Here is a 72,089-nt window from a genome sequence, read left to right as displayed (position 1 = left end):
CCAAACCACGATTAATGGCCCACACTTTGCATAATTACAATAGGCCCTCAGAGTTATATTTCATATTTCTAGTTTCAGATACAAGAGTGGTACATTTATACAAATAGGATGATCACACTCAGTAGATTATAAGCTTTGTAAGGATACCTTACAAGAGACCTTTTGCATGAAGCATATCCCACTTACATTATATTCACTTATTATCATATTTTTATAAAACCATAGACGGCACAACGGCACACAGTCAACAACAAGCAAAGTGCATGGAGGAGCAAGGAAAGCCAGTGGCAATGGGTAGAGCACATCTATCACATGAGATGTAAAATGAAGGTCCTGCCTACTTGTTGTCATTGAATACCCCTTGTCATTTTTCTTAAGAACAGGAGTGATAACTTCAGGCACTTTTCCAAATTCCTCATATTCCATTTACTTAAACATTCACTTGTTGTTTCATAGTAAGAATATATACTCTACTCCTCTTTAAAAAAAATAATTGTGTAGCATCACTGGTATAAAATAGCTGACATGTTTCTTTCCAGAAGTGGCTGCCTTTTAAAGGAGGCATAGTGCAACTTGAGAAGTGGTGAGATCCTGTTTGCTTTGAAAACAATTACTCCTGTGCAGCAAGTGCTGGGTGAGTGGAACATGTATGGGAGTTCTAGAAGCAGAGGGCTATGATTAGGCCTAACAACAGTAGAGACAGAAGTAAGCAAGAGAAATCAAAGAACACTGGTATCGTCAATGTAAAGATACCTTTGAAGTGACATCCCAGTGACTGATAGCAGGGTGGTTGAGCAAGAGTTTAATGAGCCTTCCTCTGTGGTGAATACTAGTGTGAATCTGATAATACCCAAAGGAAGAGACCTTCAGAAGGTGCACCCAATGGGAAAGAATCTTCACACTGTAAAAACATCAGCTACATGAGTTGTAATTGCAGAAATGGAAGTAAGTCAGATGGGACAAAAGCTCAAAAGATGAAAACTGCCTCTACATTCTGAGAGCTTAATTAATACTGTGAATAATATTACTCAGCTGTTTTTAGCACCTTACATTTTTCAAAGTCCTGTACAAAAGTAACTAGTCATTTCTGAAAACAGGCTTGTGAATCATAGGGTTAGAAGGGATCACAAGGGTCATCTAGTCAAGATGCAGGATTTGTTGTGTTTAAACCATCCAAGACAGATGAAAACCTCCAGTGAAGAACCTTCCACAACCTCCCTATGCAGTCTGTTCCATTGGCTTACTGTTCTTACATTTAGGATGTTTTTCCTAAAATTTAATCTAAACCTGCTATGCTGTAGTTTGAACGCCTTTCCTCTTCTCCTGCCCTCTGTGGCAAAAAAGAATAACTTTTCTCCATCTTTTTTATGGCAGTCTTTCAAGTATTTGAAAAACACTATCATATCCTCCCCTTAATCTCCTCTTCTCCAAACTAAACACTTACCCGGTTCTTTCAGCCTCTGTTCATATGGCTTGCATTCCATCCCTTTTATCTTTGTCACTCGCCTGTGGATCCTTTCCAGTTTCTCTACATCCTTTCTATACAATGATGACCAAAACTGGACACAGTACTAGAGACCTAACCAATGCCGAATAGAGTGGTACTGTCTCCTCCTATGACTTGCATGCTATGCCTCTGTTAATGCAACCTAAAATTGCTATTGCTTTTTTTGCAACAGCATCGCGTTGCTGACTCAAGTTGAGGTTGTGATCCACCACAACTCCCAGATCCTTCTCAGCAGTGCTGTTTTCCAAACCAGTTTTCCCCCAGTCTGTATTTGTGCATTTGTTTTTTCTTCCCTAAGGGTAGCACCTTACATTTGTCTTTGTTAAATTTCATTTTGTTGTCTAAAGCCCAGTTCTCCAATTTATCAAGATCTCTCTAAATTTTAGCTTATCCTACAAAGTATTGGCAACCACCCCCTAGCTTTGTCTCATCTGCAAACCTTATCGGTATGCTCTCTATACCTACATCCAGGTCATTAATAAAGATGTGAAACACCAGACCCAGAACATACCCCTGTGGAACCCTCTTCAATCTGACATCATTCCATTAATAGTTATTCTTTGTTTGCAGCTGTTTAACCAATTATATATCCATTTAATAGTAGTTGAGGCCACATTTCTCCAGCTTACTTATCACAATGTCATGTGGGACTGTATCAAAAGCCTTGCTGAAGTCCAGGTATATTATGTCCACCGCATTCCCCCTATCCGCCAAACCAGTTACCCTGTCATTAAGGAAATCAAGCTTGATTTGTTCTTGGGAAATCCATGCTGGCTGCTAGTGATTACCCCTTCATCCTCCAGGTATTTGCAAATTGAATGTTTTCTACATTGCTCTAGTAGCTTTCCAAGTATTGAAGTCAGGCTGACTGGTCTATAGCTCCCTGACTCCTTCTTTTTTCCCTTTTTAAACATGGGCACTATGTTAGCCCTTCTCGTCTTCCAGGACCTCTTCTGTCATCCATGAGTTTGTAAATATTATTGCTCCGATATTTCTTCAGCTAATTCTTTCAGTACCCTTTGCTGATTAGCATCCGGCCTCACAGATTTGAATTCATACAAATTGGTCAGAAGATCTCTGACTTATTCTTTATTTATCCCGATCTGCATCCCTTCCCCTTTATTGTCTACAGTAACTTCGCTAGTCATCCGGTCACATGTTATTTTTTATGAGAAGACTGAACCAAAGTAGGCACTGAGCAGCTCTGCCTTCCTAGCATCGTCCATTACCAGCTCACCTTCTGCATTGCGCAGTGGGTCCCACACCGTCCTTGATCTTTCTTTTTTGTCTGACATATTTGAAGAACCCCTTCTTGTTGGCTCTAACATTTCTTGCCAACTGTAACTCATTCTTTGCCTTGGCTATCCTCATTTTGTGCCAACATGCTCATGTTATTCCCATGTATACTTCCTTGGTGACATGTCTCTCCTTCCATTTCCTGTATGTATCCCTTCTGGTTTTTAGATAGCTAAAAAGCTCCTTGTGCAGTCACATTGGCCTCCTGTGGCTTGTCTTATCTTTCCTCTGTGGTGGAATATCTTGATATTGAGCCTCTAGTGTTACATCTTTTAAGAACTGCCAGTCCCTTTGACATGTTTTCTTCCTAATTGGTCTTTCCACGGGACCTTGCCTACTATTTTTCTGAGTTGGTTGAAATCCACCTTTCTGAAGTCCAGTGTCCTTGTTTTTCTGTTCTCGTGTCCTCCTTTCCATAGCATCTTGAATTCTATCAGATCATGATCACTTCCTACCAAGTTTCCGACCACCTTCACATTCACAACTAATTGATCCCTATTGGTCAAAAACAGATCCAAAATAGAAGACTCCCTAGTGGTTTCCTCAACTTTTTGAATCAGAAAGCTATACCCTACACATGCTAAGAATTTGCAGGATGTATTATGTTTTGCTGCTGTAGTCTTCCAACTTCAGGAAAGTTAAAATCCCCATTAATGCTAGCTCATATGTGTTAGCTAATCTTGTTACCTGCTTGTAGAAAGACTCATCCACTTCCTCTTCCTGATTTGGTGGTCTATAATAGACCCACCTCATAACATTGCTACTGGTCTTTTCCCTTGTTATTCTTACCCACAGACACTCAATAGGCCTGTCACTCACTTCCCCTTTGGACCTCGGAACAAGTGTACACATTATTGATGTACAGCACAACACCTCCTCCTTTTTTCCCATACTGTAGCAGGGTGGACACCCGTTTCTGCCTGGGAAGGGTTAAAGCCAGCCCTGCAGAGGGCTGGGGCTGTGGGAAAGCTACCTAGGCTGATTGGGGGAAGTGGCTGCAGCTGGGGCCACGCCCCAAACAGACTCAGCTGGCCCTATAAAGGCAGGGAGCCAGGAGCTCAGACAGAGTCTCTCTCTGCACTCAGAGAGAGAAGAGCCTGGCTGCAGGGAGCTGAGACAGGGTACCTGAGTGGAGCAGGGCTGGGGAAAGGCTGAGGAGTCGGGGAGCTCCAGCCTGGAAAGCCCCAGGCTGCGGGCCTAGCATTGGGCTAAAGGTACTGGGGGTTGCAGAGGGCAACCCAGAGGTAGGCCAAGGCAGCAGGTCTAAACCCAACCTTGCCTGTGATGAGTGGCCTATACTGCAGTCTGCCCCAGGGAGCAGGGGCTTGATAGTGACTGGCAGTGGCCTGGTACTGAGGTGAGGTGGGGTTAGTGGGTGGGGGTTCCCCTGGGAGGGGAGACCCAGTGTGTGTGGGTACTGCCAGGGGGCAGCACCCAGAGCAAGGGGCACCGGGGTCCTGGGAGGGACACGGGGCCCAGTAGAAGTGACAAGGCAGATCACCAGCCTGCAGAGGGTGCTCCGGAGGCTGGGTCAAGCTAATTCCCTGAGAGACCAGCAGGAGGCGCCGCAGGGGTGAGTCCGACCCCTTACACATACCCATCCTTTCGGAACAAGTTACATCCCTCATGGGTACTCTAATCATGGGTAGTCTCTGTGATGCCAACTAAGTCATAATTTTCTTCATATACCATGGCTCCCAGTTCATCTAGTTTCCTTCAACTTGTATACAGGCATCAAAGATATTTTGCAGACTGCTCTGTTGCTTTTCTTTTTGCCTTTTTAATACAGTTGTGATTTCTAGACTCTTCTCCAGAAATTAGCTCCTTCCCCTTGTCTTTGTTACTTGAGCCTAGATGCACATTGGCCAAATTTTTTTGTCACCACCTCCCATAAGACATAGTTGGCCAGACAATGTTTAAAGATGCTCTTCCCAGTATTTCATAGATGGAGCCCAGTCCTGCCCCATAATCTTCTTTCTTGGAACATCAGCTCATTGTCAAAGAAGCCAAAGCCCTCTCACCAACACCATCTGTGTGGCCATGCATTTATTTCCACGGTTCGACGGTCCTTGCCTGGGCCTTAGGAAAATAGGTAACAGGGAGTAGGTAAATATCCTCATTTTATGGTTGAGGAACACGAGATGCAGAATGGTTTAATGTTGCCATGGCTATTTGACATTGCTCGGTCCACTAATCAATGCTACCTTTCTCATTGTAGTGTTACACATGGAGAACACAAAAGGAAAGTAATGAGTGCGGCTGAGAAAAAATATCAAGGACACAAAAATTCAGACTGGTAAAGTGCCTCCAAATGAAAAAGGAAAAACAAGAGAGCAAAATCAGTGTACAGCTCTACCACTAATGATACTTTACCAAACAGCTAAACACAGCAGGTCATTTCTTCCTTTCAAACAGAATTACAAACATTGAATAGGTGTGAGGTAGCATGTTCACTAGAAGTGGATATGCTATTTTAAATTTATGGAGATATCCTATCTCCTAGAACTGGAAGAGACCTTGAAAGGTCATTGAGTCCAGCCCCCTGCCTTCACTAGTAGGACCAAGTACTGATTTTGCCCCAGATCCCTAAGTGGTCCCCTCAAGGACTGAACTCGCAACCCTGGGTTTAGTAAGCCAATGCACAAACCACTGAGCTATCCCTCCCCCCCCAGTACCTTTAGCCCAATGCTAGGCCTGCAGCCTGGGGCTTTCCAGGCTGGAGCTCCCCCTTTCCTCAGCCCTGCTCCACTCAGGTACCCTGTCTCATCTCCCTGCAGCCAGGCCCTTCTCTCTCTGAGTGCATTATAAAGTCCTGAGTGCTATAAAGGCAGGGAGCCAGGTAAAATAATAACAGGATATAAACCAAACATTTTTGGGTGAATCAAAATAATTCTGTTATCTTTATTTCTTTGCATGCACCTCTATCTCTTGGTTTCAGATCTGACCTGATATTAAAAGCAATGCTTTTCCAGTAGTATTTCCAACCTGGTTAAACCAAGAGGTATCAGAAAATTCATGTGGAAGCTTAGTCTTCTGAGATATCCAATTTAATTTTTAATGTTTATTCAAATCAAACCTAGAAACTTTTTGAGATCTCCTTTTCTCTATGCTCATAAAACTGAGGTCACTTAAGAGTTGTTTCCCATAGTAATGGTATCACTGTGGATTGAAATCTCTACTGCAATGCAGTGGTTCTGCCACATACACCTCAGAAGCCCATACAGTGAATTCTGGGAGAGTTGCACAAGTTCATGTGAGGGCTTAATTTGGCCCATGTTGCCAAATTCAGACCTGTGGTAAGAAGGAGCAAACTATAGGCAGATTTAGATAGTAAAGTAATGAGCATTATAGGTATGTCTGTAAATAAATTCAAGTGTCCTGATGTAGTGACTTGGCTCTCATTGACTTGGTTTCAGAAACTGTAAAGAACAGAGAATTTTAAAAATAAGCTGTGCTGAATGTCCTGCCCTGATAAAATAAATATATTGGAGAGAAAGATGAGAAAAATTATGTGACCATTTTGAATTTGATCATGATGTTCCATTCTCACAGAGTACAAAGAAATTGCATGTTATATTATCCCTGAAGGATAAACCCTTACAGTGGTAACTATAAATAGTCTGCCAGTTTCAAACCCTGAATGAGAAAGGCAAACCATATTGCGTGACTCAGACATACACAGTTTCCTATGAAGAATACATCAGCATTGTTATTTTTAAAACAAGTCCAGACTGCTTAAGAAAAATATAACATAGAGCCGTAACTTGCCCACTCTTCTGAAGTTCATGTGAGAGGTGGCCTGAACTAAAACCCTGGGTCAGAATTCTATCACACTTGTGATCCAGATCCAAACTTGGCAGCATGCTCCTCTCTCTGTAGAGCCAAAAAAACTTTGATTGGGATTGAGTTTGGGGTTCATACTTTATAACTTGTGCCCATCTCCAGTTACAGGCAAAATCTGGTGACATGAAGTATAATTAAAAATGCAAACAAAATTGATGATATGATCCACAGTAGAAAGGATGTGGTAACATGTGGCAGATTATGGTACAACAGCAGCAGGAGCAAAGAAATTGCATGTTTGATAAGTCCCCTGCAGACCTTACCAAGGGCTTGGAACCCAGACTACTAAGGGGCCCTTCTGCTCCTCAGTTAAGCAGCAGGATCAACTGTGAGAAGTTTGGTTTTGCACTCCATCGCTGCTGTGTGTGTGCTCTCATCTCAGGGATCTGATCAGTGCTGAAGGCAGCACAGACTAAAGCAGTAGACTGAGCATCAATCTCTCATGTTGCCAGAAGCATTTACCTCTCCAAAGGGGTGGAGGAACAAGAAGTGTGTCACCGAACTGGCTGCTGCTACACAAAACTATATTCTTGAACCTTCCCGTAGCATGACCTTGGAATCCATGAATCTACATGCAATGTCAAAGCATCTTCCCCTGTGTGCCTGAGAGCACATATTTGGCACTGTTGTTCAGGGGTACTATCACACACATATAACATCCCTTTGCAAAAACATTGCAAGTAATGTTACATCACTAATATTACAAAGAAATAAAAGGTAAAATGCAAACGTATACCTAACTTAACAAGCTAAGTGAATTCAAAGCAAAATGTCTCTCTCACCACATGATTTTTCAGTCTTACTGACTGGATGCCTTTCAGCCAGGACCCCTCACCCAGTCCAATGCTCCTTTCCTTGTCCTTCAAGCATCGGGGATGCCGTGGGAAAAGAGAAAGGGCGGAGAGATCTGAGGAGTTTGCTCCCCTTTCTTATAGCAATTCTCTTATTTGAGAATTATCTCTAGCTGGGGTTCAGGCAACAGAAAGTCTGTGCATGGGAACCTCCAGCTGTTCCATTGCCAAGATGTAAATTTCTCACTCACACACGTCTTCCTGTCAAAGAATGGCCACTTAACCAGGCGATAATCCATTTGATTATGCTGACACCTGGCTGAGATGTTGGCTAGCCTTTTGTCTTTGGGGAACTGGTTTGAAGCTATTTCCCCAGGCTTGGGACATGTCTTGTACAGTAGAATTTTATATCATACAATGGTGCCACACATATCTTACCGAGACAATAATGTTCAGCAGATTATGAGTTTTCAAAAGATATCTCATTTGTACAAAATTTATCTGAGCCTTATAAAAAGGGTAAACATAAAGATACAGACTATCACAACATACTGACATATTCTCTGGTGATGCAGTGGTTTGTGGACCACTGCAATGTGGCTCCTACTATGCTATATGAAGTACGGGACGCAGCCACGGGTTAGGCAAGTACAGTAGGCAGTAAGTTGTAGAGCCTGTGGAATTGGGGCAGACTGAGGAAATAGTCTCTTCTTTTATCCTTTTTGTTTCACTTCTTACTGTAGGAGGGAGGGGCACAGGTTGCAGGAGGGAAGAATTTGGAGGAGGCATCAAGTTCTTAAATAAAAGGGACTACCTTAGTGCTGAGTATAATAAGAATGTTATGCATCCTATTTAGTCCTACTCTCCCAGACCCCCAGTGCAGTTAGTGTTGGTAACAATAGACAACAGCTAACAGACAGTATTTAACATGTTTGCCATATGTGAGTTGCATCCTGAAAGAAAGCGTATACTTTGAAGGATTCTTTCACAGCTAAAGAAACATTTAATTGATTTCTAAATAGAAATCTCCATATTACCTTTGGAATAAATTACAGCAGCCAAATCTGCTTAGGCCAAACAATGGTTTTACTAAGACATTTTATTCAGTTACTTTTTAAACCCTTGGAAATAGTGAATTATCAGAAGTCAAAGAAAGGAGACCATCTCAGTATAAGTGAAAAATATTGTGCTTACTATTAACAGAAGAATATATGCTGCACTGGCAATAATGCTTTATGGGTGCATTAAATTAGTGAATGGTTGTTTAAATTAAAAAAATATTTTATCAACTGTACTTGATAAACCTCGTGTACTTTGTGGGCCACCCAGTATTAAAGAACAAGCAGTTTTATTGGATTCATTTGGCATTGCCAGTCAACCATCTGAAACTAACTAAAATCCCAATGAACTTTCCCACTAGGTATTGGTTCTCAAGAAATGCTCTGGATGGATTCTTTAAGTGGCTGGTCTGGAAAATGGAGAGGTTAATTCCAGGATTACGTAAGCACCCCAACTTTTACAAACATTAGTTTCTGATAGATTGGGGAACATTGCTCAATAATTGTCAATACTGAAGGATGGTCTCCTCCTTCATCTCATAAAACTATGCCTGGATATTAGTGTAATCTACAAATGATGAAAATAACGTATCATAAAGGGCAATGGCTGTAATTCCCAGTTCATTTTCATATGCATCATAAGTATTTTCTTCTGCTTGATAGAGGTCACCTGCTCCTGCCACTTCATAGACTGTCTCTGGGTCATTTTCTGACTCCTGCTGACTGACTGCTTCTTGGTAGTCTGACTCTTCAGCTTTGTAGCTGGATTCCGGCTCATGTACAGTTGAAGATATTGGAATTCTTGTAGGTTGCCTCTGACTCATATGAAACTGCATCCTCATAAACTGTAATGTACACTAAAAACTCACTGGGTCCCAGATTTTTGCTCCCTCCTTTCCTGATGGATTGGAAAGTGAGGTGGAGTTGGGGAACAGGCATCCACTGGTGGCTCTCAGAGTTCTAACCACTTGTGCTAATGTGGCTATGCTGAGTTCTGAGGGAGCAGAGAACATTGTAGAAAGACTTGGGCAGGAGGTTGCTGAGTGAGTCTGTATCTTTTAATAAGAGACCAGGAAAAGACAGTGAGCATCTTTGAAGGGGCTGCCCTGTATGTGTGGGAGGGACATAGCTAGGCTCATACAGCTTTTCCTATACCCACTGTCCTTTTCTTTTGTCCTTTGCCATTCACCCCCCTCCTGTAAACTAATTTGATACCTATTGTCAATACTGGAGGTGTGGGGGGGGAGGGACATGTCAGACCTCCCCCTCAAAACTCACTCACCAGGTTGAGAAATACTGGTTTACAGTTTGAGGCATCTTTAAACCCCTGTTCTTTATGTCCCACTGCAATTCAAAATATCAGGAATTTATATTATGTATGTCACTATTCTTCAGCACTTGTTACCAGACTAGAGAAGAGATCATAATTTACTCACTTTTCTGACACACACAGACATTAGCAATGCTCTTTGAGCAAGAGACTATAATCCTGTACTACAGTGGCCATCCTTATACCCTCCCTTCCCCTTTGCTGTCTCCATTGTAGGGGCATGACTGAGGGAAAAGGATGTTGCCAGAGAGCCCCTACACGCCAGCCATCCATTGGCTTCAAGAATGTCTTCTTTGGCCATAGGCAGATGAGTTTAATTTAGAATAGCCCTGAGGCTGTGTTAAATTTAACTGGAGAGCTGGCCTGGCCTATGGTTAACCCCAGGAGCCACCCCATTCCTCTGCTGCTCAGAGTGCACCTCTGCCACAGCCTAGGACATAGCCCATAACCTTGTTCTCCTCTGTCTGTCAGGCTTTTTCCTTCTTCCTTACATGCACTCTTATTTTTCCACCCAAGACGTTCTCATTCACATGTTTGTTACACAGCACAAGCATTTCAAAAGGAATAATTATTACTATTCCTGATCTCCAAGAATCTTTTGTCTCCAAGAATCATAATCTTTTTTAGCCGTAAATTAATATCAATTAATTCTTGGTGCAAGTGCTAGATCAGAGAGGTTAGTCACAGATCTAAGTTTGCTTCATTATAGCTTTGTATAAACACATTCTAGCTAGTATAGGGGCTTGTGGTTTGCAGAAAGTACACCACAAATGACAGGAAGCCTCAGAAAAATAATCTGGGCTGAGAGAATAAACAGTGGTTCTTCTCAGTTTGCTAATCTTCTGAATATTTCCATTTTTAGAGTGCTTCTGACGTGTCTTTTAAAATGTAATCTGAAAATCTTCGTATAATTGCGGCACTCAGTAGCACCATTCCACTATATTTAAGATTAGGTCAATGTTTCCATAATATACCCAGTTTCTCAAGGAATTGTTATGATTAAAATCATAAAATTTTCCCCTATGCTAAAAGCTAGCAAGACTTCAGCCTGATGTAAATATATATTTTTACCTTAATATCTTTACAAATTAGTTTGGTCTTTTGAGTTTATATGGATGTGACCAAGTGATGGTTTCTTGTGTATAGGACACTGTAAGGTTCCTTGGATCTCAGGGCCAGGGCACCCCCTTCAGTGGCAGCGGGAAATCAGTGCTTGCACCAGGTGGGTTGATCAGGCTTCCTGGTTAACAGTTAAGCCACTGGGCAAGTGGTAGCTCAGGCCTCCTGGACGGGGGCAAAGCAAGTAAGCAGTCAAGGGTTCAGGCCTTCGGGGTAATAGCTGAGCAACCAAATAGTCTGTGGCTCAGAAGGGTTGGTGCTTATCCAACACTGAGTGCACGGCCAAGGGTAGGGAGATCTAGGTCCACCCTGCTCCACTGGGTCCCAGCCCAAGGCCCTAGAAGTGATGGGTGATCCCACAACAAGATTGGCGGGGAAGTGTGCCTTGTCTCCCAGCAGCACAGCTGAGTCAATGTCTTGCTTTCCTGGGCTACTTCCTACAGGCATCCGCTGGGTCCTCATCTCTGTGCCGAGCGGCTCACTCTCCACTTCCTCTTGGGATGTCTCCATCTCCCAAGACAGCAGCTGGGCCTCTCTCCAGGACGGCTCAGGGAAATTGTCGCCCGCCACAGCTGGTCAAGGGCTCACTGGGGGTTCAGCTCCTTGGGAAAGACTTCTGGCTCCTTCCCTGGTTTGTCTCCAGCTGAGCTGAAGGACCCTGCTCTGGCAAAGGGGGTAGGGTTAGCTGTGCCCAACAAGGTGAGTTAACCCCATCTGTCCTGGAATGAGGCCACTCTGCCTCATTATGGACATAGATTTGCTTCTTTAAGTGTCCTTTCTCAATGAGACATTGACAATCTCTATCAACAATACACTCGGTTTTTCTCTGTAGACCTTCACCAGTGAGCAATGACCTGGATCTTGAATACAAGCTGATGGCCAAAGTGTTCCTCAGATACCCAGTGTCCCAGAGAGAGCAACACTAGCCAAACTCAAACTCAGGCATAGAAGACTTATTGTTTGTCCCCTCCACCACATTCTTTATTCCCTTGGAAGCAAACAGTTCTGACAGAATCCAAGCAATTTTATCTGAAAAGTAGGCAGGAACTTCCTCACAGCAGGGGGTTCTTGATTCAGCCCTAGAGCAGAGACAGCTTGGATTTCCCAAGCTTCCCACAACCCAAAACAGATCCACTGATCAAGATTTTGCAGATGTCAAGGCAAAGAACCATTTCCTTGCCTCCCTCACAGCCACAGCATACAATTTTTTTAAAAACTATATCCCAGTCCAAAAATCAAATTTCCACCACCAGCACTGTAGCAAGGCACACTTATGCTTTTATTGCTGCGGGTCATCTATAAACCATTGTGACCCATAAGGCCAAAGCTAGTAAAGAGGGCACTTAGCTGTGACTTTATGCATGGTGGAGGAGAAAAGAGTGTTATAATATTCCAACAAACCACCAATAGAATGGCCAGCCAGAAAAACAAATTGAATAAAATTCACAATTTCCATTTTATCTGTGTGACACAATGCTGTACTTTCTGCAGTCATATAACTGAGATGAGTGCTCCAGAAAGAGCAATACAGTAAGTGTGCCCCTGACCCAATTTTTAGAGTATATTGTGCTCTTTAGCAGCACTAATAACAATTGATCTTATAAATCCCCTTCACCAGGTTAAAAGCTTTCTCGAGGCTGCCATGAAACCACTTCTTCTTTCAGTAAGAATATGCTGCACAACCTTAAACCTTCTTGTAATTCAAATCTTTGAAAGCTAACATCATTTTAGTTGCTCTGTAGTCCATCCCCTAGAAGTTTGTTTTACTTTTTCTGATTGCGGTTATTATGAGCAAATGCACAAATGGTACAATAAATCTGAATGCGGTGGCCAGCATATTAAATATTAGTACACCATTATTGTGGAAATTCCATGCTTTACACTTAGGGCCCTATCCTGTCCTTAGTCAAAGAATTTTCACTTGGGGGCATGCTATCCTGTCCCTTCAATGGCAATTTTGTCCAAATGAAGCTTACAGGATCGAGGCCTTTAGATTTACATATATACTTAACTTTACACATGTGAGTAGTTCTATTAAACCACTCATTTACGTAAAGTTAAGCACATGTGTCAATGTCTGTGGGATCAGGGCCTCATGGAGTAATTACAATACATGGGTTTCCCACATGCAATGTGCCTATAGACTGTCTCAGAAGGTATGTCTACACAGCAATTAAACACCTGAGGCTGGACCGTGTCAGCTGACTCAGGCTCACGAGGCTCAGGCCAAGGGGCTTTTTAATTGCAGTTCACACGTTCAGGCTCGGGCTGGAGCCAGGGGTCTGGGACCTCGTGACAGGGGAGGATCCCAGAGCTTGGGCTCCAGGCCAAGCCCAAATGTCAATACCGTAATTAAACAGCCCCTTGGCCTGAACCCCATGAGCCCAAGTCAGCTAACACAGGCCAGCTGCGGGTTTTTAACTGCAGTGAAGGCATACCCTGAGTCACAATTCAGTCCCTGCTTCCCCCTTTCTCTACTGGGAAAATAAGCTGCCCTAGCCATTATCCTGGTGGAGGTTACTTCCACCTCCTGGCCAGCACAGCTGTCTTGGCTGAGGCACTGGAAATGGGAACGGAGCCATAACTTGACCACCTGGACAGAAAGGGAAGTAGTGGCCCAACAACTGCTTTCCCTGGTCCTTCAGTTGTGACTTGTGATGCACATAGCTTAGGCAGAGGAGTAAAGGAACACTTGATGCACTCTTACTCCCCTGCATGGGCATGTGGGCCAGTTCACAATCAAACCCCAAATAAATACTATGCAATTGTCATAGAGATAGTATGTTACTGCAGACTCTTTGGCAATTATATATATAAAGCTACAGGTAATCAATTGCCTTTTTTCCTAACCTACAACTATTTATTTATTTTACGGTTACATCAAAAATTATTTGATGTAATTTATTACAGTGAATCATTGGCAAAATAATGCAACATGGGATTATGGCATTACAAAGTGTATTGTAATGCATGTGCAACACAATCAAAGTGATTTTTACAGAGTTTCACCTACACCTGAAGGTTGCATGTGCAAATTTAACTGTAGCATTGCCTGATTTCTGAGTACTCAGCCATGTAACCTTAATGTTCTCACAACAGTTTTTTTCCGTGAAATTATGGTATAAATAGGATCAAAGACTATTAAACCACAAAAATAACAAGGAAGTAGGTTTGATATACTAACCCCTATGCTGTTTCTCATTGTTGTTGGAATCTCTTAAATTACCACAGGCGTGGAGTTTTTTTGTTTGGTTGGTTTAATGATGGTCATGCCGGCCCTTGGGAAAAGAACTAATTAACCTCATGTCAAGAAATCTAGTATTTTATATTGTGTCTGACATTAATAGCTGTGTGGATGCCAAAGGAACTTTGTATTCAAGATAATATGTGGTTTTATTATTGTTGCTCAAGCCATGTCAAGATATATTTGGCCTACCTACACAGCACAATAAAATTTACATTTCTATAGCCTCTTCCATACATAGTATCATCACATGCTGTATCAAAGAAAGAACACCTTATAGGATACAGCAACCTTTATATAAACACAGAAGGAAAACAACATACAGAGACAAACAAGGGGAAAGTAAAACAAAAGCTGAAACTTACTAGTAATGCAATATGTTCCAGTTCAGGGCAACTACACCCATATTCTCCCTCAGTGGGCCAGCCTGGGCACCCGCTCTAGGCTCCCAGCTCCCCAGCTGTTGCCACTCTTGGGTCAAGATCACATCTCTGTCTCTCTCCCTTCTGACCGGGGTATTTCCAGGCTGCACAGTCCCCTGACTACATTGTGTTATCCCAGAAAAATACTGTCTGTCTAAGCAGACCTGTTTCACTTCTCTCCTTAGAGATGGTACATAGTGTAATTAACACAGTTATAAGTTACCATACAACATTTTCTTTTTTTAATTATCTATATTTTATTCCAAATACAACAAATATACCAAAATACCAGATTCATCGTAATACACAAAGTAAATAAAGAGGCTTAGGATAAAGGGAGGGGAAGCAATATATCTGTCTTCAGGGTCTACATTAATCATAAATCTAAAAAGTCAGCCCAAATTGCTTTGAATTTTTGGGGCATTCCCTTTCTGTGGAATGCTAGTCATTCTGTAGCTGTGAGGTTGGCCATAGTACTCAACCAGGCATCAGTATCTGGTGGGGATCAACTTTTCCATTTTTGAAAGATTAAATTTTTAGCGACCAAAGCTGCACATTGGAACCATGCCACCTTGTTACCAGACAATCTCCACCTATCAGGGGGAAGGCTCCAATTTAGCAACCAATATAAAATTGGTCCTTTCACCCACCTCATACCAGAAATTCTTGATACAGGGGCACTCCCAAAACATATGAGCTAATGTAGCACCAAGGAAGTTACATTTCCAACAGCAGTCAGCATTTATGAGGCTCATTAACATTAGCCTACGTGGGACCAGTATATTCAAAAAAGTGTCTTTTGGTGAATGTGATGGGGTGTTCACTCCCACAAGGTAGAGCAGATTAAATTAGATTAATTAACCTGACAGACCGCATCTGGGGGAGGTCCAGGGATTGAAAGGCTGAAGGAGCAGAGGAGCTGATAAAAAGCCAGGAAGTTGGCAGCAGAAAAGGACTTCAGGAGTAGTAGTTTGCAGTCACTTCCTGGGAGAAGTAAGGCATGCTTGGGGCTGTGGATTTAGGTATTCTGCAATAACTCCATGGGAGGAGGGAGTTTGGGCTAAATCCAGAAAAGGAGGAGTCAGAAAATGTAGGAAGGAGTCCAGGGAAAGAGCAACAGGGTCTGAGAGAAAGCAAACTACAGGTGATTGACGTAGGGTCCCTGGAGAGGGCAGGCCAGGGTTCCCCTACCAGTCACTGGGGGAAGTGGCACAGACCGGGCAATGGAACAGAAGACTGCCTGGGACAGTTGTCCAATAGAACTTTGATACCCCGAAAGGGGAGCGTTGTTAATGCTTTGGAGAATTGCTGTTACTGCTGCTAGTGCTATTGTTCTTGGAGCTCCAGTGTTATCTGCAATAGCAGAGAGTTCAGCATGCTGATTCATCAGACCAAAGCATGATACTAGCACCCCATACAGGTACACTAATACAAGTATGCCCACAACAATGGTACTAGTTCAATCAGGACACCAGGCTCCTGTCCCCTAGGCTAGCACGAAGTTGCCCATCCTATGACTTCTCCTTTTATACACGGATACAAACAACTTACATATTACACTCCAGATGTTGTTAGTTACCACCCTTATCCTTATAGCTGCTAGTTCAAACAAAACATCCTCATCCATTATCTTGTCATCCCCTCCTTATCTAATGAGGGGTTGTTGTGTTTAATCTAAAGGTGGAGTGTGTATGGCCACAAAGATGCCTGGCTTAACAAAAGGAGATATGATCATTTTCCAAGTTGGGAAAACAAAATCCTCCCAGAGATAAGGGGAGCTGTAATTTGTTCAGAGCCAGTTTAGGTATCTTATCTGCTCCCCAAGGGAACATTCTGAAAATATTATTGAATTTCTTAAAATAAATTTGAGGAATAGAAAAGGGAGACCCCTCAGGACATATAAAATTCTGGGAAGGACATTCATTTTCAGTATATTAATTTTACCCCACAAACTGAAGGTTAATGAACTCCATCTCCCCAAGTAGTTAGCCATTTGGGCTTTTTTTAAAAAACACCATAATAGAAGCTCAAATTAACTGTATACCCCATATAAAAATAGTAAGAGGATCAAAACAAATGCCACCATGGCTAAACAAGAGTAAAACAGGCAGTTAGAGGCAAAAAGGCATCCTTTAAGAATTAGAAGTCAAATCCTATCGAGGAAAATAGAAAGGAGCATAAACTCTGGCAAGTTAAGTGTAAAAGTATAATTAGGCAGGCTAAAAAAGAATTTGAAGAGCAACTAGCAAAAAACACAAAAATGAACATTTTTTTAAATATATCAGAAGCAGGAAGCCTGCCAAACAATCAGTGGGGTCACTGGACGATCAAGATGCTAATGGAACACTCAGAGAAGACAAGGTCATTGCAGAGAAGCTAAATGAATTCTTTGCATTGGTCTTCACTACAGAGGATATGAGGGAGATACCCACACCTGAGCCATTCTTTTTAGGTGACAAATGTAAGGAACTGTCCAAGATTGAGGTGTCGATGGAGGAGGTTTTTGAACAAATCAATAAATTAAACAGTAATAAGTCACCAGGACCAGATGGTATTCACCCAAGAGTTCTGAAGGAACTCAAATATGAAATTACAGAACTACTAACTGTGGTATGTAACCTATCACTTAAATCATTCTCTGTACCAGATGACTGGAGGATAACTAATATAATACTTTTTTTTAAGGCTCCAGAGGCTATCCCAGCAATTACAGGCTGATAAGCCTAACTTCAGTACCAGGAAAATTGTTTGAAACTGTAGTAAAAAAAACAATTATCAGACACATAGATGAACACAGTTTGTTGGGGAAGAGTCAATGTGGCTTTTGTAAAGGGACATCATGTCTCACCAATCTCTTAGAATTCTTTGAGTGAATCAACAAACATGTGGACCAGGGTGATCCAGTGGGCATAGTATACTTGGACTTTTAGAAAGCCTTTGACAACATCTCTCACCAAAAGCTTTTAAGCAAAGAAAGCAGTTATGGGATAAGAGGGAAGGTCCGCTCACAAATCAGTAACTGGTTAAAAGATAGAAAGCAAAGGGCAGGAATAAATGTTCAATTTTCAGAATGGAGAGGGATAAATAGTAGGTCCCCCAAGCATCTGTACTGGGACCAGTACTGTTCAACATATTCATACATAGTATCATAGCCCATGTCATTTATATTCCAAAATTTATGAAAACATTTGGGATCATCCTGGTTTGGTCAGTAGAGATTGGCAAACATGATTATAGAATTGCCAATTTCAGCCTTGAGGACTGAGGCACTAAATCTGCCTCACTATGAGACTTTGTTCTCAGAATATTAATATTCAACTTTTTATGTATTAGTATAGCAATACCCCCTTGCCTTAGAATTAGAGCTGTCAAGCGATTAAAGAAATTGATCGTGCTTAATCACATGATGGAGCAAGTAATTAAGGAAATCATCTGCAAACACTTGGAAGGTGGTAAGGTGATAGGGAACAGCCAGCATGGATTTGTAAAGAACAAATCATGTCAAACCAATCTGATAGCTTTCTTCGATAGGATAACGAGTCTTGTGGATAAGGGAGAAGCTGTGGATGTGGTATACCTAGACTTTAGTAAGGCATTTGATATGGTCTCGCATGATATTCTTATCGATAAACTAGGCAAATACAATTTAGATGGGGCTACTATAAGGTGGGTGCATAACTGGCTGGATAACCGTATTCAGAGAGTTGTTATTAATGGTTCCCAATCCTGCTGGAAAGGCATAACGAGTGGGGTTCCGCAGGGGTCTGTTTTGGGACCGGCTCTGTTCAATATCTTCATTAACGACTTAGATATTGGCATAGAAAGTACGATTCTTAAGTTTGCGGATGATACCAAACTGGGAGGGATTGCAACTGCTTTGGAGGACAGGGTCATAATTCAAAATGATCTGGACAAATTGGAGAAATGGTCTGAGTTAAACAGGATGAAGTTTAACAAAGACAAATGCAAAGTGCTCCACTTAGGAAAAAAAAATCAGTTTCACACATACAGAATGGGAAGAGACTGTCTAGGAAGGAGTACGGCAGAAAGGGATCTAGGGGTTATAGTGGACCACAAGCTAAATATGAGTCAACAGTGTGATGCTGTTGCAAAAAAAGCAAACATGATTCTGGGATGTATTAACAGGTGTGTTGTGAGCAAGACACGAGAAGTCATTCTTCCGCTCTACTCTGCTCTGGTTAGGCCTCAGCTGGAGTATTGCGTCCAGTTCTGGGCACCGCATTTCAAGAAAGATGTGGAGAAATTGGAAAGGGTCCAGAGAAGAACAACAAGAATGATTAAAGTTCTTGAGAACATGACCTATGAAGGAAGGCTGAAAGAATTGGGTTTGTTTAGTTTGGGAAAGAGAAGACTGAGAGGGGACATGATAGCAGTTTTCAGGTATCTAAAAGGGTGTCATAAGGAGGAGGGAGAAAACTTGTTCACCTTAGCCTCTAAGGATAGAACAAGAAGCAATGGGCTTAAACTGCAGCAAGGGAGGTCTAGGTTGGACATTAGGAAAAAGTTCCTAACTATCAGGGTGGTTAAACACTGGAATAAATTGCCTAGGGAGGTTGTGGAATCTCCATCTCTGGAGATATTTAAGAGTAGGTTAGATAAATGTCTATCAGGGATGGTCTAGACAGTATTTGGTCCTGCCATGTGGGCAGGGGACTGGACTCGATGACCTCTCGAGGTCCCTTCCAGTCCTAGAATCTATGAATCTATGATTAAAAAAATTAATCATGATTAATTGCACTGTTAAACAATAAGAGAATATCATTTATTTAAATATTTTGGATGTTTTCAATATATTGATTTCAATTACTACAAAGAGTACAGTTCTCACTTTATATTTATCCTTTATTAGAAGTATTTGCACTGTAAAAAAACCAAAATAAATAGTATTTTTCAATTCACTTAATACAAGTACTGCAGTACAATCTCTTTATCATGAAAGCTGAACTTACAAATGTAGAATTATGTTTAAAAAGGCTGCATTCAAAAATAAAACAATATAAAATTTTAGAGCCTGCAAGTCCACTCAGTCCTACTTTTTGTTCAGCCTATCCCTCAGACAAACAAGTTTGTTTACATTTGCAGGAGATAATGCTGCCTGCCTCTTGTTTACAATGTCACCTGAAAGTGACAACAGGTGTTTGCATGGCACTGATTTAGCCAGCGTCGCAAGGTATTTATGTGCCAGATGTGCTAAAGATTTATATGTCCCTTCATGCTTCAACCACCATTCCAGAGGACATGCATCGATGCCGATGACGGATTCTGCTTAATAACAATCCAAAGCAGTACAGCTTGACACATATTCATTTTCATCATCTGAGTCAGATGCCACCAGCAGAAGGTTGATTTTCTTTTTTGGTGGTTCGGTTCTGTAGTTTCCAAATCAGAGTGTTGCTCTGTTAAGACTTCTGAAAGCAAGTTCCACACCTTGTCCCAGTCAGATTTTGGAAGACACTTCAGATTCTTAAACCTTGGGTCGAGTGCTGTAGCTATCTTTAGAAATCTCACATTGGTACCTTCTTTGCATTTTGTGAAATCTGCAGTGAAAGTGTTCTTAAAATGAACAACATGTGCTGAGTCATCATCCAAGACTGCTATAACATGAAATATATGACAGAATGCGGGTAAAACAGAGCAGGGGACAAACAATTCTCCCACAAGGAGTTCAGTCACACATTTAATTAACGCATTATTTTTTTAACGAGCGTTATCAGCATGGAAACATGTCCTCCGCAATGGTGGCCAAAGCATGAAGAGGCATACAAATATTTAGCATATCTGGCACGTAAGTACCTTGCAATGCCGGCTACAAAAGTGCCATGCAAATACCTGTTCTCACTTTCTGATGACATTGTAAATAAGAAGAGGTCAGCATTATCGCCTGTAAATGTAAACAAACTTGTTTGTCTTAGCGATTGACTGAACAAGAAGTAGGACTGAGTGAACTTGTAGGCTCTGAAGTTTTATATTGTTTTGGTTTTGAGTACAGTTACGTAACAAAAAAATCTACATTTGAAAGTTTCACTTTCACAACAAAGATTTCACTACTGTACTTGTATGAGGAATTGAAAAATACTATTTCTTTTGTTTATCATTTTTACAGTGCAAATATTTGTAATAAAAAATAATATACACTTTGATTTCAATTACAACACAGAATACAACATATATGAAAATGTAGAAAAACATCCAAAATATTTAATACATTTAAATTGGTATGCTATTAACAGTGTGATTAAAACTGCGATTAATCGTGATTAATTTTTTTTAGTTAATCACGTGAGGTAACTGCGATTAATAGACAGCCCTACTTAGAATTAAAGCAACTAGAAACTGAGAGGCCTACCCAATCTCTAAGCCATTTACAAGCATCAGGTTCTGTCCGATGTGTCTCCTGGAGCATGGCAACATTAACATTCTCTATCTGAAGCATTTTGTCACCATACAGGATTCACACATTACTGCCAACGGGAGTTACATGGGCATAGGGAAAATGGAATAAACTCCTTTAGAACAACTGTTATTAACTTATTGTAAAATAGGCAACATCCCTGCACAACAGTACCAAATGATAAACAATCAATAACTAATAAACGATGTGATGCATACGGAAAGGTATGTCATGGATATAGGCAGGAAGCCACAATGTCTTAGACAAATTATTGATTGCTTAGCAGATAAAATCACTAAAGACCCCTGATGGCCCATAATCAGATCAGACTCTTTAGCTCTTGTGTCATAATTTCCAACATAGTGATGGACACAAGAGACTGAGTACCCTGGAACACCAATATGGTACCCAGTGTCACAATTCTGACTAAGGAAGTCCTTTTCAACCTAAGTATATTTTCTTATAATCCAGCATATTAATCAGGTGTTAAACTATCACTACCAACTATCATTACATTGCCTAATGCACTTAACTGCTAAACTAGCTACAGCAGTCTCCTTATCCTGAGCATTATAGCTCTAAAATGAAAACAGAGTGGGACTGCTGAATGCTGGTTGCGTCAGAAACCCAGAAGGCTATGAGTTCCTTCCTGATGAAAAGTGTATAACACTATTAGAGGCTAATCCTATTATTTTATATTTAATTAAGGAACCTTGCAAGCGAGGTGCCCATATAATTGAGATGTGCATAGGCTGAACGTAGTTCTTGAAAAACAACTTTCAAAAGGTGGCAAAAAAAAAAACCAACAACAACAATTGAAGGCCTGTTCCTGCACAGCCTTACTCGCATGAGCAGCTGAGTTTTTAAGGACTATTAGCATGAGTAAATGTTTGCAAACTTGAGCTCTTAGTTGGTACTAAGGAAACACCAGCTATCATTAAATCAGTGTAACATCTAATTGCTCTGATGCTGGTTGCTTTATGTTACACTGAAAGCTATGTGAAAGAAAAATACTTTTCTGCAGAAAATTTAGGGGGAGGAAATTGATCTGAATCTTCACCTGAAATATAAAGCGAACCTGAGTCTTTTATTTTTTTATTTTTTTTTTTATTTTTTTGAGATTTAGAAAAAGTTCCAGTTAACTTTATTTATCAACAGGTTACTGAGGCAAAAGCAATTTGTCTGCAGCTGTTTTTACTGCACAAAGCGGCCTGATAGCTCTTCTTTTGAGCCTAAGGGAGAGTGCTTGGAACACCACTTATTTTATCCAGTTCTGTGATTGTCTTGCATCCAGGACCCCTGATGGCAGTGATTTAACACGGTCACAGGCTGGCTGACCCTTTCTGGCAAGCTAGGTTCAGCCTTACACATGACTTAGGCAGGTCTACATTCAAAAGTGAGGTTGACCCAGCTATGTTGCTCAGGGGTGTGAAAAATCCATACCCCGAGCAATGTAGTTAAGCCAGCCTAACCCCTGGAGAAGACAGTGCTAAGCCGACGGAAGAATTCTTCCATTACCCTAGCTACTGCCTCTCTGAGTGGAGGATTAACTACAGCAATAGAATAATCCTTGCCATTGCTGTAGTGAGTGTCTAAGCTGCAGTGCTGCAGCTGTGCTGCTGTAGCATATCAAGTATAGACAAGCCCTTAGCAGCTATCCCTCAGCCTGACTGATGGGCTGGCAACATAAGGCCTAATTAGTGACCCCAGCTGGGTGTAATGGGGCTTAATGAGAAAGATTGACCCCCATCAGTGGTGGTGAAGCAGGGAGAGCTCTATTTAAGCAGAGTTGGGAACTCAGTGCAGGAGGAAGAAAGAATATGGAATGAGGAATCAGGGGATTTCTCCTCTGGGAAGAGCCTGAGGATGTCAGGCTGTGTCATCCACAGGAAGCAGGGTAGGCTCCTGTGCGGGGGGGCCTTGAGTTAGAGCCTGAAACAGGAAAAAGAAACCCACAGGGAGCAGAGTAGGCTCCTGTGGGGGAGTCATGAGATAGGGCCTACAAGGAGAGCCTTAGAGGAGGGAGTCCCTGGTGAAGGGAAGCAATGGGAGGAACCCTGTTGGGGAAGAAGTGGATCAAGAGAATCTCTGCTGGGACAAAGAGAAAGGGCTAGGAAGAAGAGGATTCAGTTGAGCCCATGAGGGGCGGAAGAACTATAGGTATGGACAATGTTTGCAAACTTTAAGTTGGACCTTCACTTCCCCAGAAAGGGCATAAACTGTTATGTGACTTGTCTGGAGGGCTGAGCCAGAGAGGGAGTTGAGAGATAGGGTGACCAGATATCCCGATTTTATAGGAACAGTCCTGATTTTGGGGGCTTTTTCTTATATAGGCACCTATTACTCCCACCCCCTGTCCCAATTTTTCCACACTTGCCCTCTGGCCACCCTACTGGGAGAAGATGTTGACTAGAACTGGCCATTGCAGGGCAAAGGAAGTGGCCACCAGGGGGTGCAAGAGGCAAAGTCCCTTCAATGCTGTGTCCAAGCATGTGGGGGGGCCCTAGAGGCGAGGTGGTGTACTTACAAGGACCTTTCAGCGTACCAACATTATTATAGCTGAGTAGCAGAGGTTGCTTACTGTTTGAAAGATGACTCTTCTAAGCACATAACTATTCTAAAATCCACATGCTGACTCCGATTGTCTTTAAATTTGCTCTACCTCAGGGGAACATGGGGTTGGATTAACAGTCCAAATTTGGGGTCATTTGAGTAAGTGGTACCTTAGATACAGTCCCCCCCATAAAACATATGTTTTCAAAATTACCCCCCCCCCCCCCCCCATCCTCACTCCTGGGGCAACTCTCATCGAATCTTCCCCAAACTGATATCAGTCCTCAGGATTTATATCAGCGAATGCACGGCTCTCACTGCCCCTTTGGGTAGGCAATACTGAAAAAGCTATTGAGAGTAAAGCTTGCTGCTCAAACATGGGCTGGCCCACACTGACAAAGCAAAGTGAGTGAAATGTGCATATGTAGCAAGACAAGAATTCTGTTGCAAGCCAGAGGGTTGGCAGGCAGTCTGTTGTCACAGTAACCAGGACATTGAACCTGAGCAGCATTCAGGCACTATGAGTTCATGCCCTACCCTTGGCAGTTTTCAGCAAATGTGTGTTTGTGAACACTCCTTGATCTGTGTGCGTTCTGCAGTAGGATCCTTTTGGAAGCTTTGCTCTGAAACCAGAATTTCTGGGTTTAGTGTGATATTCGGAAGTTCTCTAAAATCCACACTGAGACTGATTTTACTTTAGAAGTATTGTCAAGGAAATTAGCATTCACTAAATAAAGAGAAGATGAAAGATTGTAGTAAGCAGTAATGATAATGTAATCATGACTCACGCTCTTCACACATTCCCTAAACAATGGAACTCAATGTGTTCACAAGAACGCAAATCACTGAGTCATTTGGTCATAGGGTTCCTGTAGGCCATACTTACAGGACTCTATCCTGGGAAGCAGTGACTCTGAAAAAGATTTGGGGATCATAGTGGCCAATCAGCTGAACATGAGCTCCCAGTGCAATACTATAGACAAAGGGGTTAATGCAATCCTGGGATGCCTAACAAGTATATCTCAACTAGAAGTAGAAGTTATTTTACCTCTATTTGCCAACACCCCCCCTGCACACCAACCCTTATAAGTGCAAGGGGTTGTCCAGACACTGTTTTTTGAAAACCCAGTTTGATAGATAGAGCTTTGACCATGAACTGCATTTCCCAAAATGTAGCTTTTCCACTACTCCTTGATTAATAAGGGATCATCCTCAAAGAGACCTTTGGTCCCTGGGAGCTCGGAAGCATTGAAAGAGCAGAACAATAGGGAGGATTGTTGGGCACCTTCACCTCCAATGACATTCTTTGGAAGGGAAGGAAAGTGGAGTCATCTGTGCTGACCCCTACTCCCACTCTACTACCTTACAAATTCATCTTATTGCCCAACAATTCCCCCCTGAGACTGCTCCACTAGGTCACTCCTTCCCTCCACTGCTCCTTGAATGAGGGAAGGAATCCAGAGCTTCCCACCTTCCCCATGCTCCCTCCAATGGGGAAGGGACATCAGGACTACCTCTTCCCACCCTCACCCCTGGTGCTGCTGCTGCTTCTAGGATAAAAGGGGCAGTCAGAGCAGGAGGAGACGGTGGGAAAGAAAAGAGAGAGTCAGAGCTGTGCAGTGGGGCTATAGGGAGGGGCTTCAGCGCCCCTCAATACTCACCCACTTCCATACCCCTGCATTTCTGCCCCCCTTCAAAACATGCCCCCACTGACTCCATGTCAGTTCTTGCACTGTTCCTGCAGTCTCAGCCCAGTCCCTCAACTGTAGGCAGTGTTGGACAGGCAGACAGATGGGAGAAGAGGAGAATATGAAGGGTCTGACATGGACCCAGTGCCTTCTGTGGCTGGTTTAATCATTGCCAAGGAGCTGGAGGCAGCAGAGGGGGAGAGCTGAACTGCAGTACATGAGGTGCTGAGAAATTATTTACAAAAAACAAGGAAATTAATTGTCCTACATCTTTATTAATGCAGAATTAATATTACCTGGTGCTACCTCATGCCCTTTCAGAACATCTAGTTCAGCTACACTCAATCATGTGAAAACCAGGGAATGAAGAGATTAGCTGCGCACCCTAACTCTGCCTTCTTTGCGCGATGCCCCAACACACCCATAACACACATCCTAGCACTCTGTTCTTACAGATGCTACAGAACACTTTGGGAACAGAGCAACTGAGCGCTGAAGTACACAGTCTAACACCTTCTCCTGGCTAAGGCCAAATTTGGGATTAGGTCAGGTGTAAGCAAACAGGAGCTGCCTTCCCTCAAACACTGAGCCTACTCCATACAGGGCCGCCCAAAGGGGTGGCAAGTGGGGCAATTTGCCCCAGGCCCCGGGCCCCGCAGGGGCCTCGTGAGCCCTAGCCCGGTGGAGGCCCGGGTCTTCAGCGGCCCCGCGAGCCCTGGCCCGGTGGCAGCCCGGGTCTTCAGCGGCCCTGCGGGAGCCCCACAAACCCTGGCCCAGCGGCGGCCCAGGTCTTCGGCGGCATTTTGGCGGCGGGGGGCCCTTCAGTGCTGCCAAAGACGCAGAGCAACTGAAGGGCCCCCTGCCGCCGAAATGCCACCGAAGAGCCGGACCACTGCTGGGTGAGTACAAGCGCCGCAGCTCCCCCGCTTTGCCCCAGGCTCCCTGCTTCCTCTGGGCAGCCCTGACTCCATATGAACCACCCCAGACCATGTACAAACTCAGTCTGGTAACATTTGTTCTTGTGCCAGTGTTGCCCTTCAACTTAAATAGCTGTTCACCCGCCCTGATGTTTATTCCCCTGATATATTTAGAGAGAGCAATCATAGCCTTCATTTTGCTAGGCTAAATAAGCCACACTCTTCCAGTCTCCTCTCATAAGATAGGCTCTCCATTTCCCTGATCATCCTTGGAGCTCTCCTCTGCATTTGTTCCAGTTTGAATTAATCTTTCATGAACATGGGTGACCAGAATTGTGCACAGCATTCCAAATAACTTACCAGTGGCTGTACAGCGATATCAACACTTCTCTATCTCTACTGGAAATACCTCGCCTGATACATCCTAGGATCGCAATTTCCTTTTTTGCAGCCACATCTCATTGGTGGCTCATCATCATCAAACTGTGATTGACCCACACACCCAGGTTTCTCTTTCTTCCTCTGTCGCTTTCAACTAATGAGCCCCCAGCTTATAGCAGAAATTCTTATTTTCAGATCTTACATGCATGACCTTGTACTCCTACTATTTAAATTTCATCTCATTTCTGTTACTCCAGACTTCTAGGTCATCAGATGTTCCTGTGTAATACTCCGATCCTCCTCTGTGTTAACAATGCCTCCCACCTTTGCAGCATCAGCAAATTTCATTAGCACCCTCCTACTTCTTGTGCCAATGTAACTAATAAAAATATTAAATAAAATCTGTACAGTAGGGCACAGTCCTGCAATTGCAAAAAAGCTGGACTAGTTGGCTTGACAGGTCTTTTCCAGTTGTAACATTTTTAATTAATGCAACACCTAACATTTATAGCATTCTTTAAAGAAGAAGGAACATTGGACTGACTTGAATTTGCACCACCGATATTAAAAATGGGAAGTGAGTTTGCATCTTCTCAGTGTAGCTTCTAAGAAACCAAACCTCATGGATAAATGAGAGCAAAAACAGAACATAGCCCTTTGAATTAGAGATACTGGACAAATTCAAAAAGGGAGAGCAGTTCAAAAAAAATAGGGATGCTGACTCAGTGAAAGGAAAGCAGAAAAGCTGACTATATGAGCCTACCAAAGAATAACAAATCACAGTGTATTCAGGCAGTAGGCAGAACATTTCATCCCCCTTTTTAATATTCTGATCAGTCAGTCAGGCATAAAGATGACCTTTCTTGCATGCATATTTTCATCAACCTGTTTCAAACTAATGCTTATTTTATTTGACTGGAACTCTATTGGCCTTTGGTGTAGCTGATAGCAGATGTTTTCTATTTAAGGATTGTGCTCCTGAGAGTTAAGGTCAGGGCATCACACAGCAGATGTCTAGGTGTACATGTGTAATCTTGTGTGTCCATAGTATTGTTACACGTTCATGGCATTAGTAAAGGATACAGGAGAGTAGAATGGTGGGTTTCAGTTGTGTTCTGTTTTAATTGTGTGCGTGGCTGTTATGAAGGATATGACATAAAATATTTTATCTAATTTAGGATGACCTCGTGGTCCTGAAAACTGGAATTGGTCCAGTTTTCAAGGTTTGTTTGTCCTGGTGCCTCTGTTGGCTAGTGTTTTGTCCCACTTTTGGTAAATGCTGTAGACTGGCAAAGTGAAGGAGCCATCTGCCACCAGAGTTGGAAACAGACAGCAGCCTGACTGACAGCATGTGCACTACAAGAACACAGATTTGATAATAGAGAGCTCTTCAGTCCAGCAGACAAGAGTATAATAAGAGCCAATAGCTGGAAGTTGAAGCTGAACAAATTCAGAGTAAAAATAAGAAGCAACTTTTAACAGTGAGGGTAATTAACCATTGGGACAACTTACCAAAGGTGGTAATGGATTTGCCATCACTGGAAGTTTTAAAATCAAGATAGGTGCCTTTTTAAAAAATATGCTGTAGTTCAAACAGGAATTAATTTGGGAAGTCCTGTGGCCTGTGTTATGCAGGAGGACAGACTAAATGATCACAGTGGTCCCTTCTGGTCTTGGAGTCTGTGAATGTATCTGCAGAAAGGTTGCTTGATAAAGAGCAGGGAGGAGTATGAATCCTTTCCTCCACACTCATTGAAACCATCCCCGAGGCACCTTCCCCACCATCCCATCACTGGTTTGCCTATAATACAAACTGGTCTGCCAATATTGTGAAAGGGAGAAAAATGTCACTATTCACCTGTTGCTCTTTATCTTGACCAGCAGGTGAAGCTGGACTGGAGGCTTTTATATGATCAAGAAAGGGAAGAAAAATCAAGGATCAGACTCAGCCTGATCTGTCACTTGTTCTTGGTCCTAATCTTACCCATGCAACTGGAAGGGAGAGAGAATTTTTTTTAATTACAAAATCTGCTCAATGTAAGTGAAAAATCCAAGCTTTTGCTTCCTGTCTGCCTCCAAGCATAATTTTAACACAGTGAACTTCCTACCTTCCCAGCCCACCCTTTTTGGCAGAAGATATGCACCTTGTTTGGGAAATTGGAGTCCATTGCTGGAATTGCAGTGGAGAGAGAGAGAGAGAGAGAGAGAAATGCAAATAGCACAAAGGGGGAGCAGTTTTAAAAAACAGGGATAATGAATCAGTCAAAGAAGGAAAAGAAAATAAACTTCCTAAAGTTTGTCTGTAATCCAGCCCAAGAAAGAACCCTGGTGATAAATGAGTTTAGTCAAACCACTACTTCCTTTATTCTTATAATGACCACTACCACTACTTACTCTAATGCCCTGCAAAACCCAGGTGACAGCGGTGACAAAAGGCCTGGACCAGCAAAAGGCTGAAGTGAAAGAGGAGCTTCTGTGACCTTCTGATGAGGGAGTGAAACATGACCACTGTGGGATTGCTGCTAATCCTAATCCATTTAACAGTCAGGATTTTGACTTTGAGATTTCCTAGTCTGCCCCAGACAGAGGAAAGTGAAAGAGAATTAAAGATGTTTGTTCAATCACTTTAGTGTGGATTTGAATGGACCAGCTTGTTTTGCTGGCACTGAGACGTTTCAAAAGTGATGTTCTCAGGCCGCTCCTGGAATGGAGGCAATGTTACAAGGCAACAGGAGAGTTGCTTTTAAGTTTTCTTCCATTTATTGTATGTAGGGTTGCATGGTAAGGTCATTTCCATTTATTCATAATATTTAAGAATTTTCCCCTCATGGCCTGCATCAACCTAAAATGAGTTGTCATAGCTTTCGTGCTTATCAGCCTACGCTACATTATGGCTAGCCATGCACAGGTTCCCACAAGCCCTTTACTCCTGGGTGCCTACATATGATTGCAGCTGCCTCTTGGTTCTTCCATTCCTAGGCTGGAAGGACAGATCGTGGCCAGCACTGGGCACTCTAAAAAAACAGGTCTGCTCTTGCCAGGAAAGCTAGGCCAACACAGAGAGGAGTGTGTGCTCCGGTGAATGCTCTTGGAGACATTCTGAGTCAGTCCAGAATGTCTTGGACTGCTGCTGCTGTTTCTTCCTCTTGCAAAATGGGCTCTGGCCAAATTAAAGCCCTCTAATACCTGTTTGTCTTTCCAATACTAGAAGGAATCTGTTGTCAAGGGCTGGGCTGCTTGAACTCTATGGGCATTTACTACCATCAGGTGGGGGTGGGGGAGGAACCGATCAAAGCCAGTACAAAGGTTTGATATAATGCTGTGTTCAAAGGGGCCTGGTGATAGCTGAAAGCATGTAGGCAAAACTGAGCCTGTCAAGGACTCGGAGCCAATTCACAGCAATGGAGAAGGAGCATACTATATCAGACTAGGGTTACCGGATAGCAACTGTGAAAAAATGGGACGGGTTGGGGGAGTTATAGGTGCCTATATATGAAAAAGTCCCCAAAAATGGGACTGTCCCTTTAAAAACAGGACAGCTGGTCACCCTATATCAGACACATGACAGGATAGACAAAGCCAACCACCACTACTAGCTGCAGAGGCCCCTGTGAAGCCCAGATAATTTTACACAAGAACTTTTCAATCTTATCAGTCAGGGTTTACCCCAGTTTAGTGCACCCTGAAATATGGACCACTGGAGAATCATCCTTCCCTGTCCACTTCTGGATATAAGGGCAATACTTCAGATCTAAAAGAAAAGAGTTCATTTTACAGCCTGGTGTAAGGTTAATATCAATTGTATCCTGTCACCAGGTCTAGTTTAAAGGCAGTGAAAAAATCATTCCGGCTTATAGAGCACAAAAAAGTGTAACAGTGCTGACTAATATTCAGCACTCGGTGATATGGGGGCAAATCCTGATATATATTATTTTAATAATCCATGGCAGGTAAAATATTCTAAAAGTCATAGCTGATAAAAAATGAAAGCAAAGAAAGCAATTTACAATCTTAATAAATGCTAAGAAAATAATCCAAATGCTGTTTTCACAAAATTTCTGTGAAGCGGCTAGATTTGCAACACACCGCTGTAATTACCAGTTCCAGAAAGGAACCAGACACCTCAGCATTACCACCGGAGGTGCAAAATAACTGGGGCAGTTGCCTAAGAATTGCCACAGTGTACAGAAATATGCTATTTGGTAATCTACTGCCACTGTTTCCCATTTGTTAAAGGTGTTTTTTCTCAAACATTTCTGAGTGAGCTTGGTGTACATAAAAGGTACCCGATTGCCAGTCCTGGATACAAAAATCCTTTCTCCACAGAGACAGCACAATATGTGCTAGTTTCTTCATACCATCTCTCAATTATGGGGATGATGCAGGAAGCACTTGGTTAAATTTTATGGTCTGTGTTATATAGGAGGTCAGACTAAGATGACTATAGGAATGTAAGGCTGGAGGGTACTTCAATAAATTATCTAATCCATCCACCATGCGTAGGAAGGATTAAGTACACCTACGATCACTGTTGTCCTTTCTGGCCACAAAATCTATGATTCTATAAGTGTGGGAGAGTAATTTAGCTTTCTTGAGTGTACCAACTAGTGCCAGTTTACTATATGTACATTCAGCTGCTAAAAACTAGGTTGAGAGCACCCAGATGCTTCACACAGACTACAAAAGAGCATCCCATGTTCATGATTTTTATCCACCACCACCATGGTCCAGATTTCAACCAGTTAGGAACTAAAGATGAAATGGCCTATAACCTATTTTCAACTCCAGTTCCCCACAACTTTATTTACTGATTTTTACCGAATACTTGTTGAATGAAGCTGCTGTACTGCCTGCAGTAGGTGTGTGACTGTCATGTCTTTTATGGATTGCATTTAGTGTCTCATGCAGCAAAGGTTTGCAGACTAAATTCCATTAAAATGTTTTACTCCAAAAGTGTGATCAGTTAATAGAATCAGGAAATTACTTAAAACATGCTATGAACCATAACAAAAAAGACACAGATTTTTAACAGCTCTTTTTCTAACAATGTTATAATTTATTTTGAAGGTCTTAAAAGAGAATTATTTCTCAAAACTTTTATGCCATGGAACTGGTCAGTTTTAGTTTAAAAAAAAACCCTAAATTATCAAATACATCAATGCTTCTTTGAAATACCAGGGCAAGCATTATTTTTATATCTAGATGCTAGGTTCTGAAAGTGGAGCAGTAATCTCTGGTAATCCCTAGGTATTTAAGATTATCATGGAATAATACTAGAAATAGTTTAGCAAATGATTTAAGAATACTTCAGACTGTAATTATGTGCAGATAAAGGTCCCCAGATAAAATTTTCCTAATATGGTTTGAAGTGTATAAAACAGTAACAGCCCTATTCTGGGGTATGCCTAATCCTATTTTGCGTAATTTGGATGGAAAAGTGGCAGCATGCTACCCTCCGATTTAATTTATATGTAATCAGTATCTTGCTAATAGGATTTTTCCACTGAACAATAGGATACACAGGCAGTATGTGAAAGAAAGGTCAAGGAGAAAAGGGAGAGTTTGCACAGATCAAAGGGGCAAAAACCATCCTGAATAATTTGCACCTGTTTGACAAATGAAGAAAATAGACACTTTATAAAGTCAACACGCATCAATTCTTCTACCTCTTCTTGATATCCAGCCTCTTTAAATGTTTCCTTTAGGACAGGGTCCCCACTACTAAACCTTACCTCAATCCTTTGTCTTCTTAGTCATTTTACCATTAAGGCAACACCCACTGAGAGGAAGTTTGATGCAGCCACTCTCTCCCTTTGTAAAAGGAAGGGTTCTCTTGTGTTTAGGAACTGGACTGGACTGAGAATCAATGCCCAGCTCTGCCAAAGGCTTATTGGTGACCATGGGCAAATCTCTCTGTGCCTCAGTCCCCTATCTGTGAAATGGGGATAATAATATTCCCTTTGTCTCTCTCATTTAGTTAGATTGTAAACTGTCTGGGACAAGGGCTGTCTTTGACTATGTACTTGTACAGTGCCAAGCACAAGGGGGTGCTGATCTAGGCTGGTGCCTCTCAGTGCTACCATAATATCAGCACAATCACGGGTGAATTAGTGTTCACCATGAATCAACAACATGTGCAAGGTCACTAATGACACTACAGAGAGTTTTCCTGTACATGGTAGCCACTATTACAGCTGAGAAAATACTGCTCCCTCCCACACCCCCAAAAAGTGCACATTAACTTTCAGCTTCAAGAAGACTACTCAGCTCCACCATGTTCATGTCTCTTTTCATTTGCTATTTGCAGAATAGCTGTTCTTCACTGACCATGTCATAGTTCAGGGCAACTGCTCCTGCCCAGCAAGGGCACCCACTCTCAGATTTCCACCTCCCCTGGCTGTCACCTCTCTCGGGTGGAACCACATTTCTCATTCCATTCTGACCAGGGATATTTCCAAGATTCAGAAAGTAACTAAAGTTATATCATATGCAGGATATGTCTCTACAATTATATCATCAGTTTCACTGCCTGATAGTTGAATTAGAGAATAGAGAGATCAGGGAGAGGGGGCGTGGCACTAGAGTTATGCAAAGATGTCAACGTGAAACTAACTCAAAACCTGCCTATTTTCAAGTCAGAGGAACTGCCATGAACATACTGGGTTCTTTAGAAAAATATAACAGAGTAATATGGATTTATTATAAAGAAAATAATTCATTATAATAAAAATAATATTTTGAGAAATTACATGTAAATTATATTTCGCCAGGAAGCAAAAACTGACAATCAAATAAAAATGCTCTAAAGGGTCATTATGGCAGCACAGATGTGCTTCTGTCACATTTCACTTCAACTTGTCCTACTCAAGTTGCTCTAAAATAGGTAATCAAATCAGAATATTTAGCAGCAGGATATCGGCCTTTCCAAAGAGCCTGGTCCGTAAAACGATTGCTACTAAAAAATATTTCTTGGAAACAAAAGAGCTGAACACAGTTTCAGAGAAATTTGTTTGTTCAAATTGAAGCTGAGTGAAACTATTTATGTGCATTTTCTGGTGGGAGTTGATCAACTACCCTACTGCCAACAAATCAGTTTTTTTCTTTTTGACAAGCCCTCTGTACTGGTTACCATGAGCATTTCATGGAATTAGACTGAAGTTCAAAGTCAGGGCAGAATGTGCAGTTCTCAGAATATCAAATAATTTGTCTGCTGGGAGAGATCAAGTGCTCCAAGCTATCATTTTAAAAACTGTGTGGAAAGTGCTTCTGTAAAGGCAAACTTTGCATACAGGATACAGTCTCTTTTGATTTATTTCAATGAATGTGTATACAGTAATGACTTCTGTGCATGTTAGACATGAAGGCTTTTATTTCCAAAGGATCTGAAGGAATAGGCACCCAACTCCTTTTGAAAGTCAATGGGAATTTGGTGCCCCAACTTACTCAGGACCCTTTGAAAATACCAGCCTAAAATTCTGGATCTCGTTGCCATTATAACCTTCTTTTGGAGTAGTTTTATCATAATTCACCCATTAAAAATTGCTTCAGACTGAAATCAATAATAAACTACATTTATTTTTAGTTGATTTAGGAGTTTCAGAAGCTTTTGGTCAATTGAAAAATGGGCTTATTTTGGTCTTTGCCCTGCTACTGTGCAATATTTTGCAGGCTGTGTTAGGGTGCTGTGCTATAGTGCTGGTGAGTAGTACATGTTACCCGAGCAATGGCACTGATGCAGGCACATGGTTGCTGACTGTCCACAGCTCAGCTGGATGGATTCTAGCTGAACTGCAAACAGGCGTGATTGGGGTCTTGCAAGCATGACTCATGGTAGCCCTGAAGGAAATACCTAGCTATCTAATACCTAGCTTATCTAAATATTCTTTAACCTGTTCTTTCCCTTTTTGGCTTGCAGTCCTTCCCCCCTTGTTGTTAATATTTATTGTATTAAGTATCTGGTCACAATTAACATTTCTAGTGGAGACTGAATGAAGATGGGTATTAAATACCTGAGCCTTTTTGATGTCATCAGTTATTAGCTCTCCTTCCCTGCTAAATTAGAGGACCTACATTTTCCTTCATCTTTCTCTTGCTCCTCCTCTTATTGCCTTTTATATCCCTTGCTAGGTGTAATTCATTTTGTGCCTTGGCCTTTCAGATTTTGTCCCAACGTGCTTGTGCTATTCTTTTGTACTCCTCCTTAGCAATCTGTCCATGTTTCCACTTTTTGTCAGATTCCTTTTTTATTTTCAGGTTATTAAAGAACTCCTGATGGAGCCACATTGGTATCTTTCCATCCTTTTGATCTTTTCTTTGGATCAGGATAGTCTGAAGTTGTTCTAGAAATGCCTCATCCACCCAGGGCCATCCCTAGCTATTCTGGGGCCCTACGCAGCCCCCCCCCTCCCCCACGGGCTGGCCCCAGGCCTCCATGGGGGAGGGCTGCCTTGGGGGGTAGGGGGGAACCACCTCCAGCATTCACCGGCAGCGCGGCTGGGGCCGGGTCCCTGCACTTCCCGCCTCCGGTGAGTATAGGCCCGGCCTTGTTGCAGTCCTCAGGGGCGGGAAGGGGGCAAAGCAGGGAAGAGGCGGGGCAGAGGCTGAAGCAGTACACAGCTTCGCAGGGCACCAGGAAATTTGGTGCCCCAAGTTTCCTGATGCCCTACGCAGCTGCGTACTTTGCGAATGGGTAAGGACGGCCCTGCATCCACCTCCTCTTCCTGATATGGTGGTGTATAATAGATGCTATCATGACATCACCCTTATTTTTTCCCATTTTATCTTTACCCAGAGACTTTCAACTGGTCTACCTCTCACCTCTTTCTGGACTGCAAAACAAGCAACACCTCCTCACTTTTTTCCCCCTGCCTGTCCTTCCTGAAAAAGTTGTACCCCTCTTAACCAGTATTCCAGTCATGAGATTTATTCCCCCACGTCTCTGATGTCACGTAGGCATTACTTCTGTTCTTTTTCCTTTGGTTGTTTTTTTAATTATAAAGGTCATTGTGACAAAGCATATAGTTGTGCTAGTTCTATGGAAAATTTAGGTGTCTCTGTTTATTGCTCCTGGTTGGAAAAAGGAAACAAAGATGAATAAAAAAGAAGTGGCTAGAGGCAAAAAAAGCATCCTTTAAAAATTGGAAGTTAAATCCTACTGAGGAAAATAGAAAGGAGCATAAAGTCTGACAGGTCAAATGTAAAAGTATAGTTAGGCAGGCCAAAAAAGAATTTGAAGAGAAACTAGCCAAATACACAAAAACTAACAGAAAAATAAATTTTAAGTACATCAGAAACAGGAAGCCTACCAAGCAATCAATGGGGCCAATGAATGATTGAGGTGCTGAAGGAGCACTCAAGGAAGATAAGGCCATTGCAGAGAAACTAAATGAATACTTTGCATCAATCTTCATTGAAGAGGCTATGAGAGAGATTCCCACCCCTGAGCCATTCTTTTTAGATGACAAATCTGAGGAACTGTCCCATACTGAGATGTAAATTGAGGTGGTTTTGGTACAAATTGATAAATTAAACAGTAATAAGTCACCAGGACCAGATGGTATTCCCCAAGAGTTCAGAAGGAACTCAAATATGAAATTGCACAACTACTAACTGTGGTATATAACATATCAGCTGCTGTACCACCTGACTGGAGGATAGCTAATATGATACCAATTTTAAAAAAAAGACTCCAGAGGCAATCCTTGTAATTACAGGCTGGTAATCCTAATAAGCCTAACATCAACATCACCACCAGGCAAATTGGCAGAAACTATAGTAAAAAACAAAATTATCAGAAACATTGATGAACACAATTTGCTGGGGAAGAGTCAATACTGCTTTTGTAAAGGGAAATCATGCCTCACCAATCTATTAGAATTCTTTGAGGGTGTCAACAAGCAGGTGGACAAGGGTGATCCAGTCTATACAGTGCAGTTGGACTTTCAGAAAGCCTTTGACAAGGTCCAGCACCAAAATCTTTTAAGCAAAGTAAGCAGTCATGGCATAAGAGGGAAGGTCCTCTCAAGGATCAGTAACTGATTAAAACACAGGAAACAAAGAATGGAATAAATGGTCAGTTTTTAGAATGGAGAGAGGTAAATAACCCCCCAAGGGTCTTTACTGGGACTAGTCCTATTCAACATCTTCAGAAAAAGGGGTGAGGTGCCAACATTTGCTGACAATAAAAAATTACTCAAGATAGTTAAGTCCAAAGCAGACTGCGAAGAGTTACAAAGGGATCTCACAAAACTGGGCGACTGGGCAACAAAATGGCAGATGAAATTCAATGTTGATAAGTGCAAAGTAATGTACATTGGAAAACATAATCCCAACTACACATACAAAATGATGGGATCTAATTTAGCCGTTATCACTCAAGAAAAAGATGTTGGAGTCATTGTCTATAGTTCTCTGAAAACATCCACTCAATGTGAAGCAGAAGTCAAAATAGTTAACCACTAGGAAATGAATAGGTAATAAGACAGAAAATAATCATAGAATATCAGGGTCCTTGTTGAACCTCATCAGATTTCTTTTGGCCCAATCCTCTAATTTGTCTAGGTCCCTCTGTATCCTATCCCTACCCTCTAGTGTATCTACCACTCCTCCCAGTTTAGTGTCATCTGCAAACATGCTGAGGATGCAGTCCACGCCATCCTCCAGATCATTAAAGAAGATATTGAACAAAACCGGCCCCAGGATCAACCCTTGGGGCACTCTGCTTGATACCGGCTGCCAACTAGACATGGAGCCATTGATCACTACCCGTTGAGCACGACGATCTAGCCAGCTTTCTATCCACCTTACAGTCCATTAATCCTGTCCACACTTCTTTAACTTGCTGGCAAGAATACTGTTGGAGACCGTATCAAAAACTTTGCTAAAGTCAAGGAATAACACATCCACTGCTTTCCCCTCATCCACAGACCCAGTTATCTCCTCATAGAAGGCAGTTAGGTTAGTCAGGCATGACTTGCCCTTGGTGAATCCATGCTGACTGTTCCTGGTCACTTTCCTCTCCTCTAAGTGCTTCAGAATTGATTCTTTGAGGACCTGCTCCATGATTTTTCCAGGGACTGAGGTGAGGCTGACTGGCCTGTAGTTCCCCAGATCCTCCTTCTTCCCTTTTTTAAAGATGGGCACTACATTAGCCTTTTTCCAGTCATCCGGGACCTCCCCCGATCGCCATGAGTTTTCAAAGATAATGGCCAATGGCTCTTCAATCACATCAGCCAACTCCTTTAGCACCTCAGATGCAGTGCATCCGGCCTCATGGATTTGTGCTCGTCCAGTTTTTCTGAATAGTCCTAAACCACTTCTTTCTCAACAGAGGGCTGGTCACCTTCTCCTCATACTGTGCTGCCCAGTGCAGTATCTGGGAGCTGACCTTGTTCGTAAAGACAGAGGCAAAAAAAACATTGAGTACATTAGCTTTTTCCACATCTTCTGTCACTAGGTTGCCTCCCCCATTCAGTAAGGGGCCCACACTTTCCCTGACCACCTTCTTGTTGCTAACATACCTGTAGAAACTCTTCTTGTTACTCGTAACATCTCTTGCTAGCTGCAACTCCAATTGTGATTTGGCCTTCCTGATTTCACTCCTGCATGCCTGAGCAATATTTTTATACTCCTCCCTGGTCATTTGTCCAAGCTTCCACTTCTTGTAAGCTTCTTTTTTGTGTTTAAGATCAGCAAGGATTTCACTGTTAAGCCAAGCCGGTCGCCTGCCATATTTACTATTCTTTCTACACATCGGGATGGTTTGCTCCTGCAACCTCAATAAGAATTTTTTAAAATATAGCCAGCTCTCCTGGACTCCTTTCCCCTGTCATGTTATTCTCCCAGGGGATCCTGCCCATCAGTTCCCTGAGGGAGTCAAAGTCTGCTTTTCTGAAGTCCAGGGTCTGTATTTTGCTACTCTCCTTTCTTCCTTTTGTCAGGATCCTGAACTCAACCATCTCTGATATCGGGGTGATTGAAGTCCCCCATGAGAACCAAGGCCTATGATCTAGTAACTTCTGTTAGTTGCCTGAAGAAAGCCTCGTCCACCTCATCCCCCTGGTCTGGTGGTCTATAGCAGACTCCCACCACGACATCACCCTTGTTGCTCACACTTCTAAACTTAATCCAGAGACTCTCAGGTTTTTCTGCAGTTTCATAATGGAGCTCTGAGCAGTCATACTGCTCTCTTACATACAATGCAACTCCCCCACCTTTTCTGCCCTTCCTGTCCTTCCATGACAGTATTTCAGTGATGTGAGTTATCCCACAAGTCTCTGTTATTCCATCATAATTTCTTGACAGTGCCAGGACTTCCAGTTCTCCCTGCTTGTTTCCCAGGCTCCTTGCATTTGTGTATAGGCACTTAAGATAACTTGCTGATTGTCCTGCTTTCTCATAATGCCACTATATAAATCCATGGTACACCCACACCTTGAATAATGCATACAGATGTGGTCGCCCCATCTCAAAAAGTTAAAGAAGTATGGGCTGGATGAATGGACTATAAGGTGGATAGAAAGCTGGCTAGATCGTCATGCTCAACGGGTAGTGATCAATGGCTCCATGTCTAGTTGGCAGCCGGTATCAAGCAGAGTGCCCCAAGGGTTGATCCTGGGGCCGGTTTTGTTCAATATCTTCTTTAATGATCTGGAGGATGGCGTGGACTGCATCCTCAGCATGTTTGCAGATGACACTAAACTGGGAGGAGTGGTAGATACACTGGAGGGTAGGGATAGGATACAGAGGGACCTAGACAAATTAGAGGATTGGGCCAAAAGGAACCTGATGAGGTTCAACAAGGACAAGTGCAGAGTCCTGCACTTAGGACGGAAGAATCCCATGCACTGTTACAGACTAGGGACTGAATGGCTAGGAAGCAGTTCTGCAGAAAAGGATCTAGGGGTTACAGTGGACGAGAAACTGGATATGAGTCAACAGTGTGCCCTTGTTGCCAAGAAGGCTAACGGCATTTTGGGCTGTATAAATAGGGGCATTGCCAGAAGATCGAGGCACGTGATCATTCCCCTCTATTGGACATTGGTGAGGCCTCATCTGGAGTACTGTGTCCAGTTTTGGGCCCCACACTACAAGGAGGATGTGGAAAAATTGGAAAGAGTCCAGCAGAGGGCAACAAAAATGATTAGGGGGCTGGAGCACATGACTTATGAGGAGAGGCTGAGGGAACTGGGATTGTTTAGTCTGCAGAAGAGAAGAATGAGGGGGGGATTTGATATCTGCTTTCAACTACCTGAAAGGAGGTTCCAAAGAGGATGGATCTAGACTATTCTCAGTGGTAGCAGATGACAGAACAAGGAGTAATGGTCTCATGTTGCAGTGGGGGAGATTTAGGTTGGATATTAGGAAAAACTTTTTCACTAGGAGGGTGGTGAAGCACTGGAATGGGTTACCTAGGGAGGTGGTGGAATCTCCTTCCTTAGAGGTTTTTAAGGTCAGGCTTGACAAAGCCCTGGCTGGGATGATTTAGTTGGGGATTGGGCCTGCTTTGAGCAGGGAGTTGGACTAGATGACCTCTTGAGGTCCCTTCCAACCCTGATATTCTATGATTCTACAATATTACAACTGGAAAAGGTACAGAGAAGGGCAACAAAAACGGTATGGAACAGCTTCCATATGAGGAGAGATTAAAAAGACTGGGAATTTCCAGCTAGGAAAAAAGAGGACTAAGGGGAGATATGATAGAGGTCTATAAAATCATGAATGGTGTAGAGAAAATGAATAGGGAAGTGTTATTTACCCCCTCAGAGAGCACAAGAATCAGGGGTCACCCAATGAAATTAATAGGCAGCAGGTTGAAAACAAACAAATACTTCTTCACACAACACACAGTCAGCTTGTAGACCTCATTGCCAGTGGATGTTGTGAAGGCCAAAAATATAACTGGATTTTAAAAAGAGTTAGATGAGTTCATGGCAGATAAGTTCATCAATGGTGTCATAACTATAAAGGGAAGGGTAACAGCCCTCCTGTGTACAATACTATAAAATCCCTCCTGGCCAGAGACTCCAAAATCCTTTTACCTGTAAAGGGTTAGAAGCTCAGGTAACCTGGCTGACACCTGACCCAAAGGACCAATAAGGGGACAAGATACTTTCAAATATTGGTGGGGGGGAAGGTTTTTGTTTGTGCTCTTTGTTTTGGGGGTTGTTCACTCTTGGGACTAAGAGGGACCAGACATCTATCCAGGCTCTCCAAAGCTTTCTGAACAAGTCTCTCATATTTCAAACTTGTAAGTAAACAGCCAGGCAAGGCATATTAGTTTTATCTTTGTTTTCTCAACTTGTAAATGTACCTTTTACTAGGGTGTTTACCTCTGTTTGCTGTAACTTTGAACCTAAGGCTAGAGGGGGGTCCTCTGGGCTCTTTAAGTTTGATTACCCTGTAAAGTTATTTTCCATTACCTTTTTCTTTAATTAAAAGCCTTCTTTTTAAGAACCTGATTGATTTTCCTTGTTTTTAGATCCAAGGGGGTTAAATCTTGATCCACCAGAAGTTGGTGGGAGAAAGGAGGGGGGATGGTTAATTTCTCCTTGTTTTAAGATCCAAGGGGTTTGGATCTGTATTCACCAGGGAATTGGTGAAGAGTCTCTCAAGGCTACCCAGGAAAAGGAATTAGCACATTGGAAGTGGTGGCAGCGGACCAGATCTAAACTGGTAGTTAAGCTTAGAAGTTTTCATGCAGGCCCCCACATCTGTACCCTAAAGTTCAGAGTGGGGAAGGAGCCATAACAAATGGCTATTAGCCAAGATGGTCCAGGATACAAACCCATGCACTGGGTGTCCCTAGTCTCTGTCAGAAGCTGGGAATGGGTGACAGGGGATGGATCATTTGATGATTACCTGTTCTGTTCATTCCCTCTGAAGCACCTGTATTGGTCACTATCAGAAGACAGAATACTGGCCTAGATAGATCATTGGTCTGACCCAGTAATGTCATTCTTACACTCTTAAAAGGATGAAAAAAGGTGAACTGCACCACCAATTGTTTTATGGGGAAAGGATTACATACTATCACATTTCCCCTGCCCTACCTCCCCCTCCCCTTCCCCTTCCCCTTCCCCAAAAACACATTCTGTGAACACTACTGGGACTGAGATCCACATCCATCTCAAAAAAGGAGTTTTTAGCACCACCCCATCATACCTAGTACAGTAAAACCTATTTTATCAGGCATGTTGCAAGAAGGGCGTATGCCTGTGTAGCAGGGTGAACACCCGCTCCAGCCCTGAAGGGGATGGAAAAGCCCTGCAGAGGGCTGGGGCTGTAAAGGAGCAAAACCCCGGCTGATTGGGGAAGTGGCTCCAACTGGGGCCACGCCCCAAACTGAGCCACTCAGCCATATAAGAAGGCCAGGATAGCCACAGCAGAGGAGTCTCCCTCTGACAGGAGAGAGAGACAGGCCTGGCTGCAGGGAGCTCACCCGGGGACCAAGAGTAAGGCAGGGCTGGGAAGCCCTAGGCCAGCAACTCCCCAGGCTGCAGGGCCTGGTCCTAGGCCCAAATAGGTATTGGGGTTGCACAGGGGCAGCCTGAGGGTGGGTAAAGGCAGCCAGTCCAAACCCCTTGTTGCTGGTGATGACTGGCTGATAGACTGCAGTCTGCCCCAGGGCGCGGGGGCTAGATGGTGACTGGCAGTAGCCATGACTGAGGTGACATTGGGATAAGGGGTGGGGGTTCCCCTGGGTGGGGAGACCCACAGAGAGTGGGGTACTGCTGGGGGGGCAGCACCCAAGCCAAGGGCACCGGGGTCCGGGAGGGACACGGGGGCCAACAACAGGCAGGACACCTGGCCTGCAGAGGGCGCTCCAGATGCTGGGTGAGCTAATTCCCATGGATGACCAGCAGGAGGCGCTGCAGGGGTGAGTCCATGCCTGATTACAGCCAGTAAATGAAAAATGCCGGTTAACTAAGACGGAGGGAGTTTGGGTGTGGGAGGCAGTGCGGGGCTGCAGGGTGGGACGTGGGAGAGGGTGTGGGGCGCCAGACACTCACCTCGGGCGGCTCCCTGCAAGCGGCGACCTGTCCTGGCTGCCCCTAGGCAGAGGCACAGCAGGCAGCTCCCTGTGCTGCCTCTGCCACATCCAGTAATTTGGTGTGAGGAAAAGCTGTCCTAGATTCTCTGAGGTTCTTTTGAATCTTCACTCCTGCAGAAGAGAGAAGCTGAGGAATTTTCACTCATTAACAGCAAAGATGGCTGCTTTGTTCACAAACCACAATGCAAATTCCTTCACTTACATACATTCTGCACCTTTTAAGAGAATTCTAGAGAACTAGAAGACATGTAATGTTTATGAGATTCATCTAAGATCTATCTATGCCAGAATCTGATGGTATATAGGAAGCCTGTTTTTTTCCTCATCATTGAATATGTTAGTTCTCTGTTCAATAGTCACATTTTACTTCCCTTATAAAAGGATTCATGTACAGATTCTCAAAGTAGGAGGTTTATGTGATGAGAATAAATTGGATTCCTAGTTGAAAATTGTCTAATTCTACTAACATAACTGAAGTTTTTTTTTCTGACATTTAATGGTACACATTATAAATGGCTGGCTGAAGGAGGAAGGTTTCTTTCATTCCTTTCTGGGGTTTTATGCTTCTTAATTTACAATATTTTGCTTTATTATACAAATACGGTGAATTTTGCTTCCTTTTCTAACAGACATTTCTTGATAACCCTGCGAGTCGTTGCAACACACAACCCCAACAAGCATTCCTTCTTCCCAGATCAGCAACAATGACTGCAAAGGAGATTAGAGATTGCTACTTTCTTAAAAGTAGGGTGGTGCCATCTACTGATGGAGGCATTATATGCATTTCTCATTACAACATGTATATTCAGTTTCTAAAAAGGCTCCCTTTGAAAGCAAACCTTTCTTCCCAGTACAAGTACTTAGTTTAGATGAGTCAAATATAAATTAAATGTCTTTGTATGAAAACTGTTCATAACCAAGTTGCTTACCCTGACATTATTCTGCTCATAAACAGATCTCTTCATAATTTCTTCTCAGAGTGGATTACTGAGCAGATTGACAAACTGAGCAAGGAGAAGCAAATATGTAAATTACTATGATCCGTTATTATACTCGCACAGAAAATATGCATCTTTAAAAGCTGTGAGAAAACAGGAACCTTTCCACTTGATGCATTACTCAAGTAACAATCATGACCATGTCTAGGTTGTCACACATGCCCACACACTTCACTTCTAATCTGAATTTAAATCCTCCACCTCCTGCCCTCAAGCATCTTAATTTATGTTGTGTGCATGTGTATACTTGTACATGTGTAGTAGTGTCTGGTAATTGTGTGGCTCCTGAAATAAGAATACTATGCCCATATTGCACATTTTCCATATTTTATTGATCCATCAGAAAAGAGATGCTGTCCTTGGGAACAGAGCATATTCTTTTTCTTAAAATAAATAAAAATAAAACACCCCACACACACACACACACTCTTCTTACAAACAAAAGATCTGTCAACTTCACCTAGCTTTGGTGTCACATCTAATCAGAAGAGAGAAACTCTGTTAAAGTCACACACAAAATGGCTGAAATTAACATCACTGATCGCAAGCTGATGGTTGTAATGTACTGTATACGTTTGTTTTAGGGGTTTTTTGCCTGAGATTATGAAACACGAGCAGCATTTTTCAAACACACACACACACACACACACACACACACACACACACCTAAAAACCCAAACTACAACAGGAATTAAACACTAACTCATACGTAAGCAACACTTTCAGATTTCCTTACAAATGGTGACGGGAGGCAGACTGAAAATTTGGAGGCCTATGGTTGAAAAGCACTCAGAGTGTGAATTGCTGATCGCTAAAACTGATAAGTGACCACAGTACTATTTTCTCACATTTAGTGTCCAGCCTCTCTCTTGATACCATTGTTCTTTAGCATGGTTTCTGTTAGAGAGATACACACAAACAACTGAGGTCCTTACCAAGCTTTTCTTGAATACATAGGCAATATGTATACCTGGTACCCAATTAAAGGGGACCATAGCCGACCAAATTCATCTCTAGCATAAATCCAAGCAAGTTAGTGGAGTTACCAGCAATGAATTTGGCTCAGGATGTGTGGAACTCTGTTTTCTGCCTCCTTTTCTCCCTCCCATTGTGACTTACCCTTATCATCACAGTCACATACTTGTAAATTTGCATTCCTGTTGTGACTCTGAATTTAATTCCCCAACTGGGATTCAGCGACAGAGAACAGCGAGCTTATACATTTTCTTCAGTACACTTCCTGTTGTGATATTGCGAGCCCCCAGCCTGTTTCATTCGGGCTGGACAGATCTGCCCCAGGATCTAGCAGCCACACTCAGGTTGCTTAAAGCCACCTTTGACCCTTTCTGTCCCAGTCTTGTTTTGAACAAAGCTCATGTGGACCAGAGAAAGTAGCCCAATACCTTGCTCTAATTACTAGTTCTTACGTTTTTAATTATTAAATTATCACAGAGTTGAAAAATATGGGAACACCCCTGCCACTCTCATTGAGTTCATCTCAAACCAGTGGAACTGCTTGCATGATAAGGAGTATGCCTAAAGCTTTGCCTTTTAGGTCCTACAGAGTAAATGTCTATGGAGACAGATTTTCCAGAAAGAGCTGCATTCCTTTGTAGGCACCAAAATAAGAGGGCAGATCTTTCTAAAGATCTTGGTACACTGGGTATCAAGTTCTTTTGAAATCTGGCTAGATGCATCCAATGGGAGCTTCTGGGTGCTGAGCACTTTTGAAAAACTGGCCCTTTTTAGATACTTAACAGGGAGCAAAGGGCCTTGGAAAACCAGGTCCCAATTGTGAGTGCTGGGAATTTGGAAATCTGGCCTATAAAGAAACCAACACCAAGCTTGAAATATAGCAGCACCTCTGGGGCAGGATGTGGCAGCTATACAATGGCAACAGTAACATGACACCACAATTTAAGGAGAGAATGTGAAGAATACTGTACCCAGCTAAAATGAAAGGGAATTTAATTAGGTGGAGTGTAATTGGGAGGCACTCCTGCTCTTGTGAAAGTTGTCATGGGATCTTTATTTCAGGATTTTCATTTGGAGCCAAGCTTTGCACCTAATGATCCAGTTTCTTTTTCTGTTTGTTCTTGTAGTAAAGTCATAAATATTATTACCTCAATTTGTTGTCCTGGAAATGATTGACATCAGCAACTCACATTGTTTCACAGCCTTACGAGGAGAGGCTGAGGGAACTGGGGTTATTTAGTCTGAGAGAAGAGTGAGGGGGGATTTGATAGCAGCCTTCAACTACCTGAAAGGGGATTCCAAAGAGGATGGAGCTATTCTGTTCTCAGTGGTGGTAGATGACAGAACAAGAAGCAATGTTCTCAAGTTGCAGTGGGGGAGGTCTAGGTTGGATATTAGGAAACACTATTTCACTAGGAGGGTGGTGAAACACTGGAATGGGTTACCTAAGGAGGTGGTGGAATCTCCATCCTTAGAGGTTTTTAAGGCTCAGCTTGACAAAGCCCTGGCTGGGATGATTTAGTTAGTGTTGGAAGAGACCTCAGGAGGTCATCTAGTCCAATCCTCTGCTCAAAGCAGGACCAACACCAATATTCTATGATTCTAAGATCAAGTAAGAAGAGAAGATTGGGTTAAGTGGAGAAAAAACATTCAAGTTAGACACACATTCCTTACTAGTAGCAAACTGGTACAAGGAGGTGCTAAAAATGTGTGTTTGGTGAATGGATTTAAGGTCTAGGTAAAATCCTGGAATATTTTCCAAACTGTAACTGTGGTAACTGTGACTGTACCTCTTTGGGTATTGTCACTAGACCCCCTACTTTAACACCACTTCTTCTATCACTTTTGTGTTTACTGTTAAATTTCAGATCATTCCACCATTGTAAGAATTCCAGCCAGGAATTATCTGCCCTCTTACTCCTCCCTCTTCTGCAGATGAACTAAATATTTGCAACATCATTGTTCCACTCATCAAAACTATTTCAGATGGCCCATGCTACATCTAAAAATGAATAGCATCAATCCCTAAAACAGAGCTATTGGTCTAGATGAATTGGAGCAATGCTGTTGGCAAGTTACCTTAAGACTGTAACTTCAAGCAATAAGATAGGCTTTTGTTTTAGATAAGATGTCTATCACATATGACTTATGTTTCTTTATTAGGTCCCAGATAAAGTTATGGCAGGATGCAAATTGTAAGGGGGGGGGGAAGAGATCAATTTTCAGGTCAGACACCCACCATTAACTCAGAGAATGATAATAAATAATGTTAATGTGTGTTAATTGGAGGTGGCCAAGCTCCAGAATTTGTATTCATACCAGTCCAATCTTCCCCAAAGGTTTGGGTGTGGAAGAGAACTTTCACTCATACTATCACGCTTGGAGCCCTAAAGCCCAGTCACGAAAGTTTGGATCCAGGCTTTTGATTTGGGCTCAAGCTATTATCAATATTTCGTGGTTCAGATTCTTCCCTTTATCCACCCATAGAAGACCCTGATACTACACCATTTAGACTAGAGAATTCAGAGTCCTGAAAAAGAGAGGTACCTGTACTCTCTATGCCTGTTTTACAATACATGTACACTAGAAACTCTTTCAATATTTTCCATCACTTCAGTGCAGAGCAATACACATTAATCTGCTAAAGATATGGCCTGTAATAACGCCAGCAGACTGAGGTAACGTGAATGCTTGAGTGTCCGGGAGGTGGAGAAGGTGAATAGCACAGTCTATTGATTCATGACCATGCTGGATGACCTTACTAAACTTCTTTAAATTGCCTGTTAGTTTAGGCCAATCTCAGCCTGTCTCTGGGCCAAAATGTTTCTCACAGGACTAAAAAGGCAATATTTACTACTGTTTTGTTCTCAGTGACTCGTTCAGTGTAATTCTCATGTGCTGGCTAATAATGTGTTTTTTCCGAAGCCATAAATTTCTGTGGATAGCAAAGAAATAAATTTAAAGTGCTCATAATTCTGTATCATCTTCTGGCCAGCAATCTCAAAGCACTTTTTGAACTGATGAATTTAACTTCACACCTCTCTTGTGAGGTTGGTAAAAACTGCTGTCTATGTTCACCATTCACACAACTACAACGCCCTTGTAAAAATCAATATTTCTCACCCATACTCCATCACGACAGGACTCATAGTTAATTTAAACTGATTCACAACAAGATCACTTTTAGCACTTGACAGTCTTTAGTACTTGAGTCTCCTGCATTGCCTTCATTTTTTTCATAGATATTACACCCCAGCACTAGGCTAGGGTTTCTATCACAGGAGAGGTTTCAGTTTACTCATGGCACAACCCTTGAAACAGTTGTGTGTGGCATAACCTGACTTGAATCAGTGCACACATCAGAATCCTTTAGCAGTTACAATTAAAATGGCCTCTCTCTTCAAAGAGGAATTCCAGCTCTACTATCCATGGGTCAGTGGATATCCTGAACTTCTTGATACCTGAACTGTGAGCACTGTTGTTCAGCAACAAATCTCTGTTGGGAGCTGTTCTCCCTCCAGGAGACAGTTGAGGGAGATTTAAATCACTCCCACCGAAGTGATCTGTATTCCATATGACATTTTGTGAAGGACCTAGAGAAAAGCAATTTCCCTCAGACGTCCCCATTTCTGTGCTTTTTTATGAGTCAGTGACAGCAAGCGTCTGCATCGTTAATGAGATCTTTCAGCACATAATACCTCAAACACCACACATAATTCTCTTGGGATGGAGAAAACAAACTTACTAGTTCTAACTCTCTGACTTCACAAAGAGAAGCTGAAGACTTCTGGAGAGGAGCAGGAAGCTCAGTTGCATTAAACATAATACATACTTACATTCTTTGTTTTAACTGGGTTCCAGTAATACCTCTTGGTAAGTCTTCAAGCCCAACTGTATTCAGATGAAATGCCTCTGCCTTTGTAGGAATCGAGAAAAATGAGGCATGATCTTCTTCGTAAGTATGGGTTACAGAATCTGTCTTAAAAAAAAAAAAAATAGGTGCTGGATCCTTAGAAAGCTCTGTGTGACTTGCACAATGGTTTATGGGATGCTCTTGTTTCTCTAGTGGCTAATTGCAGGTCACTAAGCAAACCCATTTCAACTGAAGACTGGATGGGTCTGGACTGAGAGGACTCATGCTCTCCCATAGTCCAGTTACAAGTCTGAATTTGGCTGTGAGTGTCGTTATGCAAATTAGCAATGTCCTAGACTGAACCATTCATGCTTTTCAGAGGCACAAGACAAGGTCCTCAGCTGATATAAATCAGGGCAGCTCTGTTGAAGTCTTCCATTAAACAGAACTCAGTACTGGCCTTTTGGGCCTGATTCACCATACCATTACACCAATTTTTCAGTAGTACAACTCCATTGAAATCACTCCATATATACTTACACAGGTGTAACTCAGTGATGAATCAGGTCCCTTATATTCAAATTAAATGAAGCAGACCTAAGGGCATGTGGCCTCCAATCAGTGCTTTGTGTTACTGATTGTCGGAATTGCTTCGCTTAAACCATAAAGTGAAAGAATATTTGTACTTATCCCTTCCTGCATTGAGGGAACTGCTGTTCGCCAAGCCAAAGAGTCTCCCAGGAAGAATGGCACCTAGCATTCAATAATAGCTTTATGCTTTAGATAGAAGGGGAATGTTTAAGAGAACCTCCTTGATTGCTGATACCTGAGCTAATCTGTTTTCTTATAAGATTCTGACAACCCCGTTAATTGGCTAGAGGATGCGGTCATTAAAATGAATGATCTCTGCTTTGCAGTGCTTGCAATTCAGCAACTCAAGCTACCCTATTATCTTATAGTAAATAACAGACTGTAATAATACAGACATGCAATTAAGCCAACTAAACATTAAAAAGAAAAAAGTCCAAGGATTCCCTTGTTTGTTTCTCCCCTTCTCCCCCCAAGCTGTGTTATCTATTAGACATTTCAGACTAACGGCTGAAAAAAGGGTCTTTCGAACCTCATAATTCGTTAGATTAAAGGTTGTAATGTCTTTTTTCATGAAACAACTAAATTTAATGCCAATCAGAGGGAAAGGAGCTATTTATGTACAGGAGTCCCCACAAAACTTTGCCGTGTGTTTATCTTTTGAAGGCTGCTGTTTGTTGCAAAGGAAGGTGAGGTGGGCTAGATGCTTATGATACAATATATGTGAGTTTAAGTGCCAAGACATAGAGAGATTTTTTGAATAGGTACCTCTTATCTAGGTTTATAATAAATCCAAATGAATAAATGTACAAATTAAACAGGACCCAAATTCTAGTCGTGCATGGAAAATTGACCATGTTGTATTGTACACTGAGTTAGGGTTTGATTCTTCCCTTTTTCAAGAAGAAATCAAATAACATATGTGTTTCTCAGTTTGCTGAAGAGGTTATGTAACTTATACCACATGCTTCTTTGTTTGGTAAGGGTGCCGATTTCACACAAATCTGCATGTATATGTATAGGAATTTCCATATCTGTGCTTCTTGCATAGAGGTTCAGTGCTCAGATCTTCATTTACGGGTTGATAACTAGCAAGGCTGTCAATATCAAGAGGTGAGCATGACCATCTATGATGGGATACTCCCCATCCCACTGACTAACTGCACTTGGGCAGTGCCAGGTAAGTGCAACTTTCTTGGGGAAAGTTTGCTCAAGAAGAGAGGCTGCTAGAGACTTCTAGGGAGCCCAGAGGCCAAGGGAGCCCAGCCCAAGGCAGTGACTAGCCTTCCCTTTTCCCCCCTCCTTGTTTAGGGCACTACAGCCCTGAAAGAGGCTGTGGACATCTGCTCTCCACCAGTGTCCTGTAGCTGGACCTAAGGAGCAGTGTCAGGAACTGGAGATAATTAGAGTCAGAAAGGACCCTGGGAGTGAGCCAAACTCCTGCAGAGAACAGTGAGCTTGCTCTGGAGTGGGGTTCTGGAGTGGATCCCGGGGCAAGAGACATAGAGAGACAACAGTCGAGCTTAGACTGGCAGCCAGCTGACTAAGCCCCCACAATAGCATTCTTAAGGACCAGTTGCACCCTGGCCTCTTGAAGTGTGCAACTGAAAATATCATGCCCAGTAATTCTATGCTGGCCTTCGCAAGACAGGACAAACATGATCCCAACACACAGGTTTCAGCCCAGTGCACCTCTAGCAACTGTACAACCTGAGTGAGGGTCACCAAATGGAACTCAGTAAGAAACCAGTGAGCATATGTTCCCTTGAGCTGCTTTGGCTGGATAACGGCAATTTTTTAGGCAAAGTAACGTGAAAAGGCATCACAGTAAAAGAACACCTAACCAAGTGAAGGCAACCGAGTTTAAGGAAGCTGCTGTCCACCCGGAACAGTTCAGATGTTCAGAATTTTGTTGATACTATGATGGAGGTGAGAACAGGGTTAAGACCTTCTGTGTAACCATGAATTCTAAATATCTTTATGCTGCAGTTCATCAGACTCAGCAATACTCTAATCACCCCCATTTTACTTTGTCCATCACAGAACAGCTGTAAAACTATGGTGCTCTGTGAGAATGAAGCCAGGGGAGAGGGTGTTTAGGGGCCACTGAAGATTATTATGAAGTCCTAGAAGACAACTGATAAATTGGTCCATCAGCCAACCTGTTTTTTCCCGTAAAGCCATTTGAAAATGTACAGGTTTCACTAACTTCTGAGAAAACAGCATTTTAAAAGTTCCAATGGGAAAAGTGTGTCTTACCAAAGGAGATAATAGTTGGCCCATGACATGACTTCCAGTTCCCAAACTCTAATCCCTATCCTAATACCAGATCCAGATTGCAGCCAACAGTTTCACTTGAGCCAAAACCCAACTGTGATAGTCCTAGCAGCCAATGAAATTTTGAGCTAACCCCAAGCACGCCCCATCCCCTTTTGGAGCAGGGTAAGGGTTGTTATAGCCCCGTGACTAGTTCTGTGCGATCACCCTTAGTCTCAGGGTATTGTGGGATAGGAGCCAAAGTCAATATGGCTGCCCTCTCTCAGGGCTGTGTGGCCCAACAGCCAGAGTCAATATGGCTGCTCTCTCTTTCAGGGCTCTGTGGCCCAATGGTCAGAGTTAATATGTCTGCCCTCTCCCTGAGGTCTGTGTGGCCCAATGGCCAGAGTCAATATGGCTGCCTTCTCCCTCAGAGTTGTGTGGCCCAACAGCCAGCGTCAACAAGGCTGCCCTCCTCAACAGGAATCCTGTCAGCCCCCGCCTAGGAACTCCACCATATAGCTGGATGATCATCCCTCTCATCATAACCCAAACATGATCTCACACACAAGATGCACATTCTCAATCAAATCTAGTTTTAGGGAGATAACTTCCTACATTTGAGGTCCTATACATAGATTCATAGCTTCTAGGACTGGAAGGGACCTCGAGAGGTCATCGAGTCCAGTCTCCTGCCCGCATGGCAGGACCAAATACTGTCTAGCCCATCCCTGTTATATATTATATATATATATATAATACAGTTATAACCTCCCCCAGCTTTCAATCATCTCTGTTTCTCTCACCTCATGCAAGCTGGAGATAACTTCACCAACATGGATCCTGCAGAGGCATCCAATCAAATCTAGAGTATACTTCGAAAATCAGGGGCTTCACCCTTAATCAAGTAATATGGATGATTATAACTTTATTAGCTGCTGAAATTGCATTAAACAGCATGGATACTGATCAATTTATTCTGTTATACCTCTGTTATACCTGGGACTTACACCCAAAAGTCCCACCAATTTAATTGGGTGGTAGAGTCATAGATTCCAAGGTCAGAAGGGACCACTGTCATCATCTAGTCTGACCTCCTGTATAACACAGGCTATAGAGCTTCCCCAGAATAATTCCTAGAGTGTATCTTTTAGAAAAACATTCAATCTTGATTTAAAATTGTCAGTGATAAAGACTCTACTACCACACTTGGTAGCTTCAACTTTCAAACACTGGGTCCTTATTCTGCACCGTCACTCCCACTGAATCCCAATTTAGATCCAGACCACTAGAAAATGCCTCAGTTACATATATGTAGGGGTAAATTAAGGCCAGCTCCAAGAAGCTCCATGGTCCCCTTAAAGTCTGAAATCAAAGATCAGTGAGGAGACACTGATGGAGAAGGTAGCATTGGCAGGAGAAGGACTCGAGAGTGCCCAAAGGAATTTTAGGAAGAGGCAGCCCTTTGATTTGCTGCAGAAACCTGCAGGTGGGGAGTTGATTTGCCGGGAGCCCTTCAGCGGGATTGATCCTAGGCTCTATTTAATCTGTTACTGTGTATGTGGGTTTAATGTACACCTTTTTGCACCACCACTCCTGCATCTGGCTGTGGCCTCACAATCCAGAATGGTCTTCCTGTTTATTTTTTAATCAGGCATTACACAGCTCTGTGAGATTGATGTTAGCTGAGAAATAAAAAATCTTTGGATAAAACACTTTAGGCAACATGTGAACATGTGTGTAACAAGGAAATTAGTCAGGCTTGTAAAATATGTGTGTGTGTGTAATAATGCTTCATTCTCGCATCCTATTCCTGGATGATACCAAAAAACAGTCATATATCCCAGTGATACAATTTATACTTCATTACTTTTCAATCTCTCTTCCATTCTGTATGAGCAACATCTATTCTGTGTTCTGGCACATATGATATTCCAACGCAGTTAAATAGCAGGAAGTGTATTTTAAATTATATTAGTACTAACCTGTACTGAATTGTTCTTCAGTCTCTTAATAAACACAGATTATACATAGACTATCTACCACAAATGAAAAAAGCCTATTTACAGTATAATGATGAGTGTTGTATGCTCATTGGTTTATGATACAAAGACCTCTATGGAGTGTCACAAATACATGATACCCTGCTTTAGCTGAAAGTTTTGTAAACATACATGGCGACAGATAGCTTACAATGTAAAAGACATTTAAAGAGGTCTGTGTGACTTGTTTGTTCCAGGAAAAGATCAAGAATCAGTTACACCAAAAATGTTGTTTCTCGGTTTATAGTGTATGAATAGTTCACGTGCAGAGCTAAAACCTTCCACTTTTGGTCAAAGCAACCTCATTTTCAGATTTTTAAGCACAAACAAATTAGACAAGCCTCTCCCTCCTAATATGCCTTCTGGAAAGGCAGCAATATCCTAGAGGCTGTCCAAGGTTTTATGCAATGACTGATGATCAACTCCTCAAACACATAGATTATGCCAATTTTGAGGACGTCATGCTAAAAGGTGTTAATGGCTGCCAGCAGGGTAGTCTTGGAACTAAAGCCAACTACAGACCTCAAAGCAATGGTATGCCAAGCACACTTTCAGGCTTGACAGAAGGGGCAGTCAAGTCCCTTTATGTAGTAAAACACCTGGGAGCTAGGAAGCTACCACCCAAGGCCTATGCTGCATGACAGGTCAGAACTAATCTGTGTGGACTGAGGGGTTTCCCTCCCTGGTTGCAAACACAGAAGCTAGGAGATCAGTTTTGCAGGCTGTGTGTGCTGGAGGCAGAATGCCAATGGGAGGAGATGTGAGTGTGACCCTGAGAGGAAGCAGAGGGACAGAGCTTCTTGTGCACAGAAATCATTGGAGTGGCAGAATTGGGGATTTTTTGACCAAGGAACTGCTGGTTTCTTTCTACTGTGTTCAGAGAAACAGGACTTCGTGTACATTTTTGTAAATAAACAAGATTACACCAAGAAAGTACACGACTCGAATCACTGACTTCTCATCCTAACGGAAACAACCCTGAAATTTGGCTAATCACTCAGTCCAATTAAGCAATAATAAAATGCTTGTGCATAACAATTAATTCCTTCAACTGTAATTAAGACAGACTATCTGAAGGATAATTAACAGTGTCTGGTATTCCTTTTCTTGGTAAGTCACTTTGCTCACCATCTTCCAAGTTCTATCATATTTGATTTAAATGTTGTTCAGGGTTATACTGTATATGCTTTTTTCCCGCCATGATTATTTAGAACACTCCCCTCTGGATATTTCTGCAATTGCAGACATCATATAGTGAAACAAAATGAATTCAAAATCTGTAACAGCACCAATAATAATTCTAGGGATTCACTTTTGTAACAGTTGTAAATCTTTGTTAAAACACTTGGGTTTGTCTCCATGGCCTATCACAGATGTATCTAAGTGCGGCCAGCCTGGACATTAGTACTATGGACCCCACATGTATTCAGCTTTTCCCTCAAATACTCCAGCATACTTACCTTTTCCAAGCCTCCCGTATTATTAGAGGTTTATGTCTGATAAACAGCCTCATTTATTTTAAGTTAAGTTTTCTATTTCTTTCAATTCCTCCATTAGGAAGGCTAGGTCTGTCTCTGAACTAGTACTTCAGTGCTAAAGACGTGCTTTTGGTCTAATACTTCTCTTGTAATTGGAGAATTTATAGTGTTCCTATATCCTGCCCTGCATATTCCCAAAGAGCCCAGCATGTTAATTGTGATGTATGAAAAGCCTTGGGTATATTAAAATTATGCCAGGGAATCTGTATTCTCACAAAAACAGTAAGAAAGAAGCAAAGGCACTGACTGACAATTTGGCAAGTTTCATTCTGGCTACCCAGGAGTATGATTTAAAGTTTGGAAGCATTCACACTGTGTCTTAATTTACAATCAGTTTGTGTCTTGCAGCCTGTTTCCAATTCCAGATAAGACAGGAGCTTAATGCACTAGGAATTTAAGGGGAAAAAAAACATAGACGTATGCTGCAAAGAGAGATGGCCTCTGCCTGCCGATAGTGTGGGGGCAGAGTGAGGGCAGCCAACTTCAGCACTGTTCCTGAACATGCCCAGTCCACATGAGCATGCTCAGTACAAGCCAAACAGCAAATCTAGGGGGTACGTTACCCTGCATGCCCTCCCCACGAGTCGCCTCTGGCTGCAAAGATACTACAGTGATGGGTACCACTTAAATACAGATGATAAAACATTAAGATGCAAAATCTTGAGGTCCTCTCTCATTTTGTAGTCAGTCCTTCCCCCAATAAACTCCTGCTGAAGTTAATGAGCATTTACCTGTGTAAAGACTGAGTAAAAAATGAGAAGCTGTACCCAACAAATAATAAAAATATTATAGAGAGAGTTCACGGTAAAGTTTTTAAAGACTTGAAATGAAAAGGAAATACTGGACACTGTTTCCAAATAAATAAATAGCCACACTGGCTCTACATCATAATCCTGTATCTGCTCTCTGCAGATTTAGCAAAGATTTGCGGTTTGCAGCATATAGTCTTTCTGGAATTTTTTGGCTAATAGCTCTCCTAGTTGTGTGATTATATCTGAAAGCTACCCACTGAAGTCAGTAGGAAGCTATTGGATCAAGACTTTGCAATATTCTGGAGCTCTTCTAAAAGGCATCTAACCTGGCAAGACCAGTCAAGGAATTTAACCAGTCAAGCTGGACAGGCATATTGAGTGGGGTCCCGCAGGGATCAGTTCTTGGTCTGGTTCTGTTCAATACCTTCATCAATGATTTAAATAATGTCATAGAGAGTACACTTATAGAGCGTGCAGATGATACCACCCTGGGAGGGGTTGCAAGTGCTTTGGAGGATAGGATTAAAATTCAAAATGATCTGAACAAACTGGAGAAATGGTCTAAAGTAAATAGGATGAAATTCAATAAGGACAAACGCAAAGTACTGTTCTGGGATGTATTAGCAGGTGTGTTGTAAGCAAAACACGAGAAGTAATTCTTCCACTTTACTCCATGCTACTAGGCTCAACTGGTGTATTATGTCCAGTTCTGGATGCCACATTTCAGGAAAGATGTGGACAAATTGGAGAAAGTCCAGAGAAGAGCAACAAAAATTATTAAAGGTCTAGAAAATACAACCTATGAGATAAGATTGAAAAAATTGGGTTTGTTTAGTCTGGAGAAGAGAAGACTGAGGGGGACATGATAACTGTTTTCAAGTATATAAAAGGTGGTTACAAAGAGGAGGGAGAAAAATTGTTCTCCTTAACCTCTGAGGATAGGACAAGAAGCAATGGGCTTAAATTGCAGCAAGGGAGGTTTAGGTTATACATTAGGAAAAACTTCCTGTCAGGGTAGTCAACACTGGAATAAATTGCCTAGGGAGGTTGTGGAATCCCTTCTCACTGGGATTTTTTATGAAATTTTACAAACACCTGCCAGGGACAGTCTAGATAATACTTAGTGCTGCCATGAGTGCAGGGGACTGGACTAGATGACCTCTCAAGGTCCCTTCCAGTCCTATGATTTCTAAGACCGATTCAGATGCATTTACGGTCTTAGATTAACCCTTTTGCATCCAAATAACTGATTGAATTCACCTGCTGTATTCAGCTGGCTTCTTTCAGTTATGTCAACATACCAACTGAATGGAAGGAATTATCATACATAGTGCCATGCTATGGCTGCTACTTCACTTGTTTTAGATACATTTGCCAATGTGAGATCAAGGATTCCTTGTTTTGCTATTGCATTCTCCTTCCTCCCTTCTAAACAAAGAATCTTCCCAGTCTCCAAATTGCCCATCTCCTTCACCACTTCTCCATCCACTTATTCCAAGTTCCCTGTTCCGTCAGGCTTGAGAGATACAATATCATTTTGGCTTACTATTTTGGGATGGCCCATTACCTCTCTCCCTTTCTCAGGTCCACAGGCATTGAACTGACTTTTGTAAAAGATTTTTTTATGCAAGCGGCATATGAAGTTAAGTCTCCACTTGGAGTTTTCATCTGTACTATAAATCTTCCATCTTCCCCTTTTTTATTTCCCAAACAAATCCTTTGCTGTCCTTACTATTCCATTTCTAAATTGATGCCCTGCAGTTCTGTAATCACCAATTGATGTTTTGTATTCCTTGAAGTTTTTTTAAGCTTGCAATGCAGATGGGTTTGTGTATCGGTTTGGGTTTGGGTTTCTGTTTGTGTGTGTGTGTGCGCGTGCGATACTCACCCCCCTGTGGAATGCATCCATCTTTTTGATCTGAGTAACTATGTTACCTGCCTGAGGGGCATTCTCTCACTCATTTGTTGAAACGAAATGAGCATGCCATCAGTGTTCCCCTCAGATAGCCTTCAGGGATTTTCAGCATATTGCAGGTGATATAACAGACAGTGGTACTAATTAATTTCTTTCAGTTCCAAGTCATTGTTAAAGTAGTTGACTGCCAAAGGTCCAGACTCTTTCTGCTTTCCAGAATTGGTATTTCTGCTTTCAATACAGTCTACTGATGGGAAAATGAACTGAGCAGAGTGGGATAATGTTCTATTTTTGGTATTTGTCCATAGTACTTTTGGATACTATGAGCAAGAAAGCTACAGTGAGTGAGTGAACTTTTATTTTATTAGCATCTAATTCACTCCAGATGCTTTACAGTAATTAAATAGACAATATTTTATATAAAATTGAACACACTAATGGAACTCTAATAAGAATGGCCCACCAAATGGCCCACCAAATAATGATAACCCCAACATCAAACCCCATAGAGTAGATGTGATGGACTGGTGAAATCCTTGTGTGAATTCCTCCTTTCACATACCAGTGAGATTCAATTCTTTTAGATATTCTTTATTAAGTTGGCAGATGATGCAAGTCTTGCAAGTGGGATTTAATTTTGCTAACCCATGATCTAAAAATACAGCACATCTTGGGCCCATGCAAGATGTGCAGTGCACGGGTTGCCTCTGTTATGCTTGTCATCAATACATTACTTACATACATGCCACTTTGAGAGAATATTAGATCTCTCTAGGTGATTCATGCACATCTCAGAAAATCTCTAAAACCAGCTCTGTCTAAAGGAAAAAGCTAAAGTCCCCTCCTAGATCAGTTCCTGAAATTCGGCCTTTGCCAAGAAAATGCAGTGGTAAGATTAAATGACTCCACATGTTTGGTCTATACATATCTATGTTTGTGATTATTAGTTATATTGGGGTATATATGTAGAGTGCCATTTTTAAAACATCAAAATTTGCTACTTCTTAGTCATTGTGGGAGTTTAGTATCTCCTATTTGAGGTCTAAGAAAGACCAGGTATACTAGTTACTTGGGAAGAGAAATTAATGTTGAGTTTTAATAGTGCCCTGTAGTGGGGCAGCTGCGCCACTCCAGTCAAGAGGGATTAAAAGCAGCCCTGGAGAGGGCTGTTGCTGGGGAAGGCTGATTGGGGAAGGAGCCACAGGTGGGGCCACGCCCCAATCAGGCCACAGCTGGCCCTATAAAAGGGCTGTGAGCCAGGAGCTCAAGAAACAGGCTTTCTCTAGCTTCTGAGAGAGAAGGGCCTGGCTGCTGAGAAGGGTACCTGAGGTGGAGCAGTGCTAGGGAAGGGCAGAGGGAGCTGAGGTGCTCCAGCCTGGTAAAACCCCCAGGCTGCAGGCCTTGCTAAAAAGGCCAAAAAGGTACTGGAGCTGCAGGGGGACAGCCCAGAGATAGGCAAAGGCAACAGGTCCTAACCCCCCTAGCAGAAGATGAGTGGTTTACAGACTGCAGTCTGCCCCAGTGAGCAGGGGCTAGGTGGGGATAGAGGGTTGGGGGTTACCCGGGGGGGGAGAGACCCAGATTGTGGGTTACTGTGGGGGCAGAACCCCGATGTAAAGGGCACCGTGGTCCGGGAGGGACACGGGGGGCCAACGGCAGGCAAGACACTGGCCTGCAGAAAGTGCTCCGGGCTGGAAGAGCTAATTCCCAGGACAACCAGCAGGAGGCGCTGTGTCAGTGAGTCGTCACCCCGCCACATGCCTATTGTAATGGGGAGGGTCTGTGACCACAATGAAATTAATGCAGATTGTCTGCATGATTCAGGGAACCCGTGCAGGGCTCTGCACTAGAGCTGGCTGAATGCTGGGGGAGGGGGAAGGAATACCATATAGTTTCACAAATAAGACTATCAAGCTTGATCTGCTGTGATTAAGGGGATGATATTCTTTGCTCGTGCATATTTGAACCGTCATAATATATTTACAAAAATCTTCCCAAATCCTGAAAATTGTGCACTTTTTAACACAAGCAATTATTCACCTGCAAATCTGCACCAGCAGTGTGCTCCCTATTCTGTCTGAACTGGTTCAGTTAGCGGATGAGGCAATAGCTCCTGTACCACGGGACTTAGGTGCCCAGTCACTCAACGTGGATAGCTGAAGTGAAGCACTCACTGACATTCCATGAGAGGCAAGTTACCCATCCAAACGATGTGGTGAGTATTAATAACATGGGTGACATGAACTGGTAGAAAGAGGGCAACAACAAGGCAAAAAGAGCCCAGCAGCTAAGAGGCAGCTCTGCTCCTTCTTCCCTTCCCCTCCTGTAAAAGTAATGTCAGTCAAGCCTGCTCCATCCTCACCCCTTTCCTATCCAAAATCCACTGTTGGCTCTTGGGTAGTAGAGGTCTCAGAGCTGCCCAAAGCTTCTATTTTTTTTATCCCCACCTACACTACCTGAGAGTGCAGTGGGACAGGATAGCAGCATGAATCATCGAATATTGGGTTTGGAAGGAACCTCAGGAGGTCATCTAGTCCAACCCCCTGCTCAAAGCAGGACCAATCCCCAGACAGATTTTTGCCCCAGATCCCTAAATGGCCTTCCCAAGGATTGAGCTCACAACCCTGGGTTTAGCAGGCCAATGCTCAAACCACTTGAGCTATCCCTATCCCTATCCATCACTGCAGTTTGTATTGCACAGTACAGTACACTTGAGAGCTCTGCATTTAAAACAGGTTTCACTGTATATACAAATGTGCCATGTTATACTATTATCTCACTGGTCTTATGATTCAGACTTACAGCATATAACAAGCTGTGCAGTATAAGTGTCTCAGCAGAAATCAACTGGCAGGCTAATCTAGTTATCAAATGTATGCCCCCCAGAATGACGAAGAGGGAGGATTGTTGTAGCATCACTGGGAACATCAGAAAGGCTGGGAGCAGCTCAAAATGCAAGATCAGAGCCACCAGGGAGCAATCACATAAATCTGAGAAACTGGGAGACAGAAGTAGCTTAGGGTGTGTGCTGGAGAAGAGATCAAAGGGAGGCTGTGTGAATGAAAAAGATCAGATCTAAAACTAATTTAGCAAAGAGCAAATGGGAGAGCTGACACAAATAGCTGTGCATGCTATTTACCAATACACTAAGACAGTGGTTCTCAACCTTTCCAGACCGTTTACCCCTTTCATGGGTCTGAGTTCACCCAAGTTTCACCTCACTTAAAAACTACTTGCTTACAAAATCAGACATAAAAATACAAAAGTGTCACAGCACATTACTACTGAAAAATTGCTTACGTTCTCATTTTTACCACATAATTATTAAATAAAACAATTGGAATATAAATATTGTACTTACATTTCAGTGTATAGTATATAGAGCAGTATAAACAAGTCATTGGCTGTATGAAAGTTTAGTTTGTACTGACTTTGCCAGTGCTTTTTGTGTTGCCTGTTGTAAAACTAGGCAAATATCTAAATGAGTTGATGTACCCCCGGAAGACCTCTGCATACCTCCAGGGGTACATGTGCCCCTGGTTGAGAACCACTGCATTAAGCAAACCTTTTTGATGTTACCCTATTTGTACCCCCAACATAGGCTTTTACACTAGTACCATTAATACCTCTTTCTGACTTTGCAAAGAGAATTATGGAGGGGAATGAGGAATTATAAATACATAGCATTATAAGCAAGATTGTGATATGGGAGGTACAGTTTGTTAGACTGCCTATTATGCAATTAAAACTGTTCCATTATAATCTATTGCTTCCATGTTTTAGTTTCTTCCATTGTCCAAGTAGGTCTCAAACAGGGATTCTAGGAGTCAGGAGGACATTTGAAGTTGAAATATTTGTGTTTTGTGGCTCTCGGGTTGAAAGGAGCCCTCTATGTGCATTCAAAGGAAGATGTCCCGTGGAACAGTGAGCTGGAAAATGTCCACGGAGAATTCCAGACACTTGAAAACATAAAATTGTCTCTAAGATTGAAGCCACTGGGAAGTGGTCTGTGTGCAAGTGAAGTTCTTTCAGCCAGGTTTTCTTCAATGTTTACACACTATCTGTAATTTAAATCATGTCTGGAGATGAAATGGTAGGCCAGATCCAGTCCCCGCATCCTCCATTTCAGCCATGCTCTGACCCTTTCACCCCAGGACAGCTGTCTTCAAAAAAAATTCCAGTGCCATTATTCTAGTTCCCCAAAGCAGAGACAGATTATCTTGTTTAAAGGTACATGCCCTACCACTCTTTTCCCCACTAACCTCCAAATGGGTTATAAACCCAGGCCTTTTAATTTAACTCTTAGAAAAAATATTTTAAAAACTTATGAAACACGGAGTTTAGAAAATATAGTGATAAATTGGTGACATTAGACTGAAATAGTAATAAGGTCCCTATATTAGGGCATACTTTGGGGTTGGGCCAGGATAAATGAGTCCTAGGAGAATGATGACCATAATGCCTAGTCTGTGCACACAAGGACCACTGAGATGAAGCTCCCACCCGCAAGAACACTTTTCAGAGGGAAAGTAGCACCACCAACTACCCAGAACTCCTTACAGTGCGAGAAGCTGAGAAATGAGGGTAGCTATGAAGGAACACCTCTAGGGCCCTGATGTACCAAAGTACTTCAGCACTTGCCTAATATTAAGTGGAATGGAGAGGGGAAATCAATGGCAGCTGACTGGAGTCTGAGGTAACAATACTTTTTGCCAGCTGCTTAGTAAATATGCATTTTCAGTAGTAAATGTCTTACAGGGCAATATAATTTTGCTCCTTCAAGGACAGTGGGGAGGATAATTGTAGATAATACTGTCAAAAAAAGAGGGATTTAGCAGCACGGGTGCACTTTAATGTATCCTAAAACCCAGACAGCTTTGTTGCCCAGTACTGCTCTAACTCCCCTCATACCAAGGTGAGCAGAGAAATGCTGCAACACTAAGAAAAGCTGAGTTTTCTTCAGAAGCCCCTTTATAGTGAATCAACACCGTTTTGTGACCCGATCCTGCAGGCTGATCCCTGCACCTACGCAGAGTTCATTAAAGGATCTGAGCCTTGATTAGCTGTCTAGGTAGCAAAGAAAGCTCGCTCTCGACCCCACTGCCAACATAAGGAGGTGTGAAACAGATTAAGAAGAGTCAATGAGTGATTGGAAAGATACATAAAAAAATTTTAATTAAAAAAATAAGGGGACTCTCAAATACAGCAAAAGGACCAGAAAGGCATGTAGGGAGACACTGGGAAAAGGCAGCAGATGTTGTAAAAGATCCACTTTCATGTTTCTCGTGCATCAGAAATGTGCAAACGTATGTTGGCAGAGCTACAGTCGCAGTCCACAGTGAGGCTATATCTTACACATCTGGAAGCTATTTGGCAAAGTGTAGAGTTCAAATGCTTTCTGTTTCAGCTGGTTTCAGCCATACCTTTTCAGTGCAGGGGCTGAGCTCAGGGCGGTGCAATGCACAGACTCATTAACTGGGAACTGCTATAGCTTTAGCATAGCTGGTTTCAGCTCTTTTCGCAGGCACGTATGGGTTTTTGGTTGGTTTTTTTCCTTCTATATCGTGTCAGCAACACCGAGAAATGGGAATGATGATAAAGAACAAGGAGGAGAGGAGGGAGGGAGAAGGAACGGCACCACAACTGAGTGGAGCCTGGCCCTGTATCAAGAAACAAAATGTTCTTGGACAAAATCCAGTGCATGAGTTAACTTGAGTGCAAAGCAAACCATCCAGGAAATAAACGACTGTGCTGCACAGTAACATGGAGGGGTCACACTCCTAACCCGTTTACTCTCCACAGAAATCCACCACATTCTGCCTCTCTTTTAAAAATGAGAATGCAAAGGCCTGCTCTGTCCTGGGAGAATTGGCCATTTTACATCGACTGTATGAACTAATTCTGCAGCAGAGAAAGAGAATCAGTATGGCTGGGTTCAGGCTGCAAACCGTTACACTGCTCTGGTATGCAAACTATGGGCCTCCCAGATGTGCAGCTATTGTAAAAGGCAAACTCGCCTTTGAAACTGAATGTTTCCCTGCAGAGTAGGGTTTCTGGGACTGCCCCACTTTCTAGACAGTTTTTGTTTTACAAGCCTAAAGACATAATTTGACGTAAATAATGTCCTACAGAGACCAATGGGAAGATGCCTGGGTAGCATGTACCACCCAAAATAAACTACAAGTACACAGGTTGCCCGACCTGTGCGTAGGACCTATGGGTGTCCTGATTATGGTTGAGCAGTGCTTAATCTCTTGTTAGTGTTCTGTGGTGCCTTGATATAACCCAGCTTGACATTACCAGCTAGCCATCTGATGACTTCTCTTCAACACCCACTAGTATTCCTGTGACAACTGTGGTAATACCTGGCACCTAAATTAATAAACTACGGCAACATGAGTTTTTTTTCCCCCATGTCTTAATATCACACACACCCAAATACAGTGCTGACAGGTTGGACTTGCAGGTAGATGACTGATTATTAAGTACATATGGCTATGACTGTACAAGGGACAATCATTTATGGAGAAAAACTCCCAGTCTGACTGATATATTAAATGGAACCTAATCATCTTGAGGTAAATGCAGCTGTCCCTTTGAGACAGTACAAAGCTCACCAAACTGATGTTTCCCCCACAGATTAATTATATTTTCTCTGTTTTACCTGTGATGAGTCCCACACATTCAGGTCTTTGAATGACACATCAAACCTTTGAGTGGCATAATAAACCGCTACAGCTTTCCGAAGTCAAGCCTTAATGCCTATCTAATTGAGTTATGCTACCGTACTCCACCCGTTCCACCTTGCAGATCTCTATCTAGAAGAACACCTTGATTAAAATAGGGGGAATAAATGATCCAGTGGAATTCCTAGCACCTGAAGTTGTGTACCACACTATACGGACTTCACCATATACAGACTCAGTGGCAGGCCAGGTTTTGCAAGTGGGCAGGAAGGGTGCTGGGTCATTGGTGATGGGCTGGAGAGTAAGCCTACCCCACATTCACTCGGCAGTGACAGCTCCTGTCCCATGCGGCTCCCTACTCTGGGCCTAGCAATCTGGCACATGGGATCGCATTGCCACTCAGATTTGGCCTGGACACCCCTTTATCATGATCAGATTGGAGCCAATAGGATTGTGACATGGCACATGAGGTCACAGCATGTTGCAATGCCTGGAGTAGGGAGACAGGTCCAGCCCTGCAGGACAGGAGCTACCATTGTCAGGTGAGTGTGGAGTTGGCTCGCTCTCCAGCCCCCTGTGAAAAATCTGTGTCATACACCTCCTTTTTGTCAGTTACATAATATGTTTGAAAAGGCACCAAACACACACCTGAAGGCTGTCGGTGGGGCGGGCAGTTGCCCCCTGGCCCTTCTATTAACTCTGCCACTGTATGGCCTGCTGTCCTTATTTGTACTCTGCACTCCCATTAAAGACTTTTTGTCCTAAGGATGTGTGATTTTATGTGCTGAGCTTCAGTTCTCACTTGCCAGTTTGTTTTATTATTTTTTCAACCCAGTTTTATGTGTAAAGGTTTCACTGGCCAGTTTCTCAGCCAAACACCTGGGCATTTTTGGTAACAGTTCAGAATGAAAGGAAAGCTATGAAGGGGAATGAGAACCCAGATGAGAGGAGAGCCTTCTGGTCCATCCACCTATTTACCTAGCTAGTGTTCATACCCTGCAATCTCGCCTTCCTAATATACGTGCCTGATCAAGGAAGAGACTCCTTTTTGGAAAACATTCATGGTAGTTTCTGCTATTTCTGTACTTCTGGTGTGGGAGGAGATTTTAGAGGTGCCGCTGAACGGAGCTGGCACACTGGGATCATGAGGAGGCACCACAGGACCTTATTGGGTGAGGTAAATCTCCTATATTGAATGTTTTCCAAAACTTAAAAATGTTTTGAGTTCAGGCAGATTCTAACCAGTCCATCCATCTCTACCCATTAGCCTCTAAACACTTTTTGGGGCATCCACCTTCACTCCCATCAGCGTTCTCTGATTTCAACAAATACAGGCCTATTTTTACTAATCTCATCCCATAATCTTTGATACCTATTGTTCTCTTCATAGCCCCTCTCATTTCTTCCAATAATCCTACTGTAACATAGTGCCTACAAATCATTCACAATACTATGGGTGTGGTCTCACCAGCAGCCCTTTGAACAATCCCATAAATTATCTCCTCGGATTTCTGAGCTATTGCATGAGTGACACAGCCCAGTATTCTGTTTACTTTTCTAATTGCTACCAGACATTGGCTGATGGTTTTAAATTTACATCGCTATGATTGCCAGATAATTTTCCTTTTAGCATCATGCTTTGACCCAGTTCTCAGTTCTCTACCTTTTTTCCTCATTAAATTACATTATACCATCCCTGCTGGATAGAATCTTGCTATTTCCCCCCAGTTTAAGCCCACTTTTTCAGACCCAGAGGACTGGATGTGATTTGCTTTGGAGATGGTTAATACTGCTAGAGATGCCAGAGAGATTGCTGTAGAATTACTTGGGGCATTCCCATTCTCATCACTCATTCACTGTGCTGCCCCCACAACAGTCAGACATATTCCCGCCAGGGAGCCCAGAAGAAAGGCAATGAACACAGATTCTCTCCTGCATGGCTGTGCTGAGCAAAGCCATCACTTAAGGCCCCAAGCTGGCCTAGAGAAAAAGCTGTATTATGCTCTGCCTTATGCTAGACCCTGTACAAACACATAAGAAGGCATGATCTCTGCCCCAAAGAGGTCTAATTTGCTGTGCCTTGTTTCAAATTAGATTAACAAACAGTATGGGGGGGGGGAGAAAGCTGAGAACACAACGGCAAAATTCAGTTTGCGCACTTCCATAGGTGAGCTATAACCCTGAATCATTTGAAAGTGTTTTATGTATATATTGTATGTATGGCTGACCATCTTATCAAACAATGATGTCACAGCATCATCTGTGTTCTCGAGTGGTAGTACAGTCCCATCCATGAGGCGCGTGATCATGAACAGATGTCACACAGGAATGTGAAGGCTCCCACTGAAGACTTGGCATGATGCTTGGCCATTTTTTCAATCCATTTTTCGCATCTGTCTTCCTCAAAGTGTTTCAAATCTTATTGATAGCTGCTCTCCATTCAGGTCAGTCCTTGGCTCTGTCTTTGAAGTTATATCAATATAGCATGAGGTGAGATTCTGCTTAAGCATGTCCTTTAAAGCATTTCCCTTGGCCAGCCCTCCTGAACTTTCCAAGTTTCAGTTCATCAAATAAACTTTTTTTCGTGAGTTTATCATCACCCATTCTAATAACCCGACCTGTCCATCTAAGCTGAGCTTTGATACTTGTTGCTTTGATGCTGGCTGGCTATACTCTTTCAAAGATGTTAATGTTTAAAGACTCTGTCTTGCCAGTGGACCCGCATAACAGAGCGGACACCGCGCATGTGAAATTTTTCAAATTGCTTATGTGTCTGCAGGAAACTGTCCATGTTCCACACTCATATAAAAGAGATGCCATCACTGCTGCATTGTGTATCATCAGTTTGATGGTGTGCTTGTTGAGTAGCCTATGGCAAAGTCTTCCAAAGGCCTAGCTCACCTTTTATATTCTATTTGATATTTCTTGATCCAGAGACCCCCTCATTTGATATGGTGCTGGCACTATGGTACTGCCAGGTTTGTCAAGTGGTTGATGCTCTTTAGTTCTGTACCATTGGTTGTGATGTTTGGCCCAGTGGTGACTGGAACAAGACTTCAGTTTTATCCATGCTGAAAGTAATTCCAAACTGTTCAGGCTTGTCTGCCTAAGTAAATAAGAGCCTTCCTTGTCCCTCAACTTGGCCTTAGCTGGCTGCAGTCTTGTAGGTGTCCCTCAGAAGAACATCTTAAGGAGGGATTTGAAAGCTGTGATCCCTATGGATTAGTTCAGGAAGGACGTTCCAAGGTTGGCTATGTCTGTTGGATTTACCTGTGCACAGCTAAGCTCCTTAGGAGCTACTGAGGAGGGAGGGTATGGAACAGGGCAGGTTGCTGAGACAGGAGGGGCAGGAAGTTGGGGGTATAGGACATAGCAAGCTATGCAAAATTGCCTCTCCATTAGCCCAGCCTCCCCCGTTCCAGAGTGTGGTGTCCCTAGTGGTAGAGAAGAGAGAGAAGAGACTATAATGAATACAAGAAGGATTTTTTTATTGATGCCATGGGAGTCAGTCAGGATCCTGTTGGGCCCCCCGGGTCTCTAGCTCTCAGGCTAATCAACCAAGCTTATGCTATAGGAGTGTCACCACACAGGGCCTCCCTAATTCTCAGCTTGGGCTAAGAAGTCAAGGAAGGGGCTGCTAACTACACTGCATTGAACATGGAGCTCCTTTCCTGCCAAGCTTGAAAGCCCAGTACCCAGGAAGGCTGGGCAGAAGGACTGCTGCTAACGGAGCCAGCAGCTTCAACTTGTTCTGGCGTATCTCTGTCTCCTCCCCCCTCCTATACAACCCTTGCCTTATCCATAACTCACTATTCCCCACAGCCTGCCCTGCACCTTCCTTCATCGGGACTCTCACTTCTCCAGAGTAACCTGCCTTGCCCTGCATGCCGGGCTCTGCTTAGTGAAGCTTGCAAGCACCACAGGAGTTACATTTTGGCTTGCAGAGTTGCTAAGCTTCACAGGAGTGTGGCTATAGGTTATCTGATGGCAGAGGCGACGCTGGGAGGGGGGGGCATGTGACCCCATATGCCCCCCAGATTTCTGCCAGGGTTTATATGCCCTGCCCTGAACCTTGCTTCATACCACCAGAGCCTTTACATTGTGCCCCCCCATCAACAGTTACATCTCTGTCTAAGGTTTCAGCTATCCTTTTTGAGAGCTTTGGAATATCAGGTCTTATCTGTAAAGGAACAAATATAAAGATATTGAAAATCACTACATTTTCAGAGTAACATAGCCATGAACAGTAGGCAGCATGGGTTAATAAAGAATAAAACTTGCCAGACAAACATGATTCCTTTATTGATAGGATTAAAAAATTAGTGGGAAATGGGAACACAGCAGATGTAGTGTATAGCAATGTAGTGAGCTGGGTTTAAGTGGCTAGCAGCGTAACACAGGGCTTGTTATTATGCTCGTCTTATTTAACATCTCCATTAATGATCTCAATTAAAGAATAAAGAACATTCTAATGAAATTTGCAGATGATACTAAATTGGGTTCAAAAAAGAACTAGCTAAGTTCATAGAGGATAGGTCCATCAATGGCTATTAGCCAGGATTGTCAGGGATGCAAACCCATGCTCAGGGTGTCCTGGGTAACAAGGGATGGATCACTCAATAATTGCCCTGTTCTGTTCATACTGCCCAGAGGGACCGTTGGTCTGACCCAGCGTGGACATTTTTATGTTCTTATGGGAAGAGTTGCAAACAGCAGCAAGACAAGAAAACAATGCAAAGGGACCTAGAAAAATAAGGTTTTCTTACGCTTTAATTTCTATGATTCAGAAACACTTGTTTCAAATGACTGAGCAAATTTTCTTCAGTAGATATGTGGGAAAGGGTAACTGGCGGCATCATGAAAACTGAAAACTGCAGGCATCACAATCCACATGCCAAGAACCATTGTTCTAGAGCCTGATGCTGCAAAACTGGCTGATCAAGAGAACCGTGTCTGCTGTTGCTACTCTTGTTATTGGTTCTTTATTTATTGTTCAGGAGAAGCTATTGGTTGTAAAGTTAACAGTTCACTCATTAAGTACAAGGAAGAAGTGGAAATGGCATGCGGCAACTAAACTAATCCTGTTCAGTACAATGAATAGTTTTGTCAGGTTTCAGAAGTTCTGTCCTGTCTTTAAGGAAGTGTTCTTTGGCTAGACGCCACCCCAGGAATGGACAGAGCAATCTCAGTGGCAGCCATGGTACAAGGCTCATCTACGTCAATCAGCTTTTATGCATGGCGGAGAAAAAAAATAGCACATAGATTTTACCACACTCAAGCGCTGAAGCACTAGTGTTTAGGCACAAGTGGAGCCTCGCCATAAATCCTAATGCCATGGATGCCTCTCCTCCTGGCCCTGCCCGAGACAGCAGTGTGGAGCAGCCCTAGGGCTGGGGATATGCCACCAGCACAGGAGGTAATGGACTGGGGCACCAGCATTCCCGCCCAATGGGGGAACCTCTGAAGAAGTCCCAGTGCTGTGGGCTGGGAGGGGAAGCCCTGGCAGTTCCCTGAAGTCTCTGCCTCAGGCAGGGCAGCAGCAGGAAGTGGGGGGCTGCAGTCTAGATGCTGGGCTTTTCCCTGGGGAGCAAGAGTGCTGGATACCCTCAAACTTGCACTGTACCTCCTTCCAGGCTATGTCCTGCCCGGGCACTGGTGGCCTTGACTCCCCATGCCCCAGCGTTTCCCATGCAGCACCCTGCCGCCCACCATCTTCTCCATCCCGGGACTGGTGCCCTGCTGGAGAGGGGTTTTGTCCCTGGGCCCCCTCCTTAGGAAAACTGCGGTTGTGCCCCTATCCCAGAGTGAGCTGGAAGCACGCCTGGAGACAGGAACCCTGATGAGTGGCTGCCTGCCTAAACCCCTGAGTAAGGAGAGGAGAATGTCTAGGACCCATGGGAAGGAGACTCTGGAAGAATTCCACCACGATTTCAACAGCTTCCACCCCACCATCAACCTCAGCCTGGATCAATCTACACGGGAGGTCCACTTCCTAGACACCACAGTACAAATAAGTGATGGCCATGTTAACACCACCCTATACCGAAAACCCACCGACCGTTATGCCTACCTTCATGCCTCCAGCTTCCACCCCGGACACACCACACAATCCATTGTCTACAGCCAAGCACTGAGCTACAACCGCATCTGCTCCAACCCCTCAGACAGAGACCAACACCTACAAGATCTTCACCAAGCATTCTCAAAACTGCGATACCCGCACAAGGAAATAAGGAAACAAATCAACAGAGCCAGATGTGTACCCAGAAGACTCCTGCTACAAGACAAGCCCAAGAAAGAAACCAACAGAACTCCACTGGCCATTACCTACAGTCCTCAGCTTAAACCTCTCCAACGCATCATCAGTGATCTACCCATCCTGGACAATGATCCCTCTCTTTCACAGACCTTGGGAGGCAGGCCAGTCCTCGCCCACAGACAACCTGCCAACCTTAAGCATATTCTCACCAGCAACCACACACCGCACCATAACAACTCTAACTCAGGAACCAATCCATGCAACAAACCTCGATGCCAACTCGGCCCACATATCTACACCAACACCACCATCACAGGACCTAACCAGATCAGCTACAACATCACTGGTTCATTCACCTGCACATCCACCAATGTTATATATGCCATCATGTGCCAGCAATGCCCCTCTGCTATATACAGTGGCCAAACTGGACAGTCACTACGTAAAAGGATAAATGGACACAAGTCAGATATCAGGAATGGCAATATACAAAAACCTGTAGGAGAACACTTCAACCTCCCTGGCCACACAATAGCAGATGTAAAGGTAGCCATCTTACAGTAAAAAAAACTTCAGGACCAGACTCCAAAGAGAAACTGCTGAGCTTCAGTTCATTTGCAAATTTGACACCATCAGATCAGGCTTAAACAAAGACTGTGACTGGCTAGCCAACTACAGAAGCAGTTTCTCCTCCCGTGGTGCTCACACTTCAACTGCTAGCAGAGGACCTCACCCTCCCTGATTGAACTAACCTCGTTATCTCCAGACTGATTCTTGCCAGCATATTTATACCTGCCCCTGGAAATTTCCATTACATGCATCCGACGAAGTGGGCATTCACCCATGAAAGCTTATGCTCCAATACATCTGTTAGTCTTAAAGGTGCCACAGGACTCTCTGTTGCTTATGACAGAATATGGTTCCTTCAAAGTGTCTCTGATCAGCATTACCTCCAAGTCCCTCAAAACACTGAGGTTTCCAAGGTCCTGTAAAGAACCACCAGTGAAACGAAACTAAGGTTGAGAGCCAAATATTTCAGACCAGTTTGCATATTTAATACTTTGCCTCAGCCCCAGCTAGAAGCCTATGTATGCACTGGAATGAAATCTTAAGACAAACAGCTCCGGAAAATATTATTCCTGAAAGAAATACCTGCTTCAATGAGAGTATGAACAAAGAAGTCTTTAGTGATTAAGAACCAGCAGCCACTGTGTGCACACATACATCAGATGAGCACCAGACTGTTAGAGCCAAGCTGGGCTTTATAAAATTCATCATCTACTCCTTGTTCTTTACAGGCTGGATCTTGCTAATGTACCTCTTTACTGAGAAAAACCACCAAAGCCACATTCTTTTTCGTGTTGTTTTCTACCTCCTCTCCCAGCAGCATCATGTCATTTCATATTTTACCATAAAATATCTGACAGAGGACTAATTACCAAGCCAAGAAGTAACACACATCAGGTTACCAAGAAGTACTGTCTGATAGCTCCCTTTATTTGGCCATACTGCACACCACACAATCTGATACCACATCCTCCAACAACCACACTAAATATAGCACATAATTAAGCAAGGAGCAACAGCCAAGTTCAGAGCTCATGTTGAAAGCCTC

This window comes from Terrapene carolina, unplaced genomic scaffold (genome assembly GCF_002925995.2).
Source record: "Terrapene carolina triunguis isolate 2854851 unplaced genomic scaffold, T_m_triunguis-2.0 Scaffold69, whole genome shotgun sequence".
Taxonomy (NCBI): Eukaryota; Metazoa; Chordata; order Testudines; family Emydidae; genus Terrapene; species Terrapene triunguis.
Note: the sequence above shows the minus strand (reverse complement) of the source record.